Source organism: Protopterus annectens, chromosome 8.part1 (assembly GCF_019279795.1).
Source record: "Protopterus annectens isolate FY-2018-M chromosome 8.part1, PAN1.0, whole genome shotgun sequence".
NCBI lineage: Eukaryota > Metazoa > Chordata > Ceratodontiformes > Protopteridae > Protopterus > Protopterus annectens.
Genome location: NC_056742.1, coordinates 310,460,907 through 310,532,995, shown reverse-complemented (window position 1 = coordinate 310,532,995; position 72,089 = coordinate 310,460,907).

Below are 72,089 nucleotides of genomic sequence, written 5' to 3'. Positions count from 1 at the left end.
CTACATATTGCTGATATTAAGTGACCCCCATAATAATAGTTCTTAGGATGACCATAAACTTGTCTAGATCCATCTTAGATACTGCCTTTATAGACATGGGGCTGGGAAATATGTACAGCCAGGTTATTCCTCGTCAGGGAGAAAGCCCTGGAGATAAAGAATTTAGCAGAGTGGGTGAAGGATGCAAAGGAGGGCAAAGGCTCAGAACCTTTCTTCACCTTCTGGTTTTGATAGCTGCCATGATCTTGTTGATGCCATTTGCATTCCTGCACAAAGAAATGCTTGAAGTGAACTGAGTTGTTAATGATTGCATATCTACCCATTGCTTGTGCACCCACTCTGGTATCAGACTGGGTCTGTATCACGTTATCGATGTTTTACAACTTTGAACGCTATATGGTCGAACCCTTATGTGTGAAGTTATAAAACTTCGAAAGTGTAAAAAATAAATAACGTACCTGGCAGTTGTAAGCAGGAGGCAAGCCCCCATGACCTCCCTCCCCCCCCACACACACACACACACTTTAAATATACCAACTCCAAGACTGCACTACAATCCAGCACAGTGCGGAAAGGGAAGATTTGCGATCTCGGAGTTGGTATATTTAAAGAGTGGGGGGTGCAGGGGGGCTTGCCCCCTGCTTACAACCGTCAGGTATGTTTTGTATTATTTTTTTATTTTTTTTTTTAAGTTTTCGAAGTTTTACAACTTCGAACATATGAACTGCTGTTAAAACTTAAACCTACCACCCTTGCTGCAGACAAACCTACTAGCCAACTTCTTAAAATTAGCAGCTGATTCACTATCTTAACCTGTTTCCATCCTTATAAATCGATCTATTCAAGAATCCTACATCCCACAATTATGGAAAGTATCATACATATTCTCCCTCTTCATAAAAGTGGAAACTCTTATGATTTTTCCAACTACTGTCCCATAGCTATCCAACCCCCCTTAGCTAAAATTTTGGAAAGATGCATTCACTCTCAGGTGATGCAATTCTTGAATACTAACAATATCCTCTCTTCCACACAACACGGTTTCCGCCAACACCACAGCACCACTACTGCTCTCCTCTCTTTCACAAACACAATTAACCAATACAGAAGTAATAACTATGTCTCAGCAATATTCTTAGACCTATCTAAGGCATTTGACATGGTATCACACCCCTTACTTCTAGACTCTCTGACCTCCCTATCCTTTGCTCCATCTACCATAGCATGGTTTAAAAGCTACCTAGCAGACAAGACTGTACAATGGCAAAACAAACTATCTCCCTTACTCCCAACCACTGTAGGAGTCCCACAAGGTTCAATACTGGGTCCACTACTTTTCACAATATTCACCAACAACCTCCACAGGTCCTCCCAACATGCCACTCTAATACAATATGCAGATGACTCGACTCTCATCTGCACAGCGCCATCTCTCACTACTCTGCAAAAACGTACCCAGGAATCCTTTACCTCAGTGGAAAGTTGGATAACCAGATCCAATTTATACTCAATCCAAACAAGACCAAGTTACTCATGTTTGCTTCTAATAAAACTAAAACCACCCAATCCCCTTTTACGATCACGTCCAATAATGGCACTAACGTTTCCCCAACTGACAACACCAAACTACTAGGAGTAACTATTGATAATAAACTGCTGTTTGATACCCATATATCACTATCAAAAAAGTCTATAAAAAATGGGTACATTACATACACAAAAAATTCCTGTCTGATCAAGCACACATCACACTCGCCCAAACTCACCTACTTTCTACACTCATGTATGCTGCAACAATCTTTACCAACCCTAGAAAACAGGATCTTGTACAACTAGAGTCCTGCTATAATAAAATTGCAAAATTTGCTAACAACTGTACCTACAAAACCCATCATTGTCAGGCACTAAAAGAACTCAAATGGTTAGAACTCCCCCAACTAATTAACTATCAACAACTAATACTAGCCTACAATATAGTAAGACATACTGACAAAGCCCCAGCCTTAAACTCCTAACCCAATATACAACAAATCACCCACTCCGCTCCTCAGAAAAATCTCTCCTCTGTGTGTCTAAAGCCAATAACTCCACAGGAAAAGCTTTTTTCTCCCACAGCATTGCCAGAAACTGGAACATCCTCCCCACCTCTGACCTCAGCTCCCTCAACTGTACAGTTCAAAAATTCTTTCAAAACACACCTATTAAACTCCTAGTTATGCCCATGCATCACATAAGACACTGTCCTGATAATGCATAAAAGAATTGTAGATGCAGTCCCCTGATGTTCTACTAGAAACTCAGTAACTCCCACTGCAGGAGCGATTAATGCAGTCTCCTATTGTTCTGCTACAAACTCAGGTACTCCCACTATAAAATGTAATTCCCTTTTTCAGGTTAACTCTTAACTCTTGTCTTCCTACTAGTAAAATGATCTTTTACCAGTATCTGCTTGTTTTCTGTTATACATGCAAAAACCTGTTTATCGTAAATATAAGCTGATGTACAAATGTGCATTTTAAATGTAAGTGGTTGTTCGGCTGTACTGCAAAATAAGGTGTACAATAAAGATGCTTATGATTAATCTTAAATAATGTAGAGCATTGCCAACCATGTACGTTTATCTCTTCTGTATAAGAATTTGGAGTTTTTCTCCCCGGGCCTCCTCTGTAAATGGACACACATCCAGTCGGACGATCCCGGTTAACAGATGTAAAATATATGGGTTCGACCATATAGCATTCAAAATTGTAAAACTTCGACAACATGATATAGACCCTATCAGACCACCACACACATACATGCACACTTTGTCTCTGGAGTGGTGGATGTACCTATTACAGGTTCTCATGATGAATGCTTTGCTAGCTTTGTGGGGAGATAAATTTGGCTGTGTCATTGTTTGTAAGATATGTTGTCCTCCCCTGGAGAAAGGGGCTTCTTTTTAAACAGCAAGGGCTGTGAGCAGTTGCTCAAGCCTCAAAGGCCTTGGAGGAAAAGTTGCACCCAGGACCCTCCCTAATTTGGTCTAGCAGCCAATATATATTGTGGTAATTCATATCCCATTTGCATAGAGCTGACTTATGTCTGGAAGTAGGTCAGTGTCTTTCAGTAATCCTCATCCCTAGTGAGGTGAACTTGTTTGTATATGCCCTGTGCCAGTCCTCTTGTTCTCTTTTGTTGTAGATTTGGGACCCATATCTAGGTTCTCTTATCCAGAAGTGGATCGATGTGGATATTGACTTGTATGCCACTCAGAATAATGCAGCATCCTCCCCACCCCACTGGTGTTGCAAAGAAAAGGGGGAGTGCGTATTGGATGTTTTCTCCATTCTGTAGCAGTGGAAAGTCTTTCTAACAATCCCCACTGTTTCTGAACTACTACACAAAGTACAGGGAAGAATAACATTAATTTTCCTCACCTCTTGGTAGCAAGCAAGGATGTGGTTTCAGACTTTCATTAGCCCGTCAGTACATAAACTTTCAGTTTTAGCCGTTGAGAAGTTCACATTTGTGGCAAAAACAGGCTTCATTCCAAGGCCAAGCTCATGTTAGATCTTATATAACCAGAAGCCTCCCGACTTAGGGTGGTTAAAGTGAATGAGGTTGCCAAGAAGCCTTCCATCAGGCAGACTTCCTGTACGAAATATAAGAGCTTATTCTGGGCAGAGTACTACTTGATAGGTCCTTTGGGGAGAGGGTCCTTCAAAACACAATTGCTCATTTTTGCTTTGCTTGAGCATGTTGGCTGAAATACTTTGTCCATATTTTTGACTCAAGCTAAGTGAACAGTAGCTCAACTGTTGGGTATACCAGATACAAAGCCAGTAGCTTTTAGACTCTAGGATTCAGGGCTCAGGCCTATCCCCTCTACCAGTAATTCCCTGCTGTTCTCACAGTTCCTTGAATCTCATTACTGCTCATTAGACTTAGAAATGATTTCTGGGCTTAGAGCAGGGTTTGAGGGTCTATATCATTTCAGTGAAGTTGACAGTTCAGTGAACGGCATTTCATCAGAATCGTCAAAGTCCGCTCTTGTGGGGGGCACACAATCATTCTCATATATATATATATATATATATATATATATATATATATATATATATATATATATGTATATCTATATATATATGTATGTCTATATATATATATATATATATGTATGTCTATATATATATATATATATATGTATATCTATATATATATATGTATATATATATATATATATATATATGTGTATATGTATATGTATATATATATATATATATATATATATATATATGTATATGTATATACCAACTCTGAGATTACACTACATTGGAGAAAGGGCAAATTTCCTGACCCTCACTGTACCACTCAGAATGGCATGTTCGATTTAAGTGAACCAAAAATGCCGTTTGCTGAACTGAATTTTTGCAGAAGTGATGTAGACCTGGGTTTGATATTTTTTCAGCATAAATCTAGTTCACCTTCCCTTAGGTAGTTATAAATTTAGTTGTAATTTTTCAACTAGAACCCATTACTGCTTTGTGTTGTATCTTTACTATATCTTTTTACCTCGTTTTGGGTTTTTTTGCCTTCCCTTCTCTCTGTTTAGCTCAATTAACCTGATTCCAGAGGTACTTTACTAAGAAACTGTTGAAGTCCTTCTCAGGTGCCTTACCCGCAGAGGCCTGCAAGACTTTGGACTTGAAGCTGACTACCCTGCAAGTCCCTATGTAGTGTGTACATATGCCCTTTATCGAATGTGGCTGATGCCACTTCTGGAGTAGCACTGCTGTACGTCGACTCACCAGGATGCGTTTTTATGAAGGACTTCACAGTGTCCTTTTTGAATGCTCCTTATGACTGATCCACTCTGGACACAGTTAAAGAAGCACTCATCAGAAGTGAACAATTGGGCAACATCCTGTCTGCTGTAGGTTTCTGTTTTTCTACCCCTTAAAGGGCATTCTCCCAGAATCAAAAGGTGGTAAGAGACTGTGGTCCTGCAAATCCCAGGGCTTTGTTCATGACACTTGGGAGATATCCCCCCCCCCCTCAGACAGAGTGGGGAAACAGCTTCTTCAGTGGACATCGCCTTTCTTGTAGAGGTGGCCTGCAGAACTGGGGGTTTTGAGGCCCTTTTGCTGACAAAACCCTTCCAGTGCACCTGAAAAGTTACCTAATTGCCGCAGTCTGGAGGCAGTCAGGTGGCATTTGCCACTGAGCCCCAAGCTTGGCTAGCCATCACACAAGATCCTTGGATGCAGAGAATTACAACCAGGTGCTACATTATTCCCTTTTGTTTTCCAACCTCAAAACAAGCAATGAAAACGTCCTGATGTTTCCTTTAGTCAGAGGATGGAAGCAGTCTTGAATCTTCTAAAGAAATGAGTCATCCAGGTGGTTTCACCAAGCCAGTAAGGGTCCATAGTCCATTCGAGAATTTTATTTTTTGGGGTCTGAAGAAAAACTGGGACCTCAATCATCTGAACCAGTTTGCAAGACAGACAAAATTCCAAATGGTCAAGATTCAGTCAATTTTGCCTCTCTTGAGGAAGGATGGCTAAATGTGCTCGGTGGATCTGCAGGATGCCTTATACCACATTAAAATAGCAATTTCATCAATAGGCGGGAGGTTCCTTCACTTCCAGCTGGTAGCCAGTCACTTTCAGTTCAGAGCACTGCCCTTTGGTCTCACCACGACCCCTCTTCCCCCAACCCCCTCCTGGGTGTCCATCAAATGCATGGCAGTGGTTGCAGCACATCTCGGGCTACAGGGGTTCCATACTTAGATGACTGGATCATAACTGCTCCCATGAGGGGATCTGCTTGTTTTGAGCTAAGGAGACTGTGCTCCAGTTAAACCCACAATTGGGAATCGCTGTCAGCAAGGAGAAATCACAGTAGATTCTGGTCCAGATGATTGAGTTCATAGGATGTCACCTGGATACTACCTCTCAAATTGACAAACTCCTGGCTTCCAGAGTCTCTACCCTGCACCAACAGTCATCTGAAGTCTTATCTTGTTTGAAACCCCATCAAAGTTGATTCTTTGCTTACTGGGTTCCATGATGACTTTTGTAACTCTGGTCCCTTGTGCCAGATTTTACATGACTGAGCTGCAGTGGAGAGACTCAGTCCAGTGGTCCATGCCATATCAACCCATGCAGTTTCCAATCAATCCGACAAGTGTAAGATAACATATTTTTTGGTTGTTCACTTCCACTTCTGATTTTTAGGTCATCCTTTTATTTTTCCTTCCCCCGTGTACAGGTGCATTCCTTCTCGGGGTGGAGATTGGGGGGGTATTTCAAAGGGAAGACTGTCCCAAAGTACATGGGCATCGGCAGAGGCCAAGCTTCACATCAGTATGTTGGAGTTGAGGGCAGTATTCCTAGTGTTGCAGGTCTTTCAGGACCTCCTCCCCTTTGGTATGATCACCATTCAGATGGACAGTATTTCGGTAGACTTGTCCATCAACAAACAAAGGGAAACATAATCATATCAGTTGTGTCAGGAAGCCATGAGTGTGTGGCAGTGGGTGATGTCTTCCCAGCATTTTCTTGTGGAGATTCGTATCATGGGGGAAGTCCAGTGTTCTAGCAGACAACTGAGCAGCTCCATTCTTCTGCTTCACAAGTGGTCCCTCAGTCATTGACTACAAAGATCTTCAGCCACTGGGGCCAGCGTTGTGTTCTGCTACCCCTCTTAACACAAGTGCAGCAGCTATTTTGCCATTGTCCTTCAAGAGGGGGAGTCACCAAGGGCCTCCTGTATGCTGTTCTACCATTTTGTGTCCTATTTGCAAGGCAGAAGTGATCCTCATTGCCCCCTTTTTGCCTTGATAGATGTGGTTCCCTTTTGTATGGCCTCGTCTGATGCACCTGCCGTGAGTGCTGGACCCTCTCTCAGATCTGGTCTCTCGCCCATCCAGACATCAAAGCTGTAAAATTGGCCGCTTGTTTTTTTACACTGCCAGTGATGACTGGAAACTCCAGGATGTTTTCCTCTAAATTCTGTCTTCCTTCCAAAAAACACTACTAGGAAAGTCTGTAAAAGTAAATGGAAAAGGTTTTCCATTTGGGCTTCCTGTAAGGGATCCTTTCTCAACACTTACGTTCTGTTTTGGATTTTTTGGTGCGTTTGTTTCATAGTACCTATCTCCCATTTCATGTGGAAGAGAAAATTACTCCTATTTGCTTCACTGAAGTTATCCAAGGCTTTCCTCCTTAAACTACCATTAAGAGACTCTTGTCCCACCTTAGGATATTACTGTTTCACTTCAGGCCCCAGCCAAGCCTCCCTTTTGGACCTGCAGACTCCGAGGACCTCAGATTTCTTTCTTGGAAAATGATTTTCCTAGTGGTGGTTACCTCAGCCAGGAGGATTTCAAAACTACAAGCTCCGTCACATAAGCTGCCATATTTGATTTTCCACTAGGCTAGGATTTTGGTATGAACCAATCCTAATTTTCTTAAGTGGCTTTGGAATCTGCTTTAAATCAGGCCATTTATTTATTTGTTTTCTTTACTAAATTTTTGAACAAAGGAGAATATACCTTCCATCTGTTGGATGTTCATCAGTTGTGATCAGCTATTTCTTTCCTTTTCTGTGGCTAAATTGGAAGATATCTCCAAGGTCAAACTATCCAGGTGGCTATCTTGATTTTTATTTCCTTTATTTACAAAGTCAAGGGACTCTACCTCACAAACCTAAAGCATATTCTAAAAGAGTAGCTGCAGCATCTGCGGTCTTCTTGCTAGAGTGCCTATTGATGACATTTGTGCTGCAGCTACTTGAATTTTGTTCATGCCTTTGTTTCCCATAACAAGTTGGACCTGTAGTCTAGATCCTGGGCTTCATTTGGCTCCACCATTCCCCAGAATATCCTATGTGACCTCCCAGGGATTTTTAGTAGCTAGGTACTCTGTCCCGGTAGTTGAGGCTGATAGAAAAGACAACATTGGATACAAAAATTATGTACTCGCCATAACACTAGATCCGTGTTGTCTAATTTGTCTGTTTCAACCTTCTTTATTTCCATATCTCTCTTCCAAATTGTCATGTGTGGATCCAGACTGACCATAGGTGACGTGTCCAGAAGCCTGTCTTCCTGTACATTCCAACACTGCATCATTGTTCAACTCAGATACCCTTTTTTTCTTTTATATGAGTATTTTCATAGTACAAGTAGGCAAACTTGATCTGAGGAACTGTGAGGGTGGTAGTCATTATGGGTATAGAGGGGAAGAGCCTGCGCGCTTGATCCAAGAGTCTAAAAGTTGCCAACTTCTGATACACAATATATCTAACAGTCGAGATGGATGGTGGAAGATTAACACGGATCTAGCGTTATGGCGAGTATATAGCAACATTGCAGTGAAGATGCAAGGTAAATCCAGTGTTGTCTATTTTTATCAGTTTCAGATTTCAAATATATGGGTTTTTGGATCTGACCTCAGCACAGACTCTGAAGCTTGTTTGGCTCCAGAGTTCTGACTTCTCTTCCCATAATTCCCTGGACTGCACCTTAGCTGCTCAGATCTTACTTGCCACCTGAAGTTGTCAGATGTGTGAAAGAGCTCTCCTTAGCGAGTTGCATCTGTTCTGATTTCCTCCTACCAAGAGGGTTTCTCTTCTCTCTGTCTCATTGCTAGTGCTTTAGTGTGAATAATAGTGTTTTCCAGCCTGTTTTTGTGACATTTCTGTTTTCTTTCAACTTTTGTTTTTTGGCCTTTTGGCCAAGGTCAAGTGTCTGTTAAAAAAAAATGCATTTCAGTTAGTGTACTTGATATTGAGCGTGTCTGTGTGTTTGCATTTATAACTAAGTTTTCTTACAGGTTTGTTTTTTCTTTTTGGACTTAAGATGTCTGAATAATCTGGGTTTAAAAAAAGCTTGGAGTGTTGACATAAGCTTCCACCCCAGGATCCACACTCTTAAGTCTGTTTATTGTTTGAGCACTGCCCATTTGGATGTGGACTGCTAGCCTTGCTCCACCTTCAGTGCAAGAGCCCTTCAGACTAGAAGGTACAAGTTAGTTCTGAAAGTGCTCCTTCCAGCACTGATAAGGGGCTTACACCTTCAACCTTTTCCCCTTCTAAGACACAAGATATAATTAAGTATAAAGATAAAGGTCAAGAGAAAAAAAAGGACAGAGAGTCAGAAAAGGAAAAGAGCAAATCACCTCCAAAAGTGACTAAAATGTTCTCTCCAGAGCTGACATCTTCTCTCTGGTCCAACCCGAAATGTGCTTGCAGATTGCTGTTTCTGTGGCTGCAGTTTCCATCTCCAAGTTCTAGGTACTTTGTGGAATTGGTGAGTCCCATACTGCCCACCACTGTTCATCAAAAGAGGAAGTACTCCAGACCACCATTGGTGGCTTCATCTACTCATTCGTCTCAAAGCCTCATAGAGCCAAGATGTCAACAGGATGACAAATTTTTGAAGTAAATCCAGCTTGGGATTATCACAGTACTATCACTTGGAAAAGTACAGAGTACTGGCTTTCATACCCCCCAACTCAATGAATTCCAGTCCACCCTTTGCATCCAGTGTTGTTGGGTCTGACTGAACCTGGAGCACCTTTGTTGGCACCTGAGTTGCTAATGACTTCACACACTGCTTTCCTATCCCTTTTATCACCAGTGCTAACAGACAAGAGGAGAAGTATCGGCACAGAGTTCTGGGAGGGTTGAGTTGACATCAAGATTCTTGGTGCCATCTCTCCCTCTCCAGGCTCTGAAGCCAGGAGCTGTCAGTGCCAAGGATTTACTTCATCCTGTAATTGAAGGGGAACCTCAGTACTAGTTGCAGCTTTGGCCTTTGAGGACTTTGAAAGGGTTTTGGTAGGTTCCAAGGATAAGGTGCTTCGAACCACTGCAGCTCCATCCAAGCCCCAGCAGGTCTGCTTTCACCTCGCATCATCTTGTCAGACAGGGCAGTTGATTCCAAAGGTTTCCAAGGAGGTCTGCTTTGTCAGTTCCCTGTGATTCAGAGCCTTCTGATCCCCCAGAAGGACCTCACAGAAAATGGACTTGAAAATGGAAGCACATTAACTCTTCTCCAGAGTCTTTCACTGAAGATACTGACTTAGAGGGGAGGGTTCTTCTCACTCCCTCTCTGAAGACATTACCTCTGGTGATTTGCTTGAATTGATGAAGCGGGGGGGGGGGGTTGTGCAAAGACCCTTCGGCTGGTGAGTCATTGTTCTTGGAACCTTTTGGTTCGGGCCCAGCATCGTCCTGGGTGGTACCGCCCATTGATCCCCTTATCGACCTTGTGGTTCGGTGGGCATGGAAGGACCCTGATGTGATGGAACCCTTTTCAAAAAAAGCAGATTGCATCTTAACCACTCCTAAAGACAGAAAACACTAGGGCAAGTGTCCACCAATAGATGCTATGGTCATAGCAGCAGCCACTAGGAAGTAACTTTCAGAAGAGAGTTCATCTGTTCATTGTCCTAACAGGTGAGTCTAGTGTGATGGACAGATTTGGGAAGCGGGCCTATGCATCAGTGACTTTCGCTCTTAAATGGTTGAATTATTTGTCTCATTTAACCAGGTTCTGGCAAGACTTGACAAAAGAAATTGTCAAGTCTTTCTCAGGGGAATTGCCTATGGATATCCAGAAAATGGTGAACTCACAGCTTTCTACCCAACCATCCACCTCGAATGTGGCCATGTGATTGCTCTCCAACATAGCTGATGGCATGGGCAAAGTGGCAGGCACCAGAATTACCATGCACCGGCACTCCTGGATGCAGCTTTGTGACTTTGTGGAAGTCTTTACATCATCTTTTGTGAATGGCACAACTATGTTTGGGCCTAAGATAAGACATACTCACCAGGCGTCAACAGGATGGTAAGACTATCTCTGCAGTGAGATTCCACTTTTCAACCCTGTAAAGATAGCTCTTTAGGAATCTGAGAATGGGAAGATGTGGTTCAATAAATCAGAGTTCTTACCACAACTCCCCAGGTGATGGATCTCCCTGTGGCAGGGGGAGGTAACTCTTGCAGACAACTCCCTAGAGGCAGACTGCATAACCAGGACTTTCACAGTATTTTTATGGAGAAATCCTCAGAGCTTCTGAACAATTGCCTGACTGCTATTCTTTGGAGGCAGTTAGGGGTGCCTATCTTTGCATCCTTAAGCCGTGGTACAGCATAGCTTCAAATTCTTGGGTGCTTAAGATAATTTCAAGAAGCTACTCAATTCCCTTTACCCTTCTACCTCAGAAAAAAATCCCCAATGTTCCTCCAGGTCAGTGGGACTCAGTAGCCATAGAAATGTCAAAGCTACTAGAAAAGGGAGTCTTCCAACCGGTCCCACAAGATGAGTTAGAATCCACAGTCTATTCAAGGTTATTTTAGTACCAAAGAAGACAGAGGAACTGAGACCCATTCTGGATCTCAGTCACCTAAACCAGTTTGTGAAACAGAGAAAATTCCAGATGGTTACAATTCAGTCCATTTTACCTCTGCTGGTGAAGGATGACTGGATGTGCTTCACAGATCTCCAGGACACCCACTATCATATCAAGGTAGCAAAACAATCCAGGACATTTCTCTGCTTCTGGCTGGGAAACGGTCATTACCAGTTCCAAGCACTGCCTTTTGGTCTCACCACAGCCCCCAGGGTGCTCACGAAGATCATGGCATTGGTAGCAAAATACCTATGTCTGCTGGGAATCCAACTCTTCTCATATCTTGACAATTGGCTTGTTACCTCCAAGCATCTACTGCTGTATCACCAGGACCAGGTGCTCCATTTGTTACTGGATTTAAGGATAACTGTGAATTTACCAAAGTGCTGCCTGACCCCAACCCAGAATATAGAGTTTGTAGGATGCCACCTAGATACTAACCTTCAGATGGGCAGCCTCCCCCTTTTCAGAATTTGGTCACTTCAGCTCACAGCCTTGCAGGTCCTACATCATCCGTCACCACAAGGAAAGTTAGTTCTGCATCTTTTAGGCCTAATGGCATCTACAATTCTGATGGTTCCTCTAGCCTAACACAATAGGAGTACTGCAATGAACTTTAGCAGTACAGTGGTCTTAGTCCAGTCATCCATTGCATGCAAAGATTCAAATTACCGAAGTTTGCAGATAGCATGTTGCTTGGTCAGTGATGTCTCCAACAGCAACTGTGGTACATCCTTTCCACTCAGATTCACCAGTAGAGGTAGTAACCAGGGATGCCTCCTTTCTGGGAAGAGGGCACTTTGAGGGAAGAATGGTTCAAGGTACATGGTCATCCCTAGAGGTCAGTCTTCACATCAGTGCCTTGGTGCTAAGGGTGATCCTCCTAGTGCTGCAGGCATTCCATGACTTCCTCCCCAAGGGTGTGATTTTCATGCAGACTGGCAGTGATATGGTATATCAACAGTCATGGGGGGGTGTCGCGTTCTTATCCTCTGTGTTGAAAGACCATGAGAGTTTGGCAATGGGCAATGTCTTCTTACCACTTTCTATCTGAAATGCACATCCTGGGGTCAACCAGTGTGTTAGACAAATTGAGCTGAACCATCCTGATGCCTCACGAGTGGTCCCTCAATCCCCCAGTGGCATATTTTGTGCCTTAGTCATTGAGGCCGACCTTGCTGTGACCTCTTTGCCTCCTGTCTCAGCAGTAAACACAGCAGGTATTTTGCCTTGATTCCTCCAGAGAGTTAGTCACTGAGAAACACTCTGGTCCACAATTGGTCCCCGGGTTTCCTCTATACGTTTCCACCATTGCCCTTAAACTTTTATACAGAAAGCAAGAATGTGCAAGGCCAGGTGATCCTCATTGCCCCTTTTTGGCCTTGTCAGACAGTTTCCTTCCTTACAGCCTCTGCTAGCATATCCCTCATTAGATGTTGGATCACTGTCCAAATCTACTAACTCACCTGTCCAAACTTCGTCATCTGGATCAGAATTCTATGAAATTAACTTTATGGTTTCTCCATTTTTTAAATATAGCCAGAGATTCCAGGCTTTCCCTTGAGGTAATGAGTATTTTCTGCTTCTCATAAACCAGACTCTAGAAAGATACACCAAAGCAAATAGAAGAGATTCTCTATTTGGGCCCCTTGCTATAAAGGACTGTATCCTTTTTTCAACACCTGTTCTAGCCATACTAGAATTCTTATCTGAGCTCTTCTATAAAGGTTCCAGGTTTCCCACCATCAAGGTTCAGATGGCAGCTGTTTCAGATTTTCCTGTTGGACATAGATACAGTCCTTATCGCATTGCTGAAAATCTCTTTAAATCTTTTTTTGCAAGATGTTCTTCGTCTTCCCTTGCTGCAGTCCTGACAATTGGGTATAGTCCGCGTCCCAGTCGGCCCGAATACCAGAGTATAAGGCTGACGTCGGTCATGGCGCCTTAGACTGACGTCAGTACGTCAGGGTACTAATGCGCATGACCGACGTCATTTCCTCAGTCTTTTTTGCCGCATGGTCCGATGCAGAAGCAATTTTGCGAGTGCAGGTTGGCGTTCTGAGATTTTCCGAAACCGGAGTTTCAGACCGAATACAGAGTTGGCTAAGTAACCCCGTTGGGGAACATTTTGGTTTTTTCTTGCCTCAGTATTTAACCGGATGTCAGAAAAAGTGAATAACTGTATTTCTTGTGGGAAGCAGATACCGCATAGGGATTATCATACATTGTGTATACCTTGTTTAGGGCCTGAGCACGACGTTGTTGGTTGCCGCTCTTGTGCTAGATTTAACAAGCGCACTATTAAGAGGAGGCTTGATTGTGCTAGGTTAGTGTTTGGAAAGCGTTGCAATTATACTATGCCGTCGGATGCTCCGACGCCTGCTTCAGCTAAGAAGCGCAAGGACAAAACAGTGAAGTCTAGGGGTGAGGAACCGGCAGTCCCGGACGTCGGTCCTTTAGAAGGCTCAGGGGAGCCAGAGGTTTTGCCAGGAGTCTCTATGGAGTCTCAGGCAGATACTTTACTGTTACAGGATGTGCCCTCTCAGGAGGTAGGCCAGGCTGAGGGGGCTTCTCAGGTCACTGTTCTTCCCTCTCTTCCCAAGGTAGTTAGGGCCTCTCCTTCTGTTGCCAAAGCTTCTTTTAGAGGAAGGCCAAGTTCAGCTTCTGTAGGGGCTTCTCCTAGCATTTCGGGCTCTGTGCCTAAGAAACATATGCTTAAAATGGCAGAAGATTTGATTACTCTGATTAGAGGTTCTATGCCCCCACCTGATAAGAGGCCTAGGGTGGAACAGGAGTTTGATAGTTTTGAACAGTGTTCACAGGCTTCAGAGTCTTCTGTGGAAGACTTGCAAGAGTTTCCTACTTATTCTGATTCTGATGTGGATGATTCCACTCCTTCAGCTTCTCCTCCTGAGGATTTTTCATTTTCAGAGACTCTTCACTCCATGAGGGAGCACTTTAAATGGGAAGGCCAAGATTACTCTGACTCCAGAAAAGGCTTAGGGAATTCTTGTTTTTGCCCCAGCACAGGCCCTTAGCTAGTTCGCCTGTTGTGAATGTGGTGGAGGATGTTTTGCAGAGGCTTCTCTGAACCCTGATTCCTTGCCTCCTGCTCCTGTTAAGCCTGATAGGTATTATAGGGTGCCCAAGCTCATAAGTATTTGTTTAAGAGTCCCAGGGCGGACCCAGAAACTGTTTCTCAGGGGCCTAAAGGTGTTACAGCTTCTGTGGTTAAAAATCCTGTACCCTCTGATAAAGAGGCAAGGGCTTTGGATAGGTGGGGTAAGAAAGTATATACTTCTTCCACTCTAGCCATGAGGGCGTTGAATTGTCAATTTCATATGCTGAAATATCAGAATTATCTCCTTTCACAATTGAAATCTAAGGTGGATGCTTTGGCGGAAGGTATTGAGTGTAAAGAATTGCTGGATTTGGTTCATGTGTCTGAACAAGTGGGTAAGCATTCTTTGCAGTGTGGTTTTGATGCTGTTCAGGCCTCCTCGAGGGTGGCTGCTACTAGTTCTGTTCTTCGCAGACATGCATGGTTGAAGGATCAGAATTTAGCTGAGCATGTTAAGACCAGGATTTTGGATGCTCCTTTACAGTCTGATGTGTTGTTTGGACCGCCTGTGGAAGCAGTTTTAAAGAAAATGGAGGACAAAGCTAAGTCTATGCAGACTGTTAAAGATTTTTTGCAGGTGCAGCCTCCGAAGTTTAGTAGAAATTGGCCTGCTAAGGGGTGGACATATCCTGCTTATGGTTCCCAGTCTAGGGGTAGGTCTAGACGTGGTAGGGGCAGGGCTCAAGGTTCGTTTAGGCCTAGATCAGACAGTTCACCTGCTCAGACTTCTGGTGAGGGCAGGGGTCAGTCCTTTCGTAAGCAGAACCAATGACTTGCCTTTTCAGCTGCCAGTGGACTCTCGTCTGGCAGCTCCTTTGGGAGGAAGATTGTCTCTTTTCAAAGAAAATTGGGATTTAATCACTCAAGACAGATGGGTGCTGGATATCATTCATCACGGGTACAGATTTTATTTCCACACAATGCCCCCTTTCAAAGGCATGCCAGATGTTCCTCCTCCACAAAGAAAAGAGGCTCACAAGCAAGTTTCTCAGTTACTCCAGATAGCGGCTATTCAGCCAGTCCCTGTGTCAGACAGGGGCTTCGGATTTTATTCTCGCCTGTTCCTAGTACCAAAGAAGGGGAACACGTGGAGACCAATTTTGGATTTATCTATCCTCAACACTTATCTGGACATTCCCAAGTTCAAGATGTTGACGTTACAGCAACTGTTACCTCTGCTGGGCAAGGATCACTGGATGGTAACTTTGGATCTCAAGGAAGCTTACCTTCATGTGCCCATAAGGCTAAGTTGCAGAAAGTATTTGCGGTTTCGAACTGGAGATTTTCATTATCAGTTCTCTGCATTGCCCTTTGGCTTATCTACTGCCCAGAGTATTCACAAAGGTTCTGGCTCCAGTGATAGCTTACTTCAGGCTTCAAGGCATTCAAATTTATCCTTACTTGGACGACTGCCTGATTCTGGCTCAAGAAAAGGAACACCTTCTACAGCATCTGGAATATGTCATAGCAGTGCTAAGATGCCTAGGGTATTCTGTGAACGAAATAAAGTCCAGTCTAGTACCCTCTCAAGACATGTGCTTTCTGGGTGTGAGACTGAATACAGCAGCCCAGATGGCCTTTTTAACCCCGGACAAACAAAAGAGTCTGTCACTTTACTTCCATCAACTATCTCATCAGTCCGTGCTGACTGCAAGGACAGTCCTTCAAGCATTAGGGTTCATGGCATCTTGTATTCTGGTGCTTCCCAATGCCAAACTGCATATGAGGAAGCTGCAATGGTATCTCAAAAATGTATGGACACAGCACTGCCAAGATTTGGACACTGTCATTCAAATAATACCTTGCCTTCAAAAGGAATTCTTGTGGTGGGCTCAGGAATGTCACCTAAACAAGGGACTCTCTGTGACCCGGCCAGAGGCGAGTCAGATTTTAACGACAGATGCCTCGGACACTGCTTGGGGAGCTCATCTAAATGGAAAGTGGATACAAGACAAGTGGCCTGCCAGACTACAGCATCTACATATCAACATGAAGGAGATGTTGGCAGTCCAGTTTGCATTGATGGCGTTCAAGGAGTTACTTCTTCCAGGGCAGGTGTTGATTCTGACAGACAACACAACTGTCATGTGGTACATCAACAAGCAAGGGGGAACACATTCTTATCCTCTATGCAGGCAAGCAATGATTTTATGGGAGACTGCGTTAAGCCTGCAACTGACTCTTCAGGCAAGGTTTCTGCCAGGAGCACAGAACTCCCTAGCAGATGTATTAAGCAGACAAATCATGGATCCCCACGAGTGGAAACTGGATCTTCATGTATTTCAGACATTGACAGTGTCATGGGGAACTCCAGACATAGATCTGTTCGCTTCTCCACTAAACCACCAGCTGCCAAAGTATTGCACAAAGGGGTTTCATCACACAGCTTGGAAAGTGGATGCTCTGTCTTTCAGTTGGAAAAACCTTCATGTCTATGCCTTTCCACCTCTACCTCTTCTTCCAAAGGTATTACTAAAGGTCAGACAGGACAGGCCAAGGATGATTTTGATAGCTCCAGATTGGCCTCGGCAACACTGGTACCCACTTCTAAGGAGTCTTGTAAAGAAGCCTCCATGGCCTTTACCTCTGATTCCTCATCTGTTATCTCAGAAGGACGGTCATCTGCTCAATGTCAAGCTTCAATCTCTTCATCTCACGGCTTGGCATATTCTGTGTTGAAGCATGGTAGGTCTCAGCTTCCTCAACAAGTTTTAAATGTGATTATGGAAGCTAGAAGGCCTAGTACTAGGAGAGTGTACGAGAAAAATGGAAGAGATTTTTATTTTGGAGTACAGCAAAGAATTTGGAGATTTCAGAGCCTAATTTGAGTGTGGCTCTTCAATATCTTACTGAATTATTGGACAAAGGTTTGTCTTTCTCTTCCATAAAGATTCATGCTGCAGCAATTTCAGCTCACTATGATTGTGACCCACCTTTGTTTTCGCATCCTTTGTTCAAGCAGTTTCTTAGAGGGGCTAAGAATATAAGACCCCCACGTAGAGCTCCTACTCCTGCTTGGGATCTCAATTTTGTGTTGGAAAAACTTACTCTACAACCTTTTGAGCCTGCAGCTACTGCTGAATTGAAATATTTGTCATGGAAGACTGCTTTTCTGTTGGCTATTACTTCTGCAAGAAGGGTGTCTGAGTTGCAGGCCCTTATGGCAGTAGAGCCCTTCTTGATTTTCCATACGGACAGGGTATCATTACGTACTAATCCTTCCTTTATGCCTAAGGTGGTTTCTAGTGTGGCTTTAAACCAAACTATTCATTTGCCTACGTTTTTTGCAGATCCTCAAAATAAAGGGGAAAAGATTTTACACACTTTAGATGTACACAGGCAATTGCGTTATTATTTGAGCAGGACTAAAGATTTTAGGCAGTCTCAGCAGTTACTTGTTTCTTTTGCTTTAAGTTCACAGGGTAAGCCTGTGTCAAAACAAACTATTTCTAGGTGGATTGGCTTCTGCATTGCATTTTGTTATTCCCATCATGGCAAAGAGGTTCCAGCTGGGATTAGGCCTCATTCCACTAGGGCTACTGCCACTTCAACAGCATTTCTAAGGGGGGTGGCAACTAGGGATATTCTGGAGGCAGCTACTTGGAGTTCAGTGCATACTTTCTCTAGGCATTATCACCTGCCTATATACTCTAAGACTAGAGCTGGTTTTGCCACAGCTGTTTTACAAGGCATGTTGTCAGCTCCTGCTACTTTATAATTTGCCAGCCTCCCTTACCTCTGCTTTGGGATTCTACCCAATTGTCAGGACTGCAGCAAGGGAAGACGAAGAACATAGTACAGTTTTGTACCTACCATAAATGTAGATGTTCGAGGATTCCCTTGCTGCAGTCCAATTTACCCTCCCTCCTTCCCTCTGTGTTTCAGGGTGGTTGTGTAGGTGAGTTTACATGCTTATATTTTTTGTATATATTTCTGTATATATTGTACATGTTTTTTGGTGCAGGTTGTTTTTGGGACTTGTCTTTTTGGGTCTTCTGACATCTGGGGCAAGAAAAGACTGAGGAAATGACGTCGGTCATGCGCATTAGTACCCTGACGTACTGACGCCAGTCTAAGGCGCCATGACCGACGTCAGCCTTATACTCTGGTATTCGGGCCGACTGGGACGCGGACTATACCCAATTGTCAGGACTGCAGCAAGGGAATCCTCGAACATCTACATTTATGGTAGGTACAAAACTGTACTATACTTTCCTACTAAGACCTCCCATTAGAGATCCAAACCCTGTATGGACATCACCTTTAAGCTGCAAGCTTTGACTCATTTTCCATTTGAACCCTCAACCAATACAGTTCCTTAGTTGGAAAACAATTTCCCTAGTGGCGGTGACATCAGCTAGACAAATTTCAGAATTACAAACACACTCATGTAAACATCTGTATTTAGTTTTTCACAAGGATAGTCTTCCTTAGAACCAATGTGTCCTTTATTCCAAAGGTGGCATCTGAAGTAAACTAAACCAGTCCATAAACTTAATGGTATTTATACCAGATATTGAAAGTAAGGAGAATATATGGGGCATAGGTTAGATATCCACAGGCAACTCTTACTTCATTCACAGAACAAAACAAATTCAACAGAGTATCAATTGTTCATTTCATTTTCAAAACTAAAGTTTAGGAAAGCAGTGGCAAAAGTTACTGTGTCTAGATGGTTGTCATTGTATTTCCTTTGTCTACCATAAGAAGAATTTAGCCTTGCCATGTAATCCTAAGGCTCATTCAACTAGGGCAGTTTCTTCCTCGGCAGATTATAATAGGGGACTGTCCAGTGATGACGTATGTGCTGCGGCCACTTGTTCTATGGTACATAACATTTGTGTCCCACTAAAAATTATGTATAATCCAGGTTATGTTCCTCCTTTGGTACCAGCATACTCAGGAATGTCCTTTCTTGATACCACCCAGTTTGACTTATTGGGATTCTCTCCCATATGCCTGAAATGGATGAAAATAGACAACATTGAATACAAAAGTTATGTAGTTATACGTAGGATCCACGTCTGATTTTCATCTGATTCAAACTCCCTCCCTCCTAATCCCTTCCAGATTGTCACGTATGGCTTTGAGATGGCTGAGTAGAACCCTTATTCTCTGTGCACATATTTATGTGAGACTGTACCCATTTTTCCTCAACAACTTATGAATATCTAACCTGGGGAGGTGCTTAGATAGGTTTGCCCAGTTTCTTGGGGGGGGGGGGGTTGTGCAGCTAAGGTGGAGTTCATGGAATTATGAGTAGGGGCGGAGTCAGAGTTCTTGATCCAAAGAAGCTTCAGAGCCTTTGCTGAAGTCGGATCCTACAACCCGTATGTTTGAACCAGATGAAAATCTGACAATCTGGATCTAACGTTATGCCAAGTATATAACTTTAATTTTATTTATTTATTTTTTCTCCCAGTTTTAACTGATTGTGCTTTCCCTGTGTTGTGAAGGTATCTTGGAGTAAAATAGGGGGTGGGGGCTTACTCCCTGCACAGAATATTTTCCTTGGTTTTCTGTACTTCAAGTTCCACAAAGCTAGTTCTACACAGGGCAGATTTTAATATTTTAGGGGGCCCCCAGCAAGTGTCAAGTTAGGGACCCATCAACACTTCAGTGCTAGTATTACCCTGTCATTACTGCCCCTAACGATTTTACATAACAACCCTTTGCACAAGTCCAGCCTTAAGTGAAATAATGCTGTAGATGAGGGTTCCATGGCATCCACATACGGTTTACTGTTATACCTACCCCGTGTGAATGTCCTGCAGTACTCCCCCTGCCGTGCAGATTACTCCACCCCATTTATCAGATTTTGTGGTACTCTTCAGATTTTTCTAGAAGCCATGGTTTTGTAGACGTTCTGTAGTGCATTTTAGAGTTTTTAAACAACCTTTTCATCCTGTGTTAGCCTGAGCAAAAGTTCTCACTAAAGAAATAAATTCAGCATTACAGTTCTACTTTTCTTTGCATCCCTCCAACACACCTTAACTGGCCAAGACAGCACACTAATAGGTGTGCAGGAAGTAAATGAATTAAGCTGAGGGTCTGAGGGCTCCCAGCGGCCATACGGTTTAAACACTGAGGTGCATTTACAGTATTTTCCCAATCTTTTGATCCACTGGTGGCCGGACTAAAAATTGTGACTAAAAAATTTTCTTTGAAGGAATACATTAGCTGTGCCTAAGGCTTAATGATCAAAGCTGACAAAATAGCAGCTTACAGTAGACTAATATGACATATGTTTGAGAGGATACATAAATCCTGTCTAGGAACACTGCCCCCCCCCCACACACACACACACACACACACACACACACAAAAAGGACAGTCACCATCTGCACATCCCTGTTGTAAGACTGGGATAAAGGCAAAAGCACAGATGCCCACAGTCGTGTATTTCAAGTGACTTTTGTTATGCATATACATAGCTTGCTTCCTCACCCCATCCCAAAAGGTAACCTGCATGTGCCTATGTGATTGTGAAGAAAGTGAAAAAAAAATGACCATAGTATGTATTCCAACCTGTTGCTCTGAGAGAGAGAAAGTACATTCCTCCAACATAAGCTGTTGCAATCTTCTCTACACATCTCGTAGGTCTGTGACAAAAGTAAAAGAAAGAAATGACCACACTGTCCCTAGCCCTAACACAAGCTATAATTACCTCTTGTGCATACCTCTGAGGTTTGATTGTGAGGAAAACTTAGAAAGAAATGACCAAAACATCCCCAGCCTCCACACAAGCAACAGAAACCTTCTGTACACACCTCTGAGCAGGGCTGGTTTTAGAATGGATGTGGTTGAGGACAGAGGACACCACTAAGCCCATGTCAAAATCTATTCAGTCTGTTTGAAGGCCACCTGACCCTTAGAAGTTGTAAGGGTCTGAATATTCTGTGATATACTTTACGTCTTATTTTTGAAAGATAATTACTTGTTAACTGCATTTTTACTGCTACCCAGAAGAGTTCTGTATGTGCTTGGCATTGTCTGTCTACAAGTAGAGCTGTGATATTGTGTGGACATGCTCACACACACAAGCCATGTGCATTACAAGATGCGCAAGTACACTGCACACTCACCTTTAGAGAAATTGGAGAAATACTAGTTCACCTACAGAATGTTTCTGGGATGCCGGAAGAAACCAGTGCATGTGAGTGAAATGCATACAGCAACAGGAAGGGCGTGAAGACTCTACATAGAAAAAGCTATAGACAAGAACTCAACCAGAGCAAAGCACTGCTATACGGCCATGTTCCTTGCTGCACTACTGGTCCAATAAGCAGTTGCTATTCACATACATCCTGCTTCTGTCAACCTCCCCAAAGATAGCAACCTGTCACGTGTAAGGTCTGTGTTTGTGAGAGTAAGTGAAAGAAAGAAAATAAGGCCAACTTGTTACCCTTAGTTATACACAGACACACCCATACACAAAATGATGGCAATGCTGATGATGATTTGTGATAGAAAGTGAAAGAAATTATAGCTAGCTTTGTAACTTTCACTGAGCCCCATCCCCCCCACACACACAAGCATAAGCCATAGCAGTCCGAGTTTTGTATTTATTTCAGCAAGTAACACTGCTTTGTGTGATAGTAGTACTTTCACACTGGATTTAGTAGTCAAACACCAGTAGGAATACGTTTTACTCACTTAATAGAGAAGTATTTCATATATGTCCCTGATTTTGCCATTTTCCCCTGTTTGCTGGTAAATTATTCAGGACAACAGACAAACGATGTCTGGCATTAGAGTTTCATTCCTATTGTTCAGAAAATGGATAGTAATGCAAAATGTGCTATTCTGTTAACTTTTTAAGTGAGTTAGAGTAATATTTAAACAGTGCTCTTGATTTTGAGCCGCTTGCCCAAAACTTTTGAGCAAAAACGTTTGAGAGGTATAGTACCTGAAGTCCTGCCAGTATTTATAAATCTCCCTGAAGGGGAAATTCTCATTCATTGATTTGAGAGTGAACTCGGAAGATTCAGGGGCAAGTCATGGTCAGTGAGTGTCATGTTGGCATGCAGCACGGTTGAGCAATCACTTTCCAAAGGCAGGTATTTCTGAGGGGAAAAACACCAAATTCTAACTGAAGATGACGAAACAAGCTTTGACCCACTAAGGAGTAAGTGATACATTAAGAACTGTATGTTTATTTAATTCAAATATTTCTTAAATACAGATTATCTGCTTATTCTTTTTTTTTTTTTTATTAGAAGTTATGTCTGGTATTGTTTTGAGTTGTAAATTAAATTCCTTTCCTTTGGTTTGTGTCCTGAAGATGTGATTACTATATTCAGCTTACAAATGCTAAAAGTAAGTTCTTTTCATATGTTAAAGTAGCAAGACATATCAGAAAAAAATTTCAAGCTTGTTTTTCTTTTACTTCAGATAGCAGAATGAGCATTCCAGTGGTATTATTAGCTGCGTAGCCTTTGATTAGGATTCTGTAGGTAAGCCTGTTCAAGGGACAGTCCAAGCTCACTGTACTTCGAACTGAAGCCATGTTTGCCTTTCCATATGTGATATTTCTTCTGTCTACAGCAGCATGGTCTTCCATCCTGTTTTCAGAGCATTGTGAATATAGGTAGTGCTATTTTGGCTAGAAGTGGTTTTGCTGTGGCACTGGTCTGAGAGATGCACGCTGGAGTTTCCATCCAGTTGGATTCATACCTCACTTTGCAACATCGCCATTCATGTGAAGATAGGAAAAACTGAAGTGTTGTAATACAGTTGATAATGGTAAATGCTTGGTGTTCCTGCTTTTCATAGTACATGTTGTTCTCCCATCTCAATCTGTTTGCACAACCTGTGTTGCTGATTGCATTGTAGTTTTAATTAAAGATTATGTAGTGTATTTGCAGTCTAGTTTAGTGTCTGGTCACTGTGACATTGTGGTAAATTGCTTATTATCTTGAAAAATGTCTCTCTTAGATAGAAAAAATGCTCAGTCTGAGTAGTGTGTGTGTTGGGTCGGCCTTCTTGGACTTACAGAGGTTGCCAGCAAAGGACAAATAATGCAGTAAGTTATTTTGTCTGGAAAAAGACTTTCTGGCAAAAATACACAGTGAATTTATTTTGCTGTTTTTTCTGGTATTGTCTGTCATGGGCTGTGGGTATAGCAGGCAAGTTTATTGTTGATCACAAGAGTATTTTGCTCTCCAAGTAGAAACAACTTTTGTAATTTGCCTCAGCAGCTGGTGGATTGGTAGAGATCTGACTTATGAGTATAGAACTTGCTTTGTGTCGTTCATGATTTCTGTCATTCAATAAAATATGTAGGGGAGTTGCATGCAAAATAGTTGACTGAATGTAGTCATCTTCATGCAAGACAGGTGGTGGCTGTACCTGCATGCATTATGGGGCAGCTAGTCCAGTCTTTCTTAAACCCTTCTTAAGATTTTTTTTTTTGTTACTCAAAACAGGGAGGCTAATACTGAGAGACAAGGAACACTTAAATCATTTGCTTTTATGGAGAGTACTTACAGCTGTATTTTATTGATCATGATGGCAAAAGAGAGACTAAATGGTACTGAAAGTATACTAGACATAATCTTGCACTTATGTTCTATTAAGAGCTGGCCACAGCAGATATTTTGCTACTGGAATTCTCAAATTTGACAAGAGAGAGAAATCAGCATTAAACTAGACATAGATTCAGGAATGAACTTGAACTTAAGGAATCCCTGAAGGAGACGTACGAGTTTTCAGAGTACTGTTTTTTTATTTTAAACAAGAAATCCTAATTTAATAATCATGTATGACATAGGCCATGTTACATTTATATAAATGAGAGTAAACCATAGTGACACAATCTCAGTTGCAAACATACATTCCAAACCCTGCTGACACAACTGTAGCTGCAGACATTGTACATCACTTTTAACATATTCAGTCATTGTTAGTCAATAATTGTCAGAGTACTGTCACCCTTATATTGGGTGGGATACTGGTATCCTGTTAGGTTTGCTTCACACTTAGTGGAAGGAGTTGGCAGTAGTGCTGTGATCAGGTATTAAGATGAATGTTTAGGAGCATGCTTGTATCCATGATGTTGGATACTGTGTGAGCAACAGAAAGAAAAGATCCTTTGAAGCGACTGTTATAAATTACTCCTTTCACAACCAAACCACAGGTATATGGAGCGCAGTGTGGTTGTAATTGCCAGTAGTGAGAGACTAAAGTAAGTGTGTGAACTGTACGTAAATTTTGTGGGGAGGTCATGAGCATGCATTTTTTTTTTTCAGGAAAATGGTAGTAAAAATGTAGATGAAACTGGGACTTATGGATGGAGATTGCTACAATAATACTGGTAGTGTGAATGCTGGTCTCATAAATTAGGACATCTAATTCTCTTAAATGTATGCTTGGACATTTTAATTTTCTTACCTGCAGAACTACAATTACTATATTTGGTACATAGGAAACTGAAAATGGTCGTCTTTACTGGCTTTTAGTAAATGTTGCTGTTTTAATATCCTTAATCAGGCAAACAATTAATGGAATTTAAACTGTTCCATTTTCTTGCAGGGTAGCAGACTCCCATCTTTTCTGTAATGGTTAATTTATAACCAAGATCTCTGGAAAGACCAGCACTGGCATAGGGGATAAAGCTTTAACTACTACCCTGGTTTTATTATCCACTCAGCCTCAGCCCTAAGCCTGAAGGGGTGGGAGAAAAAAATGGTAAACCTGGTGATGGACAAGGGACACTTGGACAATAAAAAAGTGTCAAGTAAAAGTTGGAGTTAAAAAAAGACTTGTGCTAAGGGCCAGGATATCTTAATCACTCCATTTGTTACCTCACAGTTGTTTTCGTAGGAATTATTGTATGTTTACTCCCCCAAGAACCATGCCGAATGGCTCCACTATTGACACCCTAGCCCATTCATTTCAGGCCTATGGGATCTAGGAACTCCAGGGTCTGAGTAGGAGCTTTACAACCCATTTATTGCTATCCAGAAGTCTGAATCAGCTCTCCATTCTCCAGTGAAAGTCGTGACAGGGAGCAGGCTTGCTTACAGGTCATGGAGGCTCTTTTACTGTGTCCTTATTGGGTGCAACCCCCAATCTCTGGCAGCTCTGCCAAGCCTGATTTTGCAGTCCCCTGAGGTGAAGTGTGACTTAGCAATGTTGCATTTCCCTCAGCTTACTGGTGCTACATATCATGAGTTAGCTAGTTTGGTTGACACAGGGTAACACCTAGTGCTTATAGGTGTCATCGTATGCGACAGGCCAAGTCTCACCCATGGATGTGTGAGCTGGCTGGCAGCTGCTTAATCCGATCCTTCCTAGCCAGCTCCTGTTAGTGCCTGATCAACTAATTAAACTCTGGTCATCTGCACAGTAGTCAGTAAGTTCTCTCTCTGTGCCATGGAGTTGGCTCTTTATGAATGACTATATTAATCGTGGTTTTGCTTTTTGTGTCAAAATAATCCTTCACTGTAAACAAAATACTTCTGGACATAATGTAGCTTATTGAATTCTTGTCTGTGGCTTACAGGGATAAAGCCCTAACTATGACTCGGGAAAACCTTTGAGTAGAGGTCCGAGTGGTAAGGGAGATGGCGGTGGGTGAGGAAGTAAGCTGCCAATAATGGAGCACACAACATTGGGGGAGGCAGTTGTTTATACTTTATAACTGACGCCTTTTGGAGAAGTAGACATTAGGCTTTGTAGTACAGTGTACTGGGCACATAAACTTGACCTTGCCAAGCCATTCACAATAACATTCATGGGTAAGCATATGCAGTAGCATGCATGTGTTTGGGAGAAAGGTTTGCTGTGCCTGTGTTTTATGATGTGATTATTTATTTATCCTGGGCCAGTAGCCCATCTTTTTTCACTTCCTTGTTTATAACTTGTTTTTCAAGCACAGCATGTTCAGATGGAATATAGACAATGTAAGTTGTAGTATGTCTTAAAAGACAGGTTAGGTAAGCTTAGGATCTGTTTTTTTTTTTTTTTTTTGCCTGTAAAAGGAAAAAAATCTCATTACGTTGTAGCACTGTTAACTGTATTGAGTTTGAATGAAGTTTGCCATGAAACATCAGAGGAATTCGACCTTTGGAGCGTAAAGGTGATTACCCTCCCTGAGTTTGGAATTACATAACTGGATGATTCCCTGCTGGTGCTGCACTAGAAGGTGAAACTACTTTATTTGGGGGTGGGGGTATCATTTGATGTTGTAGAAGTTTATTTTTGAACTTCAAAAATTCAAATTTTGATTTTAGTATTCTGTCCCTGTAATCTGTAGAATGACTGCATACATTTAAAGTATTTTTTTTTTCTTTTAGGGAAGCCATGCACCCATACTTTATATTCTTAACCATCCTGTTGTATGATTACAGCATTCCCATCCACAGTCCCTGACTCCCCCTCAGTTTTAAATCTTCTTTATGGTTGACATTATACCTAGGTGTAAGGCTTTGCAGTCTCGTCTAAGGTACAGAATACTGTGGAGTCACTGTGTGTGTGCCGTCTGCTAGGCGCAGCTTCAGACAGATTCCTACCCATCATCTTGAACAAATAGAGACTGTACACACTTAGTCAGTTGTCGTCTTAGTTAAGCCAAGCAAACGCACTCAACCCTTCTTGATCAGCCAGCAAGCCAGTCACAGAATCCATTCTTGAAATTGGGTATCTGGCAGTCCAAGTGGTCATTGTGCTTACAGGTTTTTAGTTCAGCCTCAAGTGTCAAACCACTTTAACATTTTCTTTTCCCACATCTTTAATGTATTTGTAGACAGAGACTAGCAAAAATGTTAATAGCAGCTCAGCTTTACAATTACAGGAACTTATAGGTAACTGAAGCTTCATAAGTAAGTCTTCTCCGTATTTGTTGTAAAACTGACAGCTAGAGATGGAGGAATTATACAGCCGTCAAACCATTGTTCAGAAAATATAGGAAAGAGGGAAGATGGGTCCATGCATTTACTGGTAGTTGGACAGCTGAGTGAAGGCAGTTCTTCAGTGTTAACTTTGCAGGTGTAATGCTGCCTAATTTATGGTTGAAGTCTGAGTACATCCGATTAGAAGTTCGGCTGTATATTTGCAGCACAGGTAATGTGTTTTCATTATGTTTTTATTTGTGTGTGTGTGGATATACATATATATATATATATATATATATATATATATATATATATATATATATAATATGTACATTTTTTTTGTTTTTAATGTAAGTGAATGAAGGTTATTCTGTTCACTTTCTCTTTGCTGGAGGTTAATTTGTTGGGGTCAAGGGGCAGTATGTCTGCAGTACTGGTCACTGCAGGTGGGGGCAAGCAGTGAACTTGGATTTGGTTATAGTATTTGGGTGTGCAGGAGGTGTCTCCCACACACAGTACTTTTATGATGTATATGAATAGGAGCTTGCTGCTCTCCAGAGAATGACCTGTTTAGGGTTGTGTTTGTAGTAGGTGTGATATGGGGATGTCCATTTCATTTTTGCAGAATTGTGATTTCAGCAACATTTTTGCTTTAGGTGAAATGTTTGAGAAAGTCTGACTTTTTCAGTTATTTTGATGTTCTTAACTTGACTGTTGTATAACCATACTGTTGTGAAACCAAATTGTTTGTCTCAATTACCCCAGCTTTTCACAAAAATGTTCATTTGAGTAGTGTTGTGATATCACTCGTATAGTAATGGTATCTTTACAATTTAGTGATATGCTGTACCCTTTATTAATCTTCTAGTGCTGATGTGTTTGTATGGAATTTGAATTTAACAGCATCTTTGAAATGGGATTTAAGTGCATGTGATAAAATATATTTTTTTTCATATATGGCAGTGATAGGTATACAGAGGCCTGTAATAAACATGGAAAGTGTTCTTTCCTAGTAGTCTGTCAGTATTGGGAGACATTTTTTTTACAGCCCAGTAAGCAGGTTATTGTGTCTTAAGTTAATTTGTTTGTTTGTGTCTTTCGGCTTTTCCCGGTTAGGGTTCGCCACAGCGGAACTCCAGTCTGCTAATGATTGGTAGTGGATTTTTATGTACCGGGTTACCAGCCCTGACGCACAACCTTCAACGAAGGCACGCCCCATTCACGTATGCCTCCACACAGAAGACGCTCTAGCTGAGAAAATGTTAAAAAAAAAAAAAATTAAATAAACTTTTGTTTTTTTCTCACTGAAGTTGATGCAGTGCACTTAAGGTTGAAATTATGGTGTGTATTTTGAGAACTGCCACTTTATTTCTTTATAGCTGTTTTTTTAAGTAATGAAGGTCTGCTAATGCCATTTGTCTGAGTTGTCTTTGTGGTCGTATCTGTCTACCCAAGTGTACAGTCTTTCTCATTTTTTTTTCCATTTTTTTCTCTTCTGCGTTTGCCTGCACTTAGCCTTTTCAGTAGCACCACTGCCTCTGACACCAACAGAAGATGTACAGTGTAGCCAAAAAAGTCACACAGGAGGACCGTATGTCTAGTAGGATAGCTTCTTCTTCAGAGGAGGGATGCTTAGAGTCGTACAAAATCTGTTTAGTTGTAGTACAAAGGCTTCAGAGTGAGTTTAGCTGCATTTTCCCTGTACTGGCCAGGGAGTTAATGGGTGTTTGCTAGGAGTTGAGATAGAACACAAAGTAGTAAATGAAGATTAGTGAATGAAATCCTGCAAGTGTCTGTATCACAGACCATTGTGGAGGATCCACAACCTCACTTGTTTTCCAACTAAGCATAGGACTGTGGGACATGATAATGCTGCAATGACCAAAAGCTGCAAGGTAGCCGAGTGTGGAGTTACATGTGTGTAGTAGTCTGGAGGCAGCATTGGGTTCTGTCAGGAAAATGAGTACACTCAAGAGCAGCCAGAGATTCTAAACTATAGCAAGCAAGGTAAAAAGTACTTGGGAGTGCATATTTACCTAAAATGTTTTGTAGTAATAGCCGTTGCTTGTGCTGTAATCAAGTTGTGAACACTACTAAGAAAGCTTAAAAGCTTTCTCATTCTTTCACTTTTTCAACAGAATATTAATACTATTACTAATTATGGTCAGCTGTAAATGCCTGCTTTAAGTGGTACCATAAGATTTTTATTAAACGGGAAAGAAGGCTAGCCTGTCTGGACAAACGTCAGAACATGTTTAATAATCGTGGTCTGAGCTGCAAAAACTCCAGCTGGAGAAAGATGGAATTAAGCATTTCTTTTTTTTGTTAACCCAGCGTAAGGTGGCAGGTTTTTTTGTGATTTCAGGCAGAACTTTTCTTAGTGTTATCAGTCTTCTGCTTTGTACTGTTTAAAAACAAGAACCTATTAATTATTTGTTCAAGCTCATCCCAAAAGTCACCATGCGTATGCAATGTAGTGCTGCTAATTGAAAAAACAAAAATCTATTATGAGAGAATGATTCAGTCATGACTTACGGCTCAGAATGCATGTCTGCCTCCCTATTGCTAATAGAAAGGGCTCATCCTGTTTCAGAGGGGACCTCTGTTTTGTAACACAAAATCTGTTTATTGACATGAGATAGTTAAATGCTAGAAAGCTGTTGTGCTTTAAAAAATTGTGAAAATGTTGCCATACATGGTGTTGAGGATTCTAAATTGTGCCTAGTTTATTTCCCAAGAAACCTGTAACAGATTTGCATAACAAGGCAACGTATGAAGTTTTTCCTTTCCTCCTCCTCTTTCACATTTAAAGAGGGGGGTAGTAAGATACAGTTGTAGCCTTATACTTATGTATAGTTTTGGTTTTCCCAGAAATTCAGCTAGCACTCTGATCTTTGAGTGTGTGGGAGGAGCACATTGTTTTCTTTTTGAGAGAATAATAAACGATTACATAGTGAAAGCATTGTCTGCTTTATATATGCACATGTTGAACTGTCACATCTCTGCTTTTGGTTTGTCTGTGTACATGTCTCAAATCCAAAAATATATTTGGAAGCAATGGCAGATTTGACTAAATTCAGTTTATACCTTGCCATGGGTTTTTGGGATTGCAAAAAAAAGTAATGAAATCTAAGTATTTTTTTTTTTACTGCCACTACTGTTTAATGCAGATGTTTTAATGGGAAAAAAATATCAATATTTTACAGCTCATTATCAAATATAATAATTTAGAATTACAACAAATATCTGCTCAGATGGATGTATTGAACAACAAGATTAGGGAAGACCTTCTTTTTGACCACTATGAAACCAACTATACCAATATCTTTCAGAGAGTAGACTCCAATTGCTGCAAAGAAAACTGAATAAATTAAAAAGGGACCTATTAGATTTTGAAGCAGGCAAGGCTTATCCGAAGCCACCAGGGTTTCTGAACAATGGGAACTTGCCCAATGAGGACGAGACAGAGGCCTCAAATAGAAATAACGCGACTGGCTTTGAACAGCATGTAAGTTCTGCCCCTTTAGAGGTGGAGGGGGTGAGATGATCAGAGAGGATCAAGAACTATCAATGGAACAACCATGAGCGATCCTTCAGGGGGGATTATACAACCCAAACAGCGAGACCCAAGAAATATTATCCACGTTACTAGCAGTAATTCTTGAGTGTTTTCATGGAACACAATTTCTGATTATAGTGGACAATTCAACTAGAGATTTTTGCATTTATAACTTTTCTAATAAAACGCTAACTGGGGCACATGGTGATTTAGACTTTTGTCCCTGGTAGAAAGGGATGGTATTACAAAGACTATAAGTTAAATTTAGCACATCTGTTTAATAACAATATGGCCCCTTCTAATGTGTTATCTTTACACTGTCCCAATGTGTTCAACCCACCGACACAGGCTATAGTTCAAATGTATGAAAAATGTTTTGAAAATGAAATTAGAAACCTTCACAGACATTATAAGCAGGAACCGTCTAGCAATTTGAGTAAGAATGAATATAGCATGCTTAATGAATTAACGGACACTGAGATACATATAATGAAGTCCGATAAGGGGGGAGGAGTAGTGGTCATGAATCAAATTGATTATGTTAACAGAATGAATAGTTTGTTGATGACTGATGGGTTATAAGATGGTATCTAAGAATGAAATGCATATTGCTTATTTGAAAATTGATTTAAGTTTGAGAGAGCTTTTCTTAGAAGGTAGCAATTCAAAAAGTGATTATCAATTCATGCTCAATGACTGGCTGGTGGCGGCTAGTATTTTTGGGATTCCAAAAATACATAAGGACATTAACAATCCCCCTTTGTCCAGTTGTAGATGCTAAAAAAATCAAAAACGTTTTTCATTGCAAAGTATTTAGATGGGAAATTAAAACAAGGTGTTGCTAATATTGAACAGGTTTGCAAGGATTTGTGGCAATTTCTAAAAATGTTCAGTGAGGTTGAGTTTTACACAGATGCTTTATTTGATACCATAGATGTAAATAATTTATTTTTTTGTGATCCCACATGGTATAGGGATCAATTTGTGTGAAGAACAATTACATAAACATGGCCGATTGAGGTTGGGTTATGTCTACCCTAATGGAATTGGTTCTTAAGAATAATTGTTTGTATTTTGAAAGCCAATTCTTTAGACATACCACTGGGGTAGCCATGGGCGCAGCATGTGCACCCATGTTTGCTAACTATATAATGGCCAAATGGGAAGAGCACTATATTTTTAATGGTCCCTTTGTGGGGAATTGGGTGATGTACACCAGGTTTTTGAATGACATATTTTTGCAATGGAAAGGATCACAGGCTAGATTAAAGAATTCCTGATGTACATTAATAACACTGTACAGTTTTTAACCTTCTCCCACACATACCATCATGACCACATAGTGTTTTTGGATGTGCAAATCAGCATGGACCTTAATAACCAAATGTGTGTCCACAATATTTTTTGTAAACCCACATTTTCTAATTCATACCTTAATTTTTCCAGTGGATACCCCGAATATTAAAAGCAGAAGGCTGTGTTGTCAAAGGTCAGCTTGTTCGACTTGCTAGGATGGTGTCATTTGTTTGTGTCTTTTGGCTTTTCACAGTTAGGGGTCGTCACAGCGGAACTCCGGTCCACTGATGATTGGCAGTAGATTTTTACGTGCTGGCTTGCCGGGCCTAACGCACAACCTTCAACGAAGGACCGCCCATTCACGCATGTCGCCACACAGAAGATGTCTAACAGAATCGAACTGGCAACGCCTAACTGTGAGGCGACCACGCTACCGCAGCACCACCACCACAGTTGCTAGGATGGTGTCATATGGGTCACAATTTTTAGCAGAATGTGATAAAGTAATTAAGTTTTTAGCTAGGGGCTACCCCAGTGAGTTTTTACTTGAAATTCAAATGGAGGTAGTAACCAAAAGGGAATGGAGAATTTATTCACCCATTTTAAGTGGTAATTAGGTGACAACATCAACTACCCCAGGAAGACCTGCTTGGGGAAACCAGGTTTTTATTACCACCTTTTGTTTGGACACTCCTGATATTATCAATATTATTTTTAAGTACTGGTGGATATTTTGTACTGACCTAGACATTCTGGAAAAACTGGGCTCTAAACCAAAAATTGGTTATAGAAAGGACATAACCTTTAAACAGTTACTTAAGAGGGGTAATCAGACTTCTTGTAGGAAAAATAAAAAAGGAACCTACAAGTGTGGTGCATGTAGGCCATGTAAACATGTACTAGGAGGTGATCATTATTCGAAATAAGAAATACATGGGCAGAGATTATTACAACTGTAGTTCTAGTAACGTCATATATGTGGCCCTGTGTGATCAGCGCCAATGTTTTATGTGGGAAAAACTTCAAAAAAACTAATGGGACCGCATGTATGAACATATTTTGGATACTAGAAATGAGAAACTAACAAACGCATTGCACAAACATATTCTCAAATACAGTTCTCATGATTTTAGTTTTTTGTTATTGATTCCATTAAAATTGATCTGCAAGGGAAAGTTACTGAAGAGCATTTGCATTTTAAAGAAGTGTTATGGCAGATTAAGTTGGATGGAACACTGTATCCTGGGCTAAATGATAACTGTTCTTTGGTCCCATTATTAAAACTTGGACAATTATGAAATTTAGAATGGTGTTTAATAGTTTAGTTATTTAATTCTATTGCATATTATTTTAACTGCAAAATTGTTATGTTTTTTAGTCTTGGGTTGTTTAAATGAAGTAATCTGTGCTTAATTGGTCAGGTGACCTGGAGTAAATGTATTTATTGAAAGTTTGTGAGGGTATAATCATGTTTTGATGGAAGTTCTGATTATTGTGAATGAAAGCACTCAACAACTAATCTATTTGTTTAATAAAGTGGACTTTATTGGCTTCCTTGTCCTCCATGGTTGGCTTTGGTCTTTGGTTTACTGTTTTCGTTGTCTGGTTTATCCTTATTTATTGTTTGCTGATTATTATGTTGCATCTTATTTTTTGAGGTAGCCTTTTCTTCAAACGTCTGTCTTATGATTTATTGGGTCATCATGAAAGACCGTTTGAATAGCTAATTAATCTATGAAGTCTTTTTCATGCAAAGTCTCATTTCTTTACAGTATGTTGTAATTTTCATCACATCTGTGTTCCAGTGTCTTTATGTAAATGGGTCTGAGAGTCTTAAGTCTTGACCACTTTAATAGTTGGGCATTTAAAAAAAATGAGTGGCCACTGCAATTTGAATGTGCATAATGACATACTACCAATTCCAGTTTGTTTACTTGGAACAAATCCAAATTCTATTAAGAAGCATGTTGCAAAATTGATAGCAACATTTTTCAAGGTATAGGTTTCACAACATTCTTTACTGAAGTGCATTTTAAAGATTATTGCTGTAATGATCATGCGTCTGTATGGCAAATAAGCCATAGGTAGATACAGTTCTTTGGCCAAATATTGTCAATTTGTCCCATTGTGTGCTTTTGCAGTCTCGAGCAATGGTAGCATTATAAAACATTGCTGTATCATATTTACTGCACATTCCTTAATGTTAAATTGCATTGGGTGAGCATCAGTGATGTATAAGCAGAATAGGTAGTGGGTGAAGGAGGAAGGTAATCTTGAAGTTATTACAAAAATGTCACTCCAGGAAGAACATTACCATAACAGTTGTAATATTTATTGTGCACATACCTGTAGCCTGAATGTAATTATGAAAATTCAGATGTGCATAGTTTCTAGCTGCCTTTAGTGCATATTGTCAGTGTGATCGGCTATGGTGAAGAGATGCTTTATGGTGTATGAGCAAAATGCAGTCATTCATGTAAGCAGCAGCAGCTGACATCTTCATAAATATATCTGTTTGTAGCTTAATGTTTTCTGATTTGTTTTCAGCTTCCTTTCTTTTCAATGTGGATGAAGCTCCCTCAATTCAATCTGTTTCATAGAAATGGGTTTCAGCGTAATTACCTGTAGGTTACAGCTTAAACATCTGTACTGGGAAATCAGTCCTGAAATTAACAAGCTATATTTTATCTGTGTAATTAATGTGTCTTTTAAGGAGAGACTCTTCTACCTCAAAGAAAGAAAAAAAAGGATCATTATTCCAACTTTATGATCCTTTCTTTTATTATGTGAACTGTATTTTTGACTGTTTATGTAATGGGAAATGAACTTTTACGTTTTATCTTTACACCTATGATTATGTTTCTGTTTGAGTAAGTGGTGCAAACCAGAATTGACAAACCCCATTTTCACATTCTTTTGGGCAGTGAATTTGGTTCTAACTTTAATTTTTGTGCACATCATGTTCAGTATGTGGTTTTCCTTCATAAGCAGAGTAATTTGTAACAGTTGATACCATGAAAACAGTTCTTTATGACTGTTGGTGGCTTTGTCTTGATTTAAGGTTGGTTAATATATGCGTTAAGGTCACATCAGTTGAAATAGTCTAGATTAAAATACAGCTGTTAATTACATTGCTATTCCTCGCATTCAAAATTGCAGTGTGTTAATTCTGCTTCTTAATATCAGTTGCAGCCTGTAAATGTCATCATACAAAACGTTTCATTTCAGTCGGAGTCACAGACATGTCTCTTCAACACTACTGTCATTCATCATGTACCTCAGTGTATTTACCCTGTCATCTTCTATATGCTGTATTAGTAATAGAGTGACATAACCGTTATCTTTTCTTGACTTGTACAACTTTTGATACCCTTATTTATACGTATATTTTTTAATTTTACCAAGGTACAGTTTTGTAGTAGCATGACAGGACCAGAAAAATGAGAAAATAAGTATCTAGACTGCAATTTCATTCATAAAATGAGTCTGATCTACACTAGTGTATCACAGGTTGGTGCTGGGCATATGCATGTCACAACTTATGAGAATGATGTATTGTTGCAAAAGTATGGTATTTTATTAAATTGTTTTAATTTTGTCACATGTGCTACTCCATTAATGCAGCCTTCGTATGTCCAAGAATAATTTATTCACCTTATTTATCATATTGTGTCCTAAACTAAATTATATAAATTATTGCACTAATCAGTATGTTGTGATGCTTTGTTTCACAGGTATCACGCTATTCATGGTAAGATTATAAAATCCATAGGAGAGGGTGGCAAGGCTGAGAAGACAAAAGGCCATGATTTAGATGAGTATAATTGAAGGGAACTCTCCTTTTATGTTCTGAATCTAAAAGATAAAGCTGAAGCTTATTTGTTCTCATTTTATTATAATTAGTTTGAGGTTTGTGCCTCCTTCAGTTTTAATAGTAAATTTATTTTAACATTGGTTCCATACTTCTACATTATGACAGCATTACTCTGCTCAACAAGGTCAGTTGAGAAATTAACATTTTCTTTCTGAAGAGATTGTGTAAACGAAGTCTAGAAAGAGTTGTGAAACATGAGTCAAGTTCTACAGTTGTTAACTTGAACATTGGTATTTTTATTTGCTAATTGTGAAGTGCACGTTAGGTTTCCTTAAGACAAGTATGTCAACTAACTGCCCACCCACTGAGCTAAAAAGAGCACATGAATGTCTGAGGTCAAAGTGCCAAGTAATGACTAGGTTGTATGTCATGTTATTTTTTAAAGGAGTAAGGGTAGGTAAACAGTACATATTCAAACTTGATAAATAACTGGAATGTCAGTGTTTCCTTGCCTTATGTTACTGATTATGCAACATAGAAGAATTTCAATGCCAAATTACAAGCTTAAGAATGGAAATTGTTTTATCTCGACTCATGTCATAGGCTCTTGCACATTTTGGAGTTAAGCAAGTACTATTTTAGTTTGTGTGGCCATATGACAAGTTAATTTATTATTGCATTAGGAACTTATCCTATACTTGGTTGTGCTCTGTGAAAACATTAGCTTTTTCTCGTCTGGTTTGAATTTTCAGAACATGACTTTTGGAAACAAGTCCTTTTCTCCCCACAGATAGGCCAGCATAAATTCTGGAGTCACTTTAAAACGTATTAAACCAAATAACTGATAAAAATAAAAATAATAAACTTGGTGATAAACCAAACTGTGCTTTAATGCAGAAATTCAGTAAAAATCATTCATGTAATATATCATCACATGACATTCCCAATTAATGTCTTAACCCTTTCTTTCTCAAATAGGCTACAAAATCTTCTCTGTTGTTTAGCCCAGGGGGATAGCAGGCATTCAACTTAACCTGCCATGTATATTCCAACCATCCCAACTCCTCCTCAGCATTCAACTTATAATGTTTACCTAAAGCATTAGCTTAATTGCCAGTTTCCACAGCTCTTTTATGTTCATACATTCTTTTGAACAGCTCCCTACTAGTATGGCCAACATAGAATGCATTGCAAGACTGACATACAATTAGATAAACAACAAACTTTGATTTGCATGTGTAAACCTTGTTGACATATATTTTTACATCATTAATAACAATTTCACTGACTCCTTCATAAATTAAATCACAGAAATTGCATGCCAAACATTTTTCATGAGATCAAGTTGAATGCTGAGGAGGAGTTGGGATGGTTGGAATATACATGGCAGGTTAAGTTGAATGCCTGCTATCCCCCTGGGCTAAACAACAGTGAAGATTTTGTAGCCTATCTGAGAAAGAAAGGGTTAAGACATTAATTGGGAAAGTTATGTGATGATATCTTTTAGTATTTAATGAATGAAGTGAGAGGTTTTAATTCAGTCTGAAGAAGTCTTGTGTATGAAAAGACGAAAGCGCTTACTGGATTTTTACTGAATTTCTGCATTAAAGCACAGTTTGGTTGATCACCAAGTTTATTATTTTTATAAATTCTGGAGTGTTAATGTAGTTACCTCATTGCTGTTCTTGTTATAGTGCACCAGTATACACACCCCTTTTTGGTTTAAGCAGCCAGTTTTCAGTTGTGAAATTAAGACACTTATCAGTTGGCTTTTGTAAGGATTTCCAATTTTTTCTGCAGTTTTAAATTGACGTTTAAATGTGTTTTTGTAACTGCATAATACCTTTGTTTGCATTTGATGGTATTATAGTAAATCCTGGTAGATGTCTCGTTCATTAGATGAGCTCCATTTTATAAGTCTAGCTGTATGCTGTGTTGCTGACAGCATATGACATTTTTCTTTGTGTCTAAGTACCACTGTCATTAGAAAAAAAATGTTTCAATGTGTCTGAAATGTCTGCAGCAGTGTCATAACTCTGGATGAATGTATGTTTGCAGTTCTGCCTGTCAGAACTGTGAGTAGAAAGAGTTTTGTTTAATCCGCCTTGGTTTGCTTATTCCACAAATTTCACTTAAGTATACAAGTGCTGTGTTTTTTTTTTTTTTACTAATGTTATGTTTTATAGTCAGAATGCTCAGTTATGACTCTTGACAGATTAAGTTTAAATGTATTTAATGTTGCTGTTGCCTAAAAGCCATCCAGACATGTTATCTTTCAGCCAAGTTCAAAACACTTGTGCCAGAATGTGTCAGTTAACTGTTTATACTGGTTATAACACTTTGTATATATTAGTGACCCATATTTTCTGTTTAAAATGTATATTTTCACAGATCTCCTTTGTGTATGTTGTTTTTCATTTAATTTCTTTCTTGCCTTTTTTTTCACATTAACACCCCTCTCTTTTTTGTGGCGCAGATTATGGGTTCAATTTGGTGGTAAATTACATTGATATTTTGTGTCATTTAAGTAACCATCTTTTGTATGCTGATTGTTTAGTTAATACATTTTTTCTTTGAAGTGTGTGCTTGTCTAGCCCTCCATTTATTGTTGGCCTTTGATAACCTTCTAGAAAACGGGTGATTATTCTGCCAAGTGCTTGTGTTCTTTGTCATGATGGAAAAGCTTTTGTTTCTTTTAATCCAGTTAACTCTCCAAGTAAAATGAAAACTAAAATGTATACCCATAATGCAGGTAGACATAACCATACTTCAAGCATTCACCCATTCATTGCTGTTGGGTATTTCATGGAGTATTAATAGACTTGAGTGCATTTAAACTTCTAGGCATATTTCTTCCAAACCAATGAGTATGTTAATGTGACTGCTGAAAGAACATGTATAACAAGGCCTTTTTGTAAGAGTCTGAAATCAGAACCGTAGATAACTCATCTGGTGCCCAGATCCCCAAATTGGGCCCTGTCAACTCAAAGCTGAGAAGAAGAAAAAAGCTCTTACCAATCTCGGGGAACTCCATCTAGTACTACACTACAGAAAACCAGTTTGGTACAGTTAATACCACTCTCACACATGCAACTAGTGTTATGCAGTTTAGCCAAGCCATAAATTCAGTTGATTTATTTGTATTTCTACACCAAGGGCACCTGACAGTCACCACCCCCCCCCCGCCTTATAGCTTGTGCCTTGGACCTCTGCCAGCATGTACAGCTCTAACAGTAACTGGGAAGAGTCTTGTCAAGTACTCTGTATGTTATAGTTCTCTGCCTAAGATGTCTGTTATGAAAGTTAAAATAGTATCTTCAGCTTTTTGAGTGCTTCACGCCTCCACCCATCCTTCTGACATACATTTTTTTTTCTGTGATATGCACAGATGTATTTGTAAAAGGGAATAGTTAGCCACAACTGCTGGAGTCTTACTTAGGGACTTTCCTTTTCTCAGATTTTAGTAGTAGTAGTACAAGATTTTCTAGCAGTCTTATCACATTGCGTATGTAACCATACCTACTTTTGTTTAATACATTTTATAGCATTTGCATATGTTCTGCTTTGTTTTCTCATCTCTGCAATGGCATGTGATTTTAATCCAAGTGATTGTTGACTAGTTTTTGTATTCTAACTGCTTTTCCATTTTCTGTAACTTCTTGAGTCACTTTGTTAATCTTCTAAGCAGCCTTACAGCAAATGAGGCCTTTTTCACGGTACCCATTTTTCATTGTTTTCTTTCTGGAAGAGTTATTGTATATGTGTTGCTAAACGTACTTCCTTCTGTTTTTTTTGATCTGGTTACTCAGAGAAGAGGCAAGCTTTTGGCGAAAGAACACTTAGAAACTGAAAGAGATGGTGCTTCTTTTAGGACTCCCAATTTTAATCTTGGGACTTGCATGGCCAAGGCCCAACATACACACACACAGGATACAAGCAGATATTGAACAATGCTCTTCTTTTACCAGGAGTAAGCCCTCAAACTTATATATACCAATGTCACAACCGCCATACCTCAGAAAAAAAGGAAATATTCTGAGAAGTGGCAATCTAGGACTTGGTATACACAAGTCCAGATTTTAAGCCATTTGATCCCCATTTTTCAGGACTTGGCAGTGTGAGTCCTGAGATTTTAAATGGTTACCGTTTTTAGGCTTCTTTCCTAGTCATCCTGATCTTAAAATGAGATTTCTGTGAATAAGATGCCAAGGAGCAGCACAGTGAAGTGGTACTCCTGTGGATGTGGAAAAGCATCCCAAGGAGTTGTCTTAAAATGGTAGGGAAAGTTGTGGCTAAGTAATGAGCACGATTCTTGAAAAAAATGGTAGAATCTCTCCCAGTATTCCATACATAAGATGTGTCACTCCAGTTTTAGCTCTTGACTGTCAGTACATTTTTTGCTTGCCAGTCCGTCCTTAGTTGCTGCTGTGGTACTTTTTGTTAGAATGTGTAACAGTCATTGAACATAAAGACTGCCTGATTTCATTGTGACTGAGTGTAGTTAGTTCCATGGAGTCACCATCTCGGTCATTTTATAGTCCTATTTCATTTCCACTTTCACAGCCCAGCTACTGGGAACCAACCAAAGTCTGTCCTGGAGTATCAGATTATGATCATTGTACTGTCTTTTTTAGGAGTTGGGGACCCACGTCTGGCTTGACTTGCAAAATTTGCCTTCTTCCTATTCTTGGCCAAGCATCTACCCATGCCATCTTTAGTTCTTTCTTGCCACAGTGTAAGTGTAGATTGATGTGTATAGTACTAGCATTCATCAGCCCATTGCTTCAGCCTGACTTTTAGAGTTTTCATGTAAGAACCCATTGAAGAAGCTTTGTTTTTGATTATTGTATGGGTTATACCTTTGGTAGTTTTTTGGGTTTCAGATGCAGATGACAGAAACTAAAGTTTCTAGGTGTAGGAAAACTTTCCATACATAGTATTTACTCTTTTTGGCGTCTGATTACAACTGTAGCTGTCCTCACTACCAGAGCACCATTAAGCAGCAAACCAAAGCTTTCCTGGATTATTTAAACCAGGGAAGGGTGCAGACTTTGACTAAGGCTACCATACCATTAACCAAATCTGCCACCAAACATCTTACAGAAGCAGAAAAGTTCCTTCTTGAGGGAAGTATGAGAGGAAGAAAACATCCATCAGGATGCCAAAGATCTCCCTAGGCTTTTGGGTGACAGGTTTGGTGAGGCATTTTCACAGCCACTGATGATGCCTGCAGTTTGGCCTGATGCCTATTTCATTGCCCCTCAAGAGACTGCCATGTGCTTGGACAGTGTGTCGTCCTGAGCTAAAATCTTCTGTTCAGGCATTCTGAATGCATTCCCCATGTGTCTGGTCCCAGCACCTGTATCTTGAGTTCCAGATGTCTTCATATACCTGGTATATAGAGGGCATCATGTATATCTTTAGTTATTTCTGGTAGCGTAGGAGTTTGCTACAGAATAGAGTATTGCAGGAAATATGACTGAAGAGTATTGGAGAAAGAAGTACTAAACTGGTGACTCCATTTTAATTCCTTACCTTTGCAATAAAAGATGGTACAATCTTTTTGCAGACATCCAGGAAACAGACTGCCAAAGGTGTGGGGTATCACATCTCCTGTGAAAACTACCAGGTGTGTTTGTATGCAGCAAGTTCAACATAGACTTCCATGTCCAGTGAGTTTCAGTCTAGATCCAGAGCACATCATGGTTATTTGTAGTACTTGACAGAGGGGGTTCCAAAGCATATGAAGAGAAGACTGATCGCTCTCTAAGTGTAACATGCCAAATAGAAGCCCTGCTAAAAATCTCCTGCCATTTGTGAAGGTATGTATCAACTTGGTGGAACAGATTTCCAGCCCAAAAATTGAAGTGTGCCCATAAGGAAAGAGAGCCCTTTGGACTTTAAACTTTGTCAGAAACGCTAGGTCCAAAGACATCTGCTCCATTGATGTGCTGAAACAGCCCTTGGTCCTGACACCTTTTATTGCCAAGGCCCCTGATTTTGCTCATCTGAAGGCTGTCATGTCAGTATTCTTTAGCACCTTCTAGTAGACTGACGACTAAGCCCTGTGTTCCTTATCAGAAGCTAGATCCTGATGTCATCTTTGTAATTTCACTTGATTGTCAAAGGAGGAGTGGGTAGAATCCTCATAGTAATAATTGAAAAGAGCATCTGTGCGCTTGTCCGAATCCCAGGGTTTCTCTTCTCAGAAGTCACAATTTCCTAAATAGCTTTATGTTCACAGAAGGCCCTCATGGTCATACTTCAGGGCCTCCTTATGCCTGGATGGCAGCCTCTTGGGGCTTCCTTTAATGGCCCCAGCCATCCTGCCTGCCTCCCAGGACTGGTCTTAGTTGGTTGAGTGCCTTCTCTGATTCTTGTGTAGCTTGCAGCCAGATTCTGAGCAACCCCCCTTGGAAGTCTCCCCTCTTCCCAAGTGAAAGAGGGGGGGGGGTCACCCCACTGACAGACTGACTTCTTTGACTTTGAGGAGGCGAAATAATTGAATTACTTTTCAGAGTTTTCCTCATCTCTAGCTTTTGACCGAAAGAGTGAGGGCAATTTGACCTCTGATTTCCTGATGGAAGATGCATCATTTGGGAGTACTGCTAGTTGTGAGAGAACACTTACAAGTGGCAGTCTCAGGAGACCTCTGTACCCCAGAAGAGGTACTAAAACCTTCTTGCTGTTGGGGCCCCCAAAGCAAATTCCTATCCCTCTAGTCCTGGAAGCCTTTATTGGGCATTTTTCAAAGAGCACCCTTGGAGCTAGATTCACAGCCCACTGCTTCCAACAGACTTTATCCATTTTATAGGGTTCAGGAACTCCATTGCAGATATCCAGATGCTGTGTCCCTGGGAGGTGCTAAGGAAAATAGTCTCCATCTCCAGCATGGAATACTTTTCCAGGTGACAGGAAGGTGGATTGCATGTTTTTTTTTTTTTTTTTTTTTTGGAGGGGGGTGCACTTTAGCAGCCCTGGCATTCAGGGCACTAAAATTTCAGACCAAACATTCTGACTTATTAGGAGCATATTGTCGGAGCAACAGAAGGATAGTCATGGGGGAGTGCAGAATAAAACCATGAATGTAATTATGTTCAACCAAACACAGACCTTTACAGCTGAGTGAATATGCCATAAAATATAGGTTTGAAACATGAATGCAGCATCCAGGACTTCTGCAGTAGGATCATTCAACAGAAGACATTTTTGGCTAAGGACCGAGTCACACTGTGAGGATGCGAGGGCACATCTTTAATGCCCCTTTGGATATGGATTAATGTTCTTCATGTTTCACTGTTGCAGTCATCACACTTGGGTTATCTGCCTGCAGGTAGCCCTCAGTTGGCCCGAATACCAGAGTCTCAGTATTTCTGTCAGATGCTGTCGCTTGTTCCATGATGTCAGGTAGTCAGGGGTATAAAACAGGCAGCCAACGCCATTACATCAGTCTTTCTTACCGAGGAGGAGCCCAAAGCAGAAGCAGTTCACAAGTGCTGGTCAGTCGCTACCTGAAATTTTCGTTTTTGAGTTGATAATCCTGAAGTCTTCTAAAGCTAAGTACCCCGTTGGGGATCTTTTTTTTTCTTGCTCTAACCGATGTCAGAAAAAGTTAACAATTGTCTTGCCTGTGAAAAGCAAATACCTCAGAGATTTTCATTCTTACTATGTCACCTGTTTAGGCCCAGACCACGACGTCCCTCGCTGTCGGTTTTGTGCCTTGTTTAACACCCAAACCATTCGTCGTTGGGCTATCTTTGTCGCTAAATTCTTTCGCTTTGTTCTCTGTATTCCGAAATGGCTTTGGTAAGCCATCCGACTACTGATCTTCCAAAAAAAGTAAGGATAAAGACAGAGACAGACTGCATAGGTCCAAAACTGACGACGATGCCTCTGTTAAGCTAGTCGCCAGTCCGCCAGTACTCAGTGAGGTGCCTTTGCAGCCCCTGATGCCCACTTCTGTGGATTCGCAGGCCTCTGCTGAGACCCATTCGGATGCTGCAAGATGCTTCTTCGACTATGGAACCAGCAGATGTCTCTACCTTGGATGGGTCCAGAGCCGCTGTGCAGGCACCGGCTTCTGAGGGTGTATTCTGTCCTACTGATGTTCGAATCAAACCGACGACTTCATTTTTAGCCAAAACTACCGAGTTTCTTAGGCCCAGAGTACGCACTACGCCTAGAAATCCGATGACTAAAGCGCATGCTCAGGCTCCCATGCCACAAAAACAAATGCTTAGAATAGCTGAAGACCTTATTACGCTAATTAGAGCAAGTCAGCCTTCCCCTGCTAAGAGACAAAGAATTGAGTTACCCTCTGATTCTGCAGACCAGGAAGTCTGATGACTCTGACCCTTCTGATTATCAGGACATGCCCTTATCAGCCTATGAGGATTAAGATGCAGAGGAATCCATTCCCTCTGCCTCCCCTCTAGAGGATTTTTCTTTTGGTGAAACCTTGCATACTTTGAGAGCATTTCCTCTGGGAATGCCAAGACTATCCTCAGTCCAAAAAGAGACTCAGAGAATTTTTAGAGTTGCCTCAGCACAGGCCTCTAGCTGTACCCCCTGTTCTGGATGTTGTAGATAATGTTTTTATGGAATCCATTCTTACTCCAGACACATTACCCCCGGCCCCTAGGAAACCCGACAGGTACTACAGAGTACCTGTTTTCCACAAGTTTCTTTTCAAGAATCCTACTGCTGATCCAGAGATCATTTCCCAGGGACCTAAAGGTATTAAAGCTACTACAGCCAAAAATCCTAACCCTTTGGACAGGGATTCCAGAGCTTTAGACAGATGGGGTAAGAAGGTATATACCTCTGCAACTCTTGCTATCAGGGCATTGAATTGCCAGTTTCACATGCTGAAGTACCAGCAACATATTATGGAACTAATTAAACAAAAAATGGTAATATTTCCAGATTGTGCAGAAAATAAAGATTTACAACAGCTAATGCATTCTGCAAACCAAGTTAGTAAGCATACTTTGCAGTGTAGCTTTGATGCCCTAGAAGCATCTTGCAGGGCTGCAGTCACTGGTTCTGTATTGAGAAGACATGCTTGGCCGAAGGAGCAAACCTTGCCAGATCATGTCAAATCCAAATTACTAGACGTTCCTTTAAGTAAGGACGGTTTGTTTGGCACCAAAGCAGAAGAAGTTCTTAAAAAAGATGGAAGAAAAAGCTAAATCTATGCAAATTATTAAAGAATTCTTACAAGTGCAACCACCTAGATTCAGTAGGCATTGCCCTTCAAAACACTGGTCCTTTCCAGCCCCTTCCAAGCCTTCCCAGACAAGACCCAGGGGAAATAGGCCACCCAGACTGCAGTCTCAGGGTATGCAGAGATCTAAGTGATGGAGTGCCCCACACCTAAAATAGGGAGTGGTAAGCCACCCCTCTATGAAAAAAAGTTCACAATGACTTCTCAAATCTACTTCCCAGCCCTCCCCAAGTGTTTGTGCCCCTAGGAGGAAAACTTGCCCTTCATGCAAAAAACTGGATGTCCATCACTCAGGACCGACGTGTCCTCAACATTGTATCCCAGGGGTACAAATTCTGTTTCTATTCACTGCCAACCCCAAGGGGGTTTCCAGACCTTCCTCCAAACCAGTGGACAGAGTCTCAAAAGCAAGTACTTTCCCTGCTCAATCTCAGAGCTATTCAGCCTGTTCCAGTAGAACAAAGGGGTCAGGGTTTCTACTCCAGACTTTTCCTGTTGCCCAGAAAAGTGGGCTCTTGGCGCCCAATCCTGGATTTTTCAATTCTAAACACCTTTCTGGTGGTCCCAAAATTCAAGATGCTTTACCCTGCAACAGCTTGTCCCTATGCTAGCCAAGGATGCTTGGTTAGTAACTCTAGACTTAAAAGAAGCTTATCTGCACATCCCCATAAGGTAGTCATGCAGGAAATATCTACATTTCAGGGCAGGATCTATGCACCATCAGTTTTCTGCACTTCCCTTTGGCTTATCTACTGCGCCCAGAGTACCACAAAATGTCTGGCTCCAGCCATTGCATACTGCAGGCAGAGAACTATTCAAATTTACCTATACTAGGATGACTGCCTGATTCAGGTGGACAGTCAGGAATTGCTGCTTCAGCACCTGGCATTTGTAAAAAGCCTTCTCACTTCATTGGGGTACACCATCAATGAAAAGAAATCTCAACTGGTACCCAGTCAAAAGATTGTATTCCTGGGAGCAAGCTTGGGCACTACTTCCCAGATGGCATTTCTCACTTCAGAAAAACAGGTCTATCTGACAGACTACTTCAAAAAATGGCCACCAGAACCCAGCTACCTGCAAGAAAAATACTGCAAGCCCTACAGTTCATGGCCTCATGTATTCTGCTAATTCCATATGCAAGACTGCATATGAGGAAACTTCAATGGTACTTAAAAGTTTTTGGTGCCAGCATTCTCAGGACCTGGAAACAGTTATTCCTATCATACCTTGTGTAAGGGCAGGGTTCCTTTGGTGGGCAGAAGCATGCAACCACAACAAGGGATTACATTTCACTCGACCCCATGCCGCCCAAACCCTGACAGCAGACGCATCAGACTGTGCATGGGGGGCTCACATGGCAGGCAAATGCATTCAGGGCCACTAGAGCCCAAGGCAGATTTTCCTGCACATCAATCAAAAAGAGATGTTAGCTGTACAGAATGCTCTGACAGCTTTCAGATACCTAATTCTTCCAGGACAACTGCTGATAAAAACAGAGACAACACCACAGTTATGTGGTACATAAACAAGCAGGGGGGGGAACCCATTCTTACCCACTCTGCAGGTTAGCCATGGCCCTGTGGAACACAGCTTTGAGCAACCAAGTCCATCTACAAGTTCAATTCCTGCCAGGCAAACAAAATTCACTGGCAGACAACTTGAGCAGAAATCTCCTAGACCCGCACGAGTGGAAATTGGAGCCCAACACCTTCAACCTTCTGAGCCAGGGGTGGGGGACACCAGAGGTGGATCTCTTTGCCTCCCCTAGAACCACCAGTTAAGCAAATACTGCACCATGAACCCTCACAGCAGGGACTGGAAGGTGGATGCCCTATCCTTTCAATGGGAAAATCTTTCAATCTATGCCTTTCCCCCTCTGCCCCTTCTCTCGGGTACTACTCAAGATAAAACAAGACAGGCCAAGGGCAGTTCTGATTGCCCTGGACTGGCCACGCCAGCACTGGTACCCACTCCTGCGCAACCTGACAACGGTGCCACCCTGGCACCTACACCAGACTTCCTACCCTGCTGTCTCAGCAGGAGGGACAGATTTTGCATCTACAATTGCAAACCCTAAACCTTGCAGCCTGGCTTATTCCTTGAATACCCCACCAGCAACCCTCAGCAAACAGGTGCTGGACATCATTCTTGAAGCCAGAGAGCCTAGTACTAGGAAATCCTGTGCTGAAAAGTGGAAAAGATATTGTTCTTGGATTCAGTCTAAAGGAAAGAACACAGCAGTGCCCTCCTTGCCTCATATCCTGGATTACCTAGCAGAGCTACTCCACAGAGGCCTATCTTTCTCCTGCATTAAGATTCATGCCTCTGCCATTTCGGCTCATTATAATACTGAGCCACCTCTATTTTCTCACCCTCTCATCAAACAGTTCCTGAGAGGGGCTAACAACTTAAGGCCCCCAAGGAGAGCACCCACCTATGCCTGGGACCTTAACTTTGTACTGGAAAAGCTCATGCTTTCCCCTTTTGAACCTGCTGCTTCAGCAGAATTAAAATTCCTCTCTTGGAAAACAGCCTTGCTTCTAGTTATCACTTCAGCTAGAAGAGTACCTGAGTTACAGGCACTAATGGCTGTGGAACCCTTTATTATTTTCCATGCTGACAGGGTTTCCCTCAGGATTAACCTGTCCTTTATGCTTAAGGTGCTGTCCAGTGTGGCTCTAAACCAATCCATTCATTTGCCAACCTTCTTCCCTAACCCTCAGAATAAAGAGGAAAGGATTCTGCATTCTTTGGACGTGCACAGACAGCTCAGGTCCTACCCTGGTAGGACTAAGCCTTTCAGAAAATCTGACCAGCTGCTCATCAGCTTTGCTACAGGGACAGAGGGTAAGGCCATTTCAAAACAAACAATTTCCAAATGGATAGCACACTGCATCCATTTCTGCTACAAGCACCATGGAAAACCAACCCCTCAGGGGGTCAGAACACATTCCAATAGGGCTACTTCTACCTCTGCAGCATTTCTCAGGGGAGTCCCTACCAGGGACATTCTGGAAGCTGCAACCTGGAGTTCTGTACGCACCTTCACCAAGCATTACTCCTTACCTATCTTTTTCCAAATCCAGGGCAGGATTTGCTACAGCAGTCTTGCAAGGCCTACTAGCCAGCCCTAACACTTCTTGACTGCCTCCACCCTTTCGCAGCTTTGGAAATCCACCCGTGTGTGATGACTGCAACAGTGAAACACGAAGAACATAGTACAGTTGTGTACACTTACCAAAAATGTAGATGTTCGAGTGTATTCAGTGTTGCATTCCTGGTTTCCCTCCCTCCAGCCCCCTGGCTTTCTCTATCTACCTACCTTTCCTCTCTATGGCTATTCCTAATGGCATTGGTATTTACTTTTTACTGGTGGTGTTTCCCCACCATATACTAGCTCCCTATTTGGGGGCTGCTGACATTTGGGCAAGAAAAACTGATGTAATGGCATCGGCTGCCTGTTTTATACCCCTGATGTCATGGAAGACGCGACAACATCCGATGCCGAAATACTAAGAGTCTGGTATTCGGGCCGACTTAGGGCTACCTGCAGGCAGATAACCCAAGTGTGATGACTGAAATGGTGAATACACTTGAACATCTACATTTATGTAAATGTACACAACTGTACTTTCTCATCTCCGTCCAGCTCAGTGTGTTTAAAAAATGGAGGATAAAAGAGAGATAAGGGAGTCAGTTAAGCACATTTCACCCTCCAGTTCCTTGACATAATGGAAGCAATCCCTCTAAACAAGACCTTACTACCAGGGTAAATGGAAGCAGCCAAAAGGTAGGAAGCACACACACACACACACACATTACATCAGGGAGATAGTATGAGGTCTGGGGGACCTCTGTGCTTAGTTTCTAGCAAGGAGCAGCTATGATGATTCCAGCCTGCTCCAACACCCCCCCTCAGAATAAAAATCCCTTTAACCTCCCACCCTTTTCATTGTTGCTGGATAGACAATTGTCTGGCATCTTGTCAGAATTGCTCAAGCATAACTGCAGACCAGTGGTTCTTATACATGGTCTACTGAGGGAACAGTCATCACTTTTACATCTACCACACCCCCCAAAAAGAGGAACTTCTGTCTATACAAAAATAACAGGAAAATGCCTAGTTTTCTCCCTCTTAGCAGAAATGCTAATACGAGCAACTGTAGAACCTGTTCCATTTGGCCAGAATCCTGTATGCAGTGATCTGGCATTGTCCTATAGATTTCTTCTACAACCAGATTTTTTCTGATAGATTTCTTGAGGCCCAAATATATACAGCCATAATTTGACTTTGGCCAGATACTTTCTGATTTGCTTTAAAAAGTTTAGGATGGATAGTTGTGCCTGCCCCACTATAGATGTTGGTGTCACTGATGTTCATTTACCGCCATTATCACAGCAGTAGCAAACTAAACAACAGGACACTGGGGTTAGGACACTTCCAAGTGAACTACTGTCCTACCTTTCATTTTCTTTCTAATCTTCATAACATATGAAAGAGAGAGAGGGAAATGGCTTTTAGGATTTTTGCATACTCTTCAAAGGAATAATGATGGATATGATTATTTTCCTTTGGTAGGTGTAGACATGGTTTTCATCTCTGGCAAGATACTGACATGTTCCTGATTCAGAATGCCTGCCAATTTCTGCCCTTCTCTAGAGCCCACTCTAAACTTTACATTCCAAAGAAATTTCATCATATAATTACCAAGTGTTGGGGGTTCACAAGTGGATGAGCCAGATTTGGCTAAGAAACTTATCCAAGAGTAATTTGAGGCCTTAAAACCTGCTTCTTTGTAAGATTCCCCTATAATGAACTCTTTCAGTGCAGCAGCAGTCTTTTCAAAGAGGTCTTAATGTGTGTATTTTACACCAGAGTATGTGGATAATTTCTTAAAAAAAAAAAAAAACTTACTGGATGAGTCAAAACAATAAATTAACCATTGAACAGAAATTAGTGGCAATTGATATAACTACAAAATTAACTCCCTTTACAAAATTAATCTACACGCAACTTGTGATTAACAACACCTACCACACACCACTTTTTCTGAGCAAAATAAATCCCAATATATTACCCTTCTGCCCTACATGTTCAAATTCAGTAGCAGACACCACATTTTTTGGTCTTGCAAAAACATCTACAAATTATGGTGCTCTTTAAGGGCAAAACTGGAGAAATCCGGCTATATGAAATCCACCCTCTCATGGGAAATGGCAGTTTTAAACATTTTTCCCAACTCTTACACATTTGAGTCTAAACACATTATTGTAATATTGTGTGCAATACTGAAATCGTATATAGCCCTAAACTGGTTAGATAGAACCAAAGCGTCTTGGGCGGAATTTAAATCTTTTTAGCAAACAAGAACGGTCAGTCATAAGACTTGTAGAGGTCCTTAGCTCAATTCACACTATGTTAGTTAGAGCACTATTTTATCTCTTTCTTAAACCCCATTAAGTAATAATTTTCTTCATTAATTTAGTATAAAGCCTACATTAAACACTTACTACAAGATGATTGTGCTATATGCATTGGTAACCAAAGTGCTTTCCAGTACATTTCTTTTATATATATATATATATATATATATATATATATACACACACACACCACTATGGCATGAAACATTAACCAGCTTTTGAACTTCCTATGATTACTTGCAAAAAGTGACAACCCAGTGTAAATATTTGTAAATAGTTGCCTGTTAGGCTCAAATATATGTTTTTATTACTTTTTCTGAGAAAATAACAATGTTCAACGTTATACTGTCTAATTTAATGAGTTGTTAGATAAGGTATATGCAAGATAATGCATATTTAGTTTTGTAAAGCATGCTCAACCTTTATTTAAAGCATCATAGGCAGTTATTTGTCATGCTACTCCTATGTACTTTGTATTTACAATTGTATGTAATCATTCATTATGTACACCTTCAAACTTGTGTTGTAATATGTCATTGCAGTTAAAGTAATTTGAGAAAAATTCTAATAAAAATTATATTTGAAAGAGAAAAAAAAATCTGTGGATGATCCTATATTCTTGCAGGCTAAGGTTCTTCCAAGCCACAACTTCTGAACTGTAGCCCACTTGACAGAGATATCAGAGCACTGTAGAAATATACCTTTATGGAGCAGCCCTGTCCAACCCAGTTGTGAACTGTCTTGGTCAAATTATTTATGTTTCAGACACCCCATTGTAGGAATTACATTTTAGGGATCTCAAGCTGTGTCAGAATTAAAGCAGCTCTTGAGAGCAGCTTGAAAAACAGTTTCCTACATCCTACTGACACTAAAATGGCTTACATAAGAAGAACAATACTTCTAATCTTTTATCCAGTTGTTACTAACCTCACAAAAATCTCAAGTCATAGGAATATGGAATCCTTTTATGACACCTACCCTGTGTGGTCAAGAGGTGCAAGAAATCATTATTTTACCATAGGGGAGTAACATGAAATTCTTTGGTAAATGATGTACCACCTGCCAGAAGATACAGCAGATATCCCATGGCTGAAGACACCTTTCATAGGAAGTTGCAGGCTACTCAAAGGAGAACAATGATGAGATGTTAACTAGCTTCCTGCTTGGCATTTAGCACAGAAGGTTAAAGCCTTGAGTTGTTAGAGTTGCTTCTTGTAGTCCAGCGTATACAGTGTTTGATTCTTTTCATCTCCATTTGCCTACTGTGCAACTCTGAACAAACCACTTTACCAGACAGTGTTCTCAAATTGACCCTAGAAGGGAATGCTTGTGTCCAGTGAGCTTACCCAGTAATCATATGAGTAAAAACAAAATGCGAGTTTTGTAATTGCAGGTCCAGCAAATAAGTAATGTGAGATTTGTCTGGTAAATACAGCAAATCTTGAAACTTACAGTAATATCATAAGAACTTATTTGCAGGAAGGCTTTACCCCCTGCATCCTTCGACAATGAGGGATTATGCCGTACGTCCCTGATACTTGTATGTACTATTTCTGAGACTGCTTTACCTCAGAGCAAAGGGAATTTTCTGATGTACAGCAATCCCCTATTTAATGTGTGCTCCACATTTTTACACTGTCCATTTCATTGTTGTGAGGAACAATGTTGCAGTCGTGCTTTAAACAGGATCTGTTTATTCAACAGTTTCTTCCAGAGACCCCTCTCCAATATGACTTCTGTAAAGACAGAATTAGGCAGACCTGACTTTTCCCAGTTCTCCTCTGCTGCTTCCTACAGGGAATGGGCATCAAGGTAGTTATTTTTCCATACCACTTGGCAAAGAGTTTTGGTGGGCATCTGAATGTTAAAAAAGTTTTAGGTTTATAATTGTTGGAATAGGGCAAGTGTTATCAATGTTTTCTGCCAGTTCAAAGCTTGGATCTGAAGTTCTAAAACCACAGCATTGAGGATGGTGATTGTGCTCACGGTGCTCCCTAATACCAGTGCAAAGTAGGACCTAGGATTAGTTGCTGAATGCATGCAAAAATGTTAATAGTTAACTATGTCTGAGCTTAGTACTATAAAAAGCTTGGATGTTGAGCACATCTTAACATTTGGCCTCAATTAAAAAAATGCATATAGCTGTTTGGGATTTTTACAGGGCTTGAAGGCTTCTGCAGTTTCTGGTCATGACAAAATTCTGATAGTGCAGTACCCCTGTGGTATCCTATCAAAGTGAAACAAGGTCATTCTCATTTTGCTGGTATTTTAAAATCTGGATTTGAGCTTTAAAAAAAGGTTTTCTGACTCTGATGAGTATGTCCCAAGTTGATAAACCAACCACTATAAATTCTTGTTGGCATTTGATGTCCTAGGAATTATGTTTTTCCCCTTATGGGTAATGAGTCATTTTTCCCAAAATTCTTCTCAGTCTCCCCCAGCATTTTAAGACTTTCTAGATAATTTCAATATCAGTTGAGAACATTTGTTTTATTGATGGAGAATGTTTTCTTTGTCTTTCTTTTAATTTCTCATTCACCATTGAAAGCATGCAAAACAGGCCTTATTTGGTTGTACTAGGACTTTCGTAGCTTAACAGCACTTTTTCTGGGTTATGTCCACTTTTACTGCCAGTTCAGTTGAAGTTGTTCATTCACCAGGAAAGAATACTACATCCTTTTCTCTAATTGCTTGATCTGTATGAATAGGCAAAAAAAGACTGCTATATTGTACTTGTTATTCGTAAGCCACTTATGTAGTCCTGAGCAGGGCACAGTACTAACCTCTTTCTACTAAGGCTAATAAGCAAGACCTTACTAAAATGAAAGTTGTCTTTTAAGTTATTCAAGTCTATCAAAAGTACAGTAAGCCATCGGGGCATTAAAGGTTCACTTTGTCACAGTGTAAACCACTTAATTTTCCCAAGAGTCATCATTGGAAGACATCTGTACTGCTATCATACTGACTTTAGTCTACACTTCCAAGTGGTTAAGTTTAACATGTCTAAAGACATCATCTGTTAAGAGAGCTGTATTACAGAGCATCTCATGCATTTCTTTTCCACCTCCATGTGTGTCCTTCGAATGCAGCTGTCACACACACACACACACACACACACACACATTAGTTACAAGTGGCTTTTTAATGCAAGGTATTATTTGAGGTGCTCCTGCAATGCTGTCTTTTTAAGATTTCAAGTTAAGCAAATCTCATGATTTCCGACCAGTTGTCCTAGTTCCCTTCAGTTTTGTTTTACATGTAAATGTTAGTCTGTGACTTTTGAAAAGTAACCTTTATCGGAGACCAAATAGTTACTATGTAACTAAATGGAGCTATTTAAGGGAGTTGTAAATGGATAGTCTATGCATGCAGTACCTTTTTTACTAGCTACATTGAGTAATGCAGTGATGTTGGTGTGCGTGTTGGAACTACTGAAAATGTTCATACTGATTATTGATGCTTGTATGTATATGCTGCAAGACGTGATCTTAAAGATTTGGCATTGTGTTGAGCACCTCATAAGTTTCTTTGAGTCCATCCAGAAGCATGCTAGTTAACTTGCTTGGAAAGTATATAGGTTAATCTGCAAAAACAAGCAAGCTCTGCCTTTGGAAGCCCTCTGCAGTAAGTTGCCATTATAATTCTTCTTTTACTGTCCTTGGTTTGACAGAATTGTTATCTTACACAGCAGTTTTGTAAGGCATATATGTGTATGTGTGTGTCTTCTATCTCTGCATGCTAAAATGTCTTATGCCAGCGTAGGAGAGTATGCCTAGTCCCCGTACCCCTAAGTTTTTTCATCCACTCAAGGTTTGCGATTTGATACAAGTGGTTGTCGTGGAAAGGTTTGTCCATTCCTAAGAAGCTGAAACCTTCAGGTGTCCTTGTATTTGCCATATCACAAGCAGCACCTGCAGTGGCAGCCTGTATGCATGAAGTACTATCCCAAGTGCTAGTGTGTCAGTGTGACTACCAAAAGGTAAAGGACAAAACTGGCAAGAATTTATGCATAATTCAGGTTAGCATGAGGGTCTTTCATCCATTCCTAGCATAGGACAATAGCAGCATGAGTGGGGAAGAGTCTGAGGCCAGACTTCGAACACATTTTGTTCCTACAAAGTCCACCTATGAGATTAACTCACAGTCATGTCTTAAGCTTCCTCAGTGTGCCATTGATTGAGTTGAACTGTTGCCAGACTTTGATCAGGCTACTTGTGAGAGTTGTACTCTGTCAGCTACCTTGTTATATTTTTCTAGGTGTCTGGTTTGCCTCCCCTAGTTAGGCATCCAGAGCATGCTGCTATGTGACTTGCTGCCATAGTGTAGTCCCTTAAGTCTCCAGGCAAGTGCCTTGCATTACAGCTTGAAACTGAGGCCCCATAGTCTAGCTTATAAAATGGACTGATGAGGCACAAGTGCATCCTTCTGCATATGCTTTGCTCTACAAGGGTAACAGCAGGCATTCAGTTAGACCTCATAGATTTTTTTGTAGGGCATCCTCTTCCTGGTGAGGAACGCAGTGATGCCAGCTGCAGACATTTGCTGACCTCATCTATCTGAGCACTGCTTCCAGCAGGCACTTCAAGTACCAGACTCTTGTCGACCTCAACACGTATTTGTTACTATCTTGACTATGTGTACTAATTACAGGCGCAAGCCATCCCATTTAAGAGAAAGGGTGAAGAGATTTTCATCTTTTCTGCCTTCTACCCAGAAAAGGGATGACAGAGCAGGAGACCTGCATCTCAAATGTGGATAAAGATAATGTATCCCCTGTAACTACATCCTAGTTCCTTCCTTTTGGAAACACTCAGGTTTATATCCTACTCTTGAGTGCCTTGTGGTTGCTTTCCCATCTCCCTTGATATACAACTTAGTGTCTCAATAAGAAGAATTAGAATCCCTGGTTCATTTTGCCATGGAGGAGGTTCTTAAGGCTCTCTATCTTTGCAGTCTGGAAACATCAGGACTTTGCTTCCAAGAAAGCAAATGCAATGTCTAAATCCCCTGCTGAGTGGAGTTAGATACTAACTAAGCATAGTAGGGTAGGCTTTTACATAATCTTTTTGTACAGCATAGATCTCAGTGATTCCATTTTTCCATAGTAATACCTTGCAAATCCAATGATTTGGATAGTGTGGGTAAGGTGTTCTACTTTGTCACTTTGGGTATCCTGGTTATCAGCCCAGGTTTCAGTCCTCTGATTTGACACTTGAAAAGCTGGCTTTCTTACCTGACTCTCGAGTTCACAGGTCTGTGATTAAGACCTTTATCTCATCTTCTGCAGTGAGCTTCATTGTAGCTCAGACTTTACTGACAGCTGTTACTTGGGGAGCAGGCTCAGGTATATTTCTGTAGTGTGTAACATAGCTCAGGTTGCAACTATGCATGTATCTTGCTTTCTGTCCACTTCATCTTTCAGACTATTCCACTTGTCAAAGAAAACAGCATTGTCTCCTAGGATGAGGTGGAAGCCCTGGTGTTGTAGCATCTGCAGTCTGGACTGCAATTTAGGCCTACCCATTTGGTGGAGGGCATTGAGTTTACTCACCTGAAGAGCTAAAACAAGTGAATACTGACTTTTAACTGTGATTACATTAGGCCATATATTTGAGCTTTTGTATTTCTTTGAACATCTATATAGATCTTTTGGCCCTTAAATTCATTGATGTGGCTATATTGTGCCTCTGTAGGGCATTATGTTCCTACATGATGTATGAACAGTGTCACTGGTAGTGGGGGAGGTGTCTTGCATATCACTGTTTGGTGTGCACACATTTCTTTTGCACAGTCTGGATGGACATTTCAGTTGAAAATGCTGTCTGTTGTTCAGCCTCACAACTTGAAATATTTACTATGTTACGTGCTAGCTACTGTTGTGAAGGTGTTGGAGGAGGACCCCCCCCACACACACTTGTTCCCTTACTTGGGCAACTGGCCTTCTGGTAATCCCACCCATGGTTTTCCTGGTTTGTCTCTTGTCTGCTTAACTAGTTGCAGTCCCCTAGTGGCTTCCATATATTGCAACGTGTTCTTTCTGATCCCGTCTCAGTGGATTGTCTGGTGGAACAGAGTTGGGTGCTTTTCATTGTTTGTCATTTTGTTTACAGAGAGGATGCCATTGGTAATGGTCACAGCTTCTACATGGTGATGTGGAGGATTTACCAGACTCAGATCCCCTTGCTCTATTTGGCATATTGGTCTTGATCTTAACAGTATTGTTCAGTTTGTAACAGTGAGGGATCATTGGCCCCAGAGTTGTAGTACATCTATAGACTTTATTCTGGTGTTAGACTGCTGTTATCTGGCTTTAGAGTAGTGTTTGTTTTTCACCAGTCTCAGTGTGGACTCTCCTTTTCTGCAGCAGAACTCATTGTAGATACTAAAAAAAACTGCTACTCTGACTTCTAGGTGAAGGCCCACATTGGCTCATCAGTGATGCAGAGGATGTGGACTTGCCAAGATAAGAGGTCTCCTCATTGGCCAGCTGGAGCAGCAAAGATTATTATGTATCCTGCCTTAAAATCCCATAAAAGAGGAGCTGAGACCACAGTCTGCTTGTGCCTGGCATTTAATCATAGAAAAATCATCGCACGTTTTATTCCAGAGAAGGCGAATTGATGAGGGACTCCTTGTACTGCCAAGGTTCATGTTTCAGGCATCTCTGCATGCTGTGCCCTTGTGGGGGGCAAACATGTTGTCTAGTGCCAACAGGTCAACCATTTTATTAAGAGAATTCTGATTTTTGCCTACCTTGTAAGAACCCCTTTTCTCTTTGCATTTGAAGTTAATGTTTTGTAGTCTTTGCTAGATTACTGTTCAGTCCAGATAGTTTTTTCACTCAAGTTTATCTAGCAGCAGAATCCGGTAGCTTGTAGTCTATTACTTCAAAAAAAAAAAAAAAAAAAAAGGAGCAGGTGGCTTTTAGGACTAAACCCCATTTTCTCATGAATGTACACGAATTAACATTAAATATGTCTGTTCATCGGCCACTTTTTTTTCTCTCCTTAGGCTGAATCCATTAGCAGAGAGAGAACTCTACATACCTGGGATATTGCAGTCATAGCAGGCCTTAGGCCTAAGCCAACTAGGCAGTCGCCTAGGGTGCCGCTCTAGCAGGGGCACTTTTCCAGTATTTATTTGGTGTAGGTAGACCAGGATGGGGGCACCAAGTGGTGTGGTGGGGGGCGCCATGGAGCCCTTTTGCCTAGGGCACCAGTTGACCTAAGGCCGCTCCTGATTGCAGTGGCATTTCAGCATTTACTTTAGATGAGACAAATGTGGTAATCTCCTTTAGTAGAAGTGCGGCGGCAGTTAAGCATTCCTTTTCAAGTGGACTGCTAAATATGTTGTGTATTTCCATCAAAGAACTTGTCTGGAAATGCTGCTTTCTAAAGCCACTTCTCCAGGGGTGCATGGCTGCTTACACTGCTTCTTTCAGAAACAGTACTTCTACCAACATCATTGTCATATCCATTTAGTCATCTGTTCACACCTTCACAAGCATTGCTGCCTAGATCTTAATTCCAGGAATTGATTCTCCTTGGCACCTGAGTGCTTCACTACTATCTTCCTTTGTCTCAAAACTCAAAAAAAAAGTTACTTTTCACTCGTATTCCTCCCAACTGTTTTCCACTGCACTTGGTTTTCAAAGTCTGATAAATAGCTTGCATTTGCCATGGCTACATGAGTTTTCTCCATGTACTCCATTTTCCTGCTAGTAACATGCTGATTGCTTTGCTACAGTAAATTGTCCCTGTATGTTGCATTTACCCCTGTGGGGCCAGATCATGGCTGAAAATAGTCAGGGGAGGGATCAGTTCACTTAAACTTAACATGCATTTACCATCATAGCCGGCCTTAGGCAGAGGCCAACTAGGCGGCCGCCTAGGATACCGCTCTAGCAGGGGTGCTTTTCCAGTGTTTATTTGGTGTAGGTAGACTAGGATGGGGGCACTGGGTAGTGTGGTGGGGGGCACCATGGAGCCCTTTTGCCTAGGGCACCAGTTGACCTAAGGTCGCTCCTGTTTACCATATATGGGGAAGACTGCTGTAGTAGGTGGTTGTGCTTGCTGTATGCTTTTGTCTGTATGGCCTCTCTGTCTTGCAGCTATGGGATTTCCATTAAGGTTGGGAAACTTTATAATCTGTTGTATTTTTATACACTTGGGTGTTTTATTTCATGAGGGCTGACCTGAGGGGTACAAGGACTAAGTGCATTCTTCTAGACAGATACGTAATGCCACAATGCCATCCTGATTGCCCACAGTTGGCACAAATGCCTCAAAGAGCAGAAGACAAAATACTTTTAATTGTGGGTAATAAAAGAGGAACTCTTAACACATATTGACAAAGGATTCTTTGCAGGTCAACTGTTATGAGTAATGCATTTTTGTTTTAAACATGAGTAAAAATACTTTGAAAAATGAAGGAATGAAAAGATCTCTTCATATTTCTTTAACTTACATAAACATTTTGCATGACAATTATTTTGGTATTTTAACACCTTTCTTTATACAGATTCAGCCTAACATGGATATACTGAGACTTGAGAATGTTTTCTGGTACTTTGGTACTATTAAGGCAGAAGAGGCCTTTGTGCCAGCTTGAGTGGAACTTGAATGCATTCATTTCCATGGAGAGTTAAGATAAATCCACTGATGCTTGGTAAAAATGCTGAACTGTATTCTCATTTCTTGTACTCTGAGATGCAAAGAAATGTTTCCTACATTTTCTTGTAGACTCAAAAATATATTGAAGATATTCCCTGCCCACACCACAACCGGACCCATTCACATTTTAAGATTCATACATGACTTGGGGGAGGGGGTGCTTGTGATTACAGTCTGTGAGATCTTTCTCACTGAAGTATTTCCATTCCATCCTTTTTTCTGATGCAGCAGACCTCAGAAATGTATACTCTGCCTACATCTGAAACAGGCAATTTTTTTCACAGCATATATTTAAACTTTACTTGTATTATTTATCGTTCTGGTTAGGTAGGTGTTCTTTGTGCTTCACTGTTGCAGTCATAACTTATGGGCTCTCCTGCCAGGGAAGCCCTTGGCCGGCCCAACTACCAGAGAATTTCCTCCTCCTCCTGAAGTGAGCAGACACCCTGACCGACATCATGATGTCTGGGTGGGTATAAAAGGCATCAACTGGCACCATAATCTCAGTTCTTTCTTGCCATGGGAGCCCAAAGCAGAGTAATAGCCAGCGCATGAGTCATTCTGTACCAGAGAAAGATGTCTAAAGCTAAGTACTGTGTTGGGGAACTTCTCATATGTTTCCTGAATAATGTCAGAGAAATTTAATAACGGTCTCTGCTGTGGCAAGTAGATACCACACTGGGACTTTCACGTCTTTTGTGTAACTTGTTTGGGCCCAGATCATGACATTCCTAACTGTTGGTTCTGTGCTGTCTTTAATAGTAGAACAGTCTAGGACTGATATTTTAGCTAAGCAGTTTAACAAGTCACTAGTGCCTTTGCATACTATATTGTCTGCTGGTTAAACTGAGGTTGATCTCTCTAGGTGTAAAAAGGAAAAGTCCCCAGAACTTAGGGTAACGAATGAAGTTTTTTCATCTTCCTCCATCTAGGCTTGTGATTTTTGAAGCAGGTGAGATGCCTTTGCAGTCACCTTAAACAACTGAGGTTGTTGCACAGGCCTCTATTAGGACCTATTCAGAGTCCAGAACACCACCAGGTCCCTCTTTGTCCTTACAAGCTGAAGGACTTGGCCCGTTTGTTGGGTTTGGAGCCAGTTCACAGGTTCTGGCTTCCGACGAACACTCTAAAACCGAAGGAGTGTCTCATCAGGAGATTCCCTCAGTTCATCATCCACTGGATTCAGCTGTCCATCCCCATCCCAGCCCTAGTGCAGATGTTGCCTTCAGGCTTAAGGCCTCACATAAAAAGCCTGCATCCAGCTTGCCCCAGCAGAGACTTTGCAGCTTCCATTCCCAAACTCAGGAGCACCCTTGCTCCCCAGGTACTGCTGAAGATAAGAGAAGGGCCAAGGGTCATTATAATAGTGGTGCGTGCATAACCTGCATTATTTTTATCCATTTGTTTTTTATTTGTTTTTACAACTTTGTCATTGTAATAGCCCCAGATGCCAAAGCAGCACTTTTATCCTCTACTGCTCAGTCTAAGCAAGAAGGAACCATAGCTGCTGTCCCTGCGAATGGACCTATTAACACAGAACAAGGGCACTGTTATACACCCCAACCTGTACCCACTCAAATTGACAGCTTGGATGATGTCTTGACCCCTGGGAGGGGGGGCACTTCTCGACAAATAGGTTCTGGACATCCTAAAAGAAGCCAGGAGATCTAGTGCAAGAAAATCTTACTCTGCCTAATGTAGGAGATTTGACTATATGGTGCAGACAAAAGGGACAGAGCTCTCAGCAAGCTTGGATGCATCTGATCCTTTTATACTTATTAGTCCTTTTTGCAAAAGGACTTTGTTATTCCTGTGTAAAAATTCACGCTTCAGCAGTTTCAGCTCATCTGCCTACTCAAGCCCCTCTTTTTTCCCATCCTCTCATGAAAAAGTTCTTGAGAGGAGTTATCCACATTAGACCCCTGAGAAAAACCTCCTCTTCTCCCGTGGTATCTCAGTTTCATTTTGAAGAAGCTCACCCTCCCACCTTTTGAGCCGGCTGCCTTCGCAGATATTAAATTCCTGATCTGAAAGACAGATTTCCTTCTAGCCCTTACTGCAGCTAGAAGGGTTTCAGAGCTTCAGGCCCTTACACTTATGAAAACTTTCATCGCTTTCCACCTAGACAGTCTCTCTTAGGACCAATCCGTCCTTTATGTTTAAAGTGGTTACAGAAACCACGAAAGCAGTGGATGAGGGCAAAATGGTTCTCACTGCCTACCTTGACCTGGCCAAGGGATTTGATACAATAGTCCACGCTGGCATTGTTGATAAGCTTGAGGTTAGGTGTAAATCCTAATGTCATGCGGTGGATAGCCAAGTGACTTAGGACCCAGGAAGTTAGAATTGCAGAGTCCACCTCTACAAAGAGATCAGTTACAAGTGGAATTCCTCAGGGATTGGCCCTGGGACTGCTCTTCTCTAAAATCAAGGCCAATCTCAACGGCCTGTGGCTGACTAAATTTAGGAGCAGTCATAGAATCCTCAACCGACACAAATGTTCTCCAAGAAGGGCTGACAGAGGCAAATAACTGGTGTCAGAGCCATAGATTAAACCTAATGCCAAAAAATGCATAATATCCTTTGGGAAGTCCTCCATCCCTGGTAACCATCATATTGACAACACATCCCTAAGAGATGACCCAGTAGTCAGGGACTTGGTGACACACACACACACAATAATCTAGCCTTTAACCATCATCTGTCTACAGTAGTGAGAAAATCATTCTATGTTGTGCAACTTATAAACAAAAGTATGGAGTTTAGGTCCAAGGAAGTCATTGTTCCACTGTATTCAGCATTCATAAGACCTATCATTGAGTACAGTGCCCCATTTATGTACCTCACTGGATACATCTAGCAATTGGAACATCCACAGAGGTTCCTCAGTAAAAGAATACAGAGCATAAGTAATGTCCTTTGCAGACCACCTCAAGGCCCTATCCCTGCAATCTGAATTCTACAGGCTGCTCACGGGAGATGTGTGTCTGGCATACAAGGCATTGTCAGACTACCCTCCTTATGGACCTCCTGCATGTCTGCAAAACAAACAGTGCTAGAATTACGCATTCTAAAGTCATAACCCTTGCCTGTGATATAAGTAGGACCTGCTGGAGAGACAGGTATATATCTCAGAGACTATCCCTTTTATGGAACAGGCTTCCCCTCCATGTGAAGTAGAGTTCCTCCCTAACATAATTCAAGTTTAACTTCGAGAACTGGATGGGAAACAGGAAATTCTTCCCTGGTTTGGCACCTATGTCTGTAATGGATACAGGCAACCCATAAATGGTTCATCTCCCAAGTCCCTGCTTAACATTTATCAAGGGTACGAGAACTTGTCAGATATTTTGGACACTTGCCTAGTCTTAAAATGACCCTTGTGGTCATTAGCCTAGTAAACACCTATGAACCTATAAGACACCTCTCTAAACCAGATCATTCTTTTGCCTACCTTCTTTTCTAACCCTCAAAACAAGGGGGGAAGGAATCCTCCATACTTTGGATGTGCATAGGTAACTGTGTTACTACTTGGACAGAACAAAGAATGTCAGGAAGTCTGAGCAGCTTTTTGTGGCCTTTGCCTGTAGCTCTGAGGGGGGGACCAGTTTCTAAACAATATCCAAATGGATCTCCCACTGTATTTTGTTTTGCTGCAGCCGTTATGGAAAGAAGCTTCCAAACCCTGTGAAGTCGCACTGCACTAAGGCTACTGCTACATCTAGTGCTTTTCTAAAATGGGTGGCCACTAAGGACGTTTTGGAAGCTGCTACTTGATCCTCAGTGCATAGCTTCACCAAACATTATCACCTTCCAGCCTTCTCCAAGTCCAGAGCAAGGTTTGCCACTGCCATCTTGCAGGACATCCTTCCTCCTCCTTTATTCTTCCATCTGCCCTCCTTTCAGCTTTGAGAGTCATCCCATCAGTGATGACTGCAATAGTGAATACACTCGAACATCTACATTTATGGTAAGTATACATAACTCTAATTTCTGTTGCTTGCTTGACCAAAAGTTGATTATACACACACAAATATTTAATGGTTGTGTTTCATACCTTTTTTATGTAATTGCTCCCATTTTTTCAGATCTGCTTGACTTAGTTTAACTTGATTCATTTATTCCCAGAAGACTTTATGCTTGTGTTAATTGTTACACAGATTTAAACATGAAAATCATATGTAGGGGAATAATTTAAGCTGCGTTTTTGCATGAGCCAAGTACTTCACCAGTTCTTTGAAAAATAAAACTTATTAATCACACTAACAATTGTGTAAGTAGAAGCTGGTAATTAAGTTGGTAGTACTTTTTTTTGTTGGTGCTTGATGTATCCACTAAAACATCTAGCCTTATTTTAGCTACCTGCAACCATGCTGAAAAGCTACAATACCGTACAGAGGTGAGGAATGATTCATAGTTAGAATATTGTAAAACTTGCTGATGTGTACAGAGAAATATAAGGAAAATGATTTTGCACATTTATGATCTAAGGTGGCTATTGATTCCCTGCTCTTACTTAAGATTTCTCACTGATGTACAGAATCTCTATATGTTTGATTTCTTCTGCAGTGTACAGAGCATCAGCAAAATTTCCTAGAATGTATGTGGCAGATATTCTTTTTAGTAGTTTACAAATGAGTTTTGTAAAAATGTTTTCCTTTTTGTGTATAAATCATAAGCATGCATTGTTTTAAATGTCCTTACTGTGTGATTTTAAAACCTTGAGATTCTGAACATAATGTGCATTTTCCATGTAGATTCAAAATGGGAGAGTTTATTTATTAAAAAAAATCTGCAATATTTTTGTGTAATTTTTTTTTCTGGTATTTTTGACCATGTAGAGATTCCCCAGTTTTCTTTTATTCATACAAGCACTAGTGGCAATTTGAAAACAGAAACTGTATCTTTGAGTTTTTCGTAGTCTTCAGGCTAATCTTCCTCATATTTCCCAATGTCATGATACTTCTGGACAGCTTTCTGTATTATTTTGGAAGATCTGATTGCCACAGCAGTATAGATGGAGTAAGCCTGTGAACTTCTAAATTTTAAAAATCAACTGGCCACAAACAAATTATTAAAGTTTCCCCTAGGATTAATGGTGTGTTGCTTAATCCTGTGAATAGGTATTTTTGTAACACTAGTGGTCTTACTTAAGCTTTTAGATGACCCTGTAATCTTTTTTTTTTATCTGGGGGAGAGTAAAAGATCTTTTAAAGTAAGATTACAGGAACATGTTAGGGATATCATAAAATCTAGATGTGAAAGTTCTGTTGTGCTACATTTTCAGTCACACCATCAGGGGGAATCTGTCAGTTACAGGCAATGATTCTTGAACAAGTAGTACCTAAATGTGGAGAAAATGTGATGTTAAAACATAGACCCTTGTTGCACAAAGAATCTATTTATATATTGAAGTATGGCATTTTAATGCCTTCAGGCTTAAATGCTGAGTGTAACTGGAGATACCTTATTTGATAACTATTTAATTACTTCATTGTTTACGTAATCATGTGCTGTTAATTTGTGAGATATATATATGCTGTCTTTTTAATGTGCTTTTATTCCTTTAAGACTTTTTTTTGAGCTGAGGCGCTAATGGATTTTTTTTCTTTTGGTTGTTAAACTTCAGTCATTTGTCTTTGGCTATTTGGTTGTTTATTGTTTTCCTTTTTTTCTTTGTTGTTAACTTCTAAATGTTGTTACATAGTCCTAAGTTTCTCTCCCCTCAGCCTTCCTCTGGATATTTTGCACATTTGAGCATGACCAAGATGAGCATCATTCGATCACTGTTGCAGTAGTATCTAACTGTATGGGATATTTTCTGCCAAGGATCAAACATCCAGTTAGTATGTGAAAGTTTTTGGGTGCCTTCGACATGCACCATGCATCTGTTAAAGCTTATGGTTGTGGTAGTATTTGTATGGGTGCTAGTTCTAGTATGTTCTTGCTATTAAAGATTTTGTTCAGACTTTCTCTTTGCTCTGTCTTCAGTCATTTAGGGGTTGGCTTGTTCAGTCTTTTGGGTAGTTAAGTACCCCTTAGGGAGCTTCCCTTTCATTTGTATCTGAGTAAGTTATTTGCTGCTGATTATGTGTGGAGAAAATGAGTATCTGTGAGAAGAAAAATTTCTTAACAAGGTTCCCATACAGCTTGCATGTTTTGTTTAGCGGAGTTGCACAATGTTCAGTCATATAATATTTTTATCCCATACACTAAAAAGGATTAAAAACAGGCTCAACTCCCTTAACATTTAGCTCAAGAGTCATTAATTAGCTATGACTTCAAGTGCTGGTACTTCAGCCATCCCCCTTCCAATTCCAAAGAAAGGAAGACAGTCGCTTAATGTGGCTTCTCCTTCACCCTCTTTGCCCTGGCCTTCAAGAAACAACTTCACTTTGGCCCTTTTGGAGTCCTTGGGCTATTTGCCTGTAACCTGATCCTTCTGGTGCTGTTCCTGTAAATGTTACTAAGGGTTGAAAGACTTAGGCATACTTCCATCCCTACAGGATGTGCTAGCACCAAGAAGAGAGAACCATGCGTAATAATATCCAAATGCTCAAACAGCATCCCTCAGGTGAGGTTAGAGATACTAGGTTCACATATTTAAGTCTATTTGTGAAATACAGTTCATTCTTTGGCTTTGGACACAGTTAACAAGCGAAGTAAAAAAAAAAAAAAAGTCCTTCATCCATCCTTCAGAGAGTCTAAAGAGTAATGGTAGTCTTTTATTAAAGGTCTTTTTAAGACCTTGCAGTCTGCTTTTGCTGCTGCTTCCCATCTAAAAAGAAAGAGGTCTCCATCTCCTTCTGATAGTGACTACCAGTGCCTGCTAGGTGTCTTCTGACTCCTTACAGTCAGAGTCTAAAGAAAATACTTCGTATTCTTCAGTAGAAGAAATTTCTTTTTTAGATATTGGTAGAATGAAAGCACTCTTCCAATGAAGAGAGAGATTTTTGAAAGCCAAAAAAAGTTAACTGATTTTTTGCAGGCAAGGACCCATAAGTTTTGGCAATCCCCTTTGTAATAGGTGCTTTGGAGAACACCTTTAATTCTGCATGTAGTTTGTGAGATAGTCAGCTTTTTGCACTTAAGAAATCTGATAGGCTTTATAAAGTGCCAGAGACCCATAGAGTCCTTTTTCCCAACCTTCTGGCTGACCCATGTTTGATTTTCGTAGCCAAGATGCTAATTCTAAACATCTTACTGCAAGCAATCATGTACCTTCTGATAAGGATAGAAGAGCTTTCATCAGGTTTAAGAAGAAAGTTTATACTTCATCTCCCCTTGCTTTTAGGACTGTCAGCTGTCAAGCTTGCATAGTAAAATATCTGCTTGCATCTTGCCAACTAAAACATCATCAGGCATCAAGTCCCACCTACTCATAATCTCTTCTTTAACCTGTGTCACTAAGCATTCTTTAAAATGTTTCCATGATGCTGCTGACACAATAGCAACTGCAATTTGTTTAAATCTCAAAATATGTCTGAGAATGTCAAGATACAAATTTTAAATGCTCCATTGGACAGTGAATTAATGTTTGATGTCCTTCCATATCTCTGTTGCAGTATCCTTTACTACAGGGCTTCCTTGCCAGGGTTAGCCTGACATGCAGACAGTATACAGAAGCCTTTAGGTTGTAATGCGTATGCAGTATGTTACACACATACCCTCGGTGCACAGGATAGAGCATAAAGGTGACGTTCGGACGTACCATCCTCAGAACTTCTTTGTTGTCATTTCGAACGCCATCTTTTATCACTGGTCTGAACAATCATTCATCTGCTGGTTTCTGTCACTTCAGATAAGTGCTCCATTGAGCTTTTTTTATTTTATTATCTTACATTTGCCTTGCTTTTTGGTTGTAGGGTTTCATGTCATCCAGAAAGGGGAAATGCAGGTGTGGGAGACAGATTTGTCACAAAGATTGTTACAAACAGTGTTTGTTCTGTTTTGACACTTCCCATGACCATACTTCTTGTCAATCTTTTGTCCTTAAGACGTTGCAGAGTTGGCTTTCTTCCCTTGCGATTTACTTAGAGAACCAACAACATAAGCTGTTGGCTTAGGATACCGTGGAAGGATCTTCCCGGCCCAGTGGTCAGCCATCTGAGAAGCAAAAGGCTAAGAAAGCTTGGTCTGATTCTTCTGCTGTATCACCTCCACCGGACATCTCTCAGAGGATCATCTGGTCTCTCTCTCAGATTCCTGTGCCGTGACTGCTTCGAAAGCCCGTTATGGATCCGACGCCACACAAGTCCATAGAGATTTTGCAGACATCCACTTTGGATGTACAGTGTAAATTGCAGCTGGTTATTACCAAAAGGCCTAGGGGTGTTCCTCAAATTTTAGTGAGGGAAGAGGTTTGACTACCATTAATGAGTGCTGTCAGGGGTCAGAGCCTCGAAATTTTTTCAATGCTGATGTTCCACTCACAAAGAAGCAGAAAACTAAACATATGTCACCTGCACCAAAATATCCTCAGAGTGAATGGCAAAACTTCACTCAAAGTATGTTTAATGCCCTTCACAGGATGTTTCTGTTCCTGCTCCTTCCTGGTCTTCTACCCCTCATAAGAGACCCAGGGAGCAGGATTCTTCTGAGTAGGACACTGCTGATTCTGATGAAGAGTCCCTTACATATTTCTCCCAGATTCCTTGCCACAATACCCAGATTTGCTCTGAGCTACTGCACAGTGGTACCTCCTATACCGAGCCAACAGGTATTGCCTGTATACTGGCCAACAGATTCAGTGCCAACTTTACCCCTCCAAAGGACTAATCACAATACCAGTAGATTGCCAGGCACCCAGTATTACTGTTGCACAGGTTAAAACAGCACTGTCCAAGGCCAATAATACAGCTTCTATGGGACCTGACAATATCCCTGGCTGTGTTCTACATGAACTACAGAGTGAACTGGCACCTCACCTGTGTGCCCTGTTTAATCACAGCCTCACCTCAGGCTTTGTCCCTATCTAATGGTGCACTGCTACAGTCATCCCTCTCCACAAAAGAGGAGTGACTACAGACCCTGGGAACTATCACCCCATTGACCTGATGAGCCTGATATGCAAAGCTATGGGACGCATCATTATGGACCTAATAAACAAGGATCTAGGGAATCTCCAAACTCTGGATCCCACACAGTTTGGTTTTGTGAAGGGTAGAACATGCCTGCTCAACGTGGTCATCTTCTTTGAGTCAGTCACCAGAGCTGTGGATGAAGGCAAGGTGGTTCATACAGCCTACATTGATCTGGCCAAGGCTTTTGATACCATTCTCTACTCAGAAATCATAAAAAAACTCCATAAGCTAGGCATCAACCCCTATATCACTAGGTGGGTTGGAAACTGGCTCACAGAACCCACAGTGTGAAAGTAGTGGACTCCAAGTCAGACTGCTGACTAGTCACGAGTGGAGTCCCACAGGATTTGGTCCTGGGTCCTCTCCTGTTTGGTATCTACTTCTCTGAAGTCCAGGCCAACACGAAGGGACTCTGGCTGACAAAGTTCGCAGACAGTTGCAAGTTGGGTGCCACTATTAACTCCCCAAGTGATGTTGAGATCCTACAGAATGGCCTCACTGAGACCAACGACTGGTGTCAGAACCATGGCCTTAAGTTCAATGCCAAAAAATGTCATCATCCCCTTTGGGAAAAACCTGGTTCCCATGAATTACCACATTGATGGTAGTCCACTGAACACAGAAGGCATTATAAGAGACTTGGGCACACAGGTTGACAACCTGTCTTTTGATCACCACATTGCCACTGTAGTCAGAAAGTCCTTCTATGTGGCACATCTCATTACTAAAGGTTTTGCATCCAGGAAAAAAGAGGTCATTGTCTCCCTCTACTCTTCCCTCAATAGGCCAGTCATAGAGTACAGTGCCCCATTTGGCATGTACCTCACTAGACACCTGCAACAACTGTAGAGACCACAAAAGTACCTCACACAGAGGATCCTAGGCCTTAAACACTTGTCCTGTATGGACAGACTCAAAAAAACTCCAACTATTCTGTGTCTCATATTGCCTACTTAGAGGCCGATCTCTGCTTGACTTACAAAGCCATGTCTGACCCAGCTCTGTTAGAAATGCTACATCTAAAGAAATCCCAATCTCTCTGCACCACACACACTCCAGAGACATCAACCTCATTACCACAATTAACAGAACACGTTGGAGGGACAGGTTCATAACTCAGGAACTGCCCATGCTACAGAATAGACTTTCCCATGCATGTCAAGCACAGCACCTCACTGACCCTCTTCAAGAGAAATCTTGATGAGTGGATGGGAAACAGAAAAGTCACCCTGGGGATAACTCCAGTGGCTCTACTCGACAGAAGTACTGGGGACTAATGTCAGGTTGCACTATGCCAGGGTAATCCTATGGCTAAGTTTGTAAAGGCCCCAGGGCCATTAGCCTAGTACACACCTATGAACCTATGAACTTGACTATGGTTCTGAGGAAGAAGAGTTTATCAGTCCTGACTCTCCTTTTGAGGAGATTTCCTTTGGTGATACTGTTTCCAGAATGATAGAATTTTTTAAATGAGACTGTGCTCAGGTGTCTGATGTTCAGAGGAGGAGGTACTATGATTTTCTACAGATGGAGTGTCCTAGACCCTCTGCTGTTCCTCCTGTTCTTGCTGCCTTGTTGGTTGCTTTTTCTACTGCTTCTTAGGCTCTTGATTCCTAACCCTGTGTTCCCAAGGAGCCTGGTAGGTTTTATAAAGTGCAGGAGGACTGCGTGTTTCTTTGTGTCTCTCTGCCTGACTCCTTGGTGTTTTCAGTTGCTTCTGATAAGCCCTGCAAATTGTCGCCTTCCACTAAGTTGCTTCCTTCTAAGGATAGCAGAATAATGGAGAGGCTGAGTAAGAAGGCGTATACTTCTACCTTGGTCTTTAGAGGTGTTAACTGTCAGACACGTATGACTAGGGTACATTCTGGCTCTTCTCTCTCAAGCCTGTCAGACTATTTCCTATCTCCCTGATTCTGAAGGGAAGGTGTCTGCTCTTGCTTTGCTTGGGACATCCTCCCAAGTAGCACACCATTCCTTTAAATGCAGCTGATGCTTCCTCTAGGGCTGCTGCTTTTGGTTCTGTTTTGAGGAGGTATTCCTGGCTCAGACTTCAGCCTTTGCCTGATGATATCAAGGCTAAACTAATAGATGCTCCTGTGGATAATAAGCATTTGTCTGGTGGTGCTGCTGCTGCAGAGTTATTTAAGTCCCTGCAAGAAAATGGCAAGGTTTTACAGGAACTGAAGCATATTTTTGTTTCCACTGTGACCAGTTTTCAGAGGAATTATCCTAATAAACCTGCTTTTGTCTGTAAACAGTCTCACCCTCCCCACAAAGGTAAAAAGGGTGGTAGAAAGGCTTCCCCTGCTAAGGCTACTCAAATTCCTTCTACTCAGTAACCTCATTTTCCTAACAAACCAGGTGCTGTCTGACTATCCTTGCCCTTTTCTTCTCAGTGACATTCCTCTTTCTTTTCACCTCTCTCTATCCCTTCCTATTTGGCTACAGATCACTCAAGGCTCCTGGGTTCTTTCCATAATTTGCCTCCTTTTCCGGGCATTCCTCAGCCTCCTCTGGAACAACTGCCCTTTTTTTCCAGAGGTACTTCAGATCCTGTTGGCTCAGGGAGCTATTCAGGAAGTTACAATTCCTCAAAGGGAGAAGGGGTTTATTCCAGAATGTTTTTGGTCCTCATGAAAGAAGGTATCTGGAGCCCTCTCTTTTTCTTTGAAGGGGATTTTTTATGCTTGCCTTCCCCCCCCCCTCCCTCTCATTTGAAAGTCCTGTTCAAAATAAAGCAGGATGGTCCCAAAATCTTGCTGGTGACTCCTTTTTGACCCAGCCAGCATTAGTTCCCTCTTCGTCTGCATCTTGCCAAGGGCAGTCATCACAAGTTATCTCACATAGTGGACCAACTCACACAAGACAAGGGATCTCTCATCCATCCCCACCTGTCCACTCTTCAACTGACAATTGTGGATGATAGGGTTTTGATCCCCGTAGACACCTTTTTTCTGAGGACATGCTTCGGGTCCTGCAGAAGGCCAGGAAACCCACTACTAGGAAATCTTATCCAAATGAAATGGATTTCCTGTTTGGTATCCTTTTCCCAGCCTGGATCCACTTGCTGCGGATGTTCCTTTGGTTCTTTCTTATTTGTGTGAATTGCTCAATGTTGGGTTGGCATATTCTTCTGTTAAGGCCCACCTGTCAACCCTCTCTGCTTGTCTACCTTTTACTCCTTCTTTAGCCTCTAGATTTGATGCCAAACAATTTTTAAAGTTATCCCAGGAAGCCTGTTCCTCCTTCCTTGGGACCTTGATTTTGTTTTAGAAAATTTGACCCAGGCTCCTTTTGAGCCTGCTGCTTTCAGCATCCTTACAACATTGTGGAAGATGGTTCTTTTGGCCCTTACTTCTGTCAGATGGGTGTCAGTTACAAGCCCTTGTGATTGTGCCTCCTTTTTTAGTATTTCCATAAGGACAGGGTGTGTCCCTTCATACTAATCCTTCTTTAATGCCCAAGGTGGTTAATGAGTTGTCTCTTAATCAGTTTATTCATTTGTCCACTTTTTTCCCTTTTTTGCAGTCTACTACTGAGAAGGTTTTGCACACCTTGGATTTATGACAAAACTACCCATTTCAGAAAATTTCAACCATGAATAGCCACTCAAACGTCTCTCATTACAATCCACCAATACAACTCAA